The sequence below is a fragment of the Corella eumyota genome, chromosome 1 (genome assembly GCF_963082875.1).
Source record: "Corella eumyota chromosome 1, kaCorEumy4.1, whole genome shotgun sequence".
NCBI lineage: Eukaryota > Metazoa > Chordata > Ascidiacea > Phlebobranchia > Corellidae > Corella > Corella eumyota.
Genome location: NC_137490.1, coordinates 611,321 through 682,467, shown reverse-complemented (window position 1 = coordinate 682,467; position 71,147 = coordinate 611,321). Strand labels below are relative to the sequence as shown.

The 71,147-nt window shown below is 30.0% G+C and overlaps 8 protein-coding genes across 8 annotated transcripts; 7 read left to right on the top strand and 1 right to left on the bottom strand.

Annotated features, from left to right (window-relative positions):
* Positions 1–17,060: 17,060 nt before the first annotated feature.
* On the top strand, positions 17,061–37,603 carry LOC145759233 (protein mono-ADP-ribosyltransferase PARP4-like). The gene is made up of 37 exons (XM_082573012.1): positions 17,061–17,193; positions 17,440–17,601; positions 18,044–18,248; positions 18,700–18,842; positions 19,272–19,438; positions 19,763–19,880; positions 20,092–20,211; positions 20,461–20,622; positions 21,122–21,285; positions 21,651–21,768; positions 22,086–22,207; positions 22,590–22,817; positions 23,219–23,327; positions 23,424–23,567; positions 24,029–24,247; positions 25,050–25,270; positions 25,416–25,497; positions 25,853–25,993; positions 26,318–26,440; positions 26,904–27,044; positions 27,464–27,669; positions 28,022–28,121; positions 28,541–28,711; positions 29,103–29,183; positions 29,540–29,701; positions 29,991–30,098; positions 30,526–30,724; positions 31,231–31,402; positions 31,911–31,976; positions 32,051–34,097; positions 34,418–34,551; positions 34,940–34,992; positions 35,479–35,537; positions 35,857–35,950; positions 36,289–36,365; positions 36,482–36,575; positions 36,900–37,603. Exons 2-37 carry the CDS (start codon positions 17,461–17,463, stop codon positions 36,983–36,985), a joined length of 6,777 nt encoding a protein of 2,258 aa, XP_082429138.1. The 5' UTR covers positions 17,061–17,193; positions 17,440–17,460; the 3' UTR covers positions 36,986–37,603.
* A 229-nt stretch (positions 37,604–37,832) lies between these two features.
* On the top strand, positions 37,833–39,502 carry LOC145756797 (5-taurinomethyluridine-[tRNA] synthase subunit GTPB3, mitochondrial-like). The gene has a single exon (XM_082572431.1). The coding sequence runs from the start codon at positions 37,955–37,957 to the stop codon at positions 39,470–39,472; it is 1,518 nt and encodes a 505-aa protein (XP_082428557.1). The 5' UTR covers positions 37,833–37,954; the 3' UTR covers positions 39,473–39,502.
* A 170-nt stretch (positions 39,503–39,672) lies between these two features.
* LOC145758392 (GPN-loop GTPase 3-like) lies at positions 39,673–41,002 on the top strand. Its single transcript, XM_082572585.1, has one exon. It carries the CDS (start codon positions 39,679–39,681, stop codon positions 40,492–40,494), a length of 816 nt encoding a protein of 271 aa, XP_082428711.1. The 5' UTR covers positions 39,673–39,678; the 3' UTR covers positions 40,495–41,002.
* Positions 41,003–41,140: 138 nt separating this feature from the next.
* On the top strand, positions 41,141–42,831 carry LOC145754707 (RNA N(6)-adenosine-methyltransferase mettl16-like). Its single transcript, XM_082570814.1, has one exon. The coding sequence runs from the start codon at positions 41,157–41,159 to the stop codon at positions 42,630–42,632; it is 1,476 nt and encodes a 491-aa protein (XP_082426940.1). The 5' UTR covers positions 41,141–41,156; the 3' UTR covers positions 42,633–42,831.
* On the top strand, positions 42,829–44,153 carry LOC145754718 (mitochondrial import inner membrane translocase subunit Tim16-like). The gene is made up of 5 exons (XM_082570825.1): positions 42,829–42,914; positions 43,197–43,281; positions 43,355–43,500; positions 43,647–43,712; positions 43,838–44,153. The coding sequence occupies exons 1-5, from the start codon at positions 42,912–42,914 to the stop codon at positions 43,940–43,942; spliced, it is 405 nt and encodes a 134-aa protein (XP_082426951.1). The 5' UTR covers positions 42,829–42,911; the 3' UTR covers positions 43,943–44,153.
* A 1,124-nt stretch (positions 44,154–45,277) lies between these two features.
* On the top strand, positions 45,278–52,651 carry LOC145759244 (electron transfer flavoprotein-ubiquinone oxidoreductase, mitochondrial-like). Its single transcript, XM_082573023.1, has 12 exons — positions 45,278–45,716; positions 46,342–46,494; positions 47,049–47,207; positions 47,451–47,542; positions 48,108–48,212; positions 48,469–48,618; positions 49,031–49,174; positions 49,627–49,810; positions 49,887–50,015; positions 50,424–50,606; positions 51,060–51,281; positions 52,057–52,651. Exons 1-12 carry the CDS (start codon positions 45,581–45,583, stop codon positions 52,224–52,226), a joined length of 1,827 nt encoding a protein of 608 aa, XP_082429149.1. The 5' UTR covers positions 45,278–45,580; the 3' UTR covers positions 52,227–52,651.
* A 2,820-nt stretch (positions 52,652–55,471) lies between these two features.
* LOC145755716 (kelch-like protein 6) lies at positions 55,472–62,889 on the top strand. Its single transcript, XM_082571968.1, has 14 exons — positions 55,472–56,174; positions 56,351–56,433; positions 56,571–56,686; positions 56,842–57,007; positions 57,458–57,616; positions 58,044–58,205; positions 58,797–58,973; positions 59,060–59,263; positions 59,590–59,753; positions 60,099–60,228; positions 61,280–61,498; positions 61,867–61,949; positions 62,462–62,619; positions 62,721–62,889. The coding sequence occupies exons 1-13, from the start codon at positions 55,547–55,549 to the stop codon at positions 62,571–62,573; spliced, it is 2,403 nt and encodes an 800-aa protein (XP_082428094.1). The 5' UTR covers positions 55,472–55,546; the 3' UTR covers positions 62,574–62,619; positions 62,721–62,889.
* A 342-nt stretch (positions 62,890–63,231) lies between these two features.
* On the bottom strand, positions 63,232–70,207 carry LOC145763842 (uncharacterized). The gene is made up of 16 exons (XM_082575377.1): positions 69,450–70,207; positions 68,945–69,053; positions 68,521–68,715; positions 68,296–68,370; positions 68,129–68,220; positions 67,717–67,843; positions 67,403–67,545; positions 66,639–66,819; positions 66,434–66,545; positions 66,176–66,320; positions 65,616–65,683; positions 65,233–65,451; positions 64,863–64,966; positions 64,594–64,728; positions 64,144–64,320; positions 63,232–63,351 (listed from the first exon to the last, which is right to left on the bottom strand). Exons 1-16 carry the CDS (start codon positions 70,205–70,207, stop codon positions 63,232–63,234), a joined length of 2,760 nt encoding a protein of 919 aa, XP_082431503.1.
* Between the last annotated feature and the right edge of the window lie 940 nt (positions 70,208–71,147).

Sequence of the window (71,147 nt, the reverse complement as noted above, 5' to 3'; positions counted from 1 at the left end):
AAATCTTTACAATCAATATCAGTGTCACCAAATAAGTTTATTTCAGCAACTAATTTGTGCAAAAAGAGATATTCCTCCTGTATTTAATATAAAAAGTTAATTTAAATAACTCTTAAACAAAAATCATTTTGGAGCATGAAGTGTTTAAAAGATTATTATATAATTTAAAGGGTCAAACTAGAAGTATGTTAACTATGTGTGTTAGTAAAAATTATAATTGAATTAATAATACCTCAGTTTGAACCATAAAAACTCGTTGTTTTCTAAGGTTAATAACAGTTTCAAAAATGTTCACATTTTGTTTCTGGTTTATTTCTTGCATTAAACAATCAAACCCAATAAAAGTACCAGTTCTACCTACACCACCGCTGTAAAAAATCTCATATGTAAATAACTACCACAAACTATTTTGATAAACATGAAAAAACACAGTTTAAAACCACTAATAAAAATGCCCTTTTTTAATAATTTTGGTACAGGATTACAATCTATCATACCCAGGTTTATTGGTAGTTATAAGTAATTACCTGCAGTGCACAGTTATTGGGGTTTGGTGTCGATAAGTTTTATTTAACTTCATTATATGTTGATAAAACCTGATAAAAGGAGTTGTTAGGATTGGAACATTGTTGTCTGGCCATGTTGTATATTGAAAATGAGTCACTGTTTGTGCAATCTATTTTGAGTAACAAATATGTTTGGTTATTGTAGTAAAGTTATTTGTTTAAATCAATGTGTAAAGTAACAAAAAGTAGGATACAAAAACATTTTTATGTCCACAAGCCCTATGCTTGAACAGACCATATAAGAATGAGTAATACATTATTAAAATCATTGTATTTACTATGAATTTTGGTTTTTAACATACCTTCAAATTGTTTTTAAATACACTTTAAACTTACACTATTATAAGTTTCATCCACGAAGTTAATAAGAAAAGTTCTTTTTACATATCCATCGAATACAACTTTATCTTTTGTTTTTACATTAATGTTTCCATATTGTTTTGTTGTGCCATCTTTTGGCCAGTATTTATTACATTTTTCCTGTTTAAAACAATACTCTTTTTATCTTTAGATTGTGTATAACTTAAAAGGTTATGTATTGGTAGTATAAAATGTTCTGTTGAGTAATTTGAGTCAATAACACTAAAGTATTTCTTGCTCTTAATACTAAATTATGAAACAACAATAAATACCTTTTCATTTTCTCCAACATTAGCCAGCATTACAATCAGTTTACAGTCATGTTCTAACACCATTTGCCAGAAATTAGAAACAGTTTGTGAAACAGGGTTGCAGGTTGCTATAAACTTTTTTTGTTGATCAGAACACTAAACAAAAACCAACAAGCAGGTCAAATACAGGCTCTTGTTTGTTTTATGAGTACATTTTTTTTTTTACAATTTTTAATATATCATTTTTCAATATATACATGCCTACAAAATACCCATCATTTTTGTTTAGCAAAATTGTTGCAGAACTTACGTTAATATAACTTGCATTGATATAGTAGTGTTCTTTGGATTTTAATATTACCCGATTGCAGTTATCTAAAAAAAAAGACAAGGAGTTTTAAACTACATAGGTGTTGGCATAAATATTTTATTATTGTTAATATATCTTATACTAGTAAAGTATTTACTTTATTAACATACATGGTAATATAGTTGTGCTGAAATTCTTGTTTTCCTGTTTTTCAGCAACTGAACAACTTGTTTGTAGTTTTAACGATTCTTTTTCTAACTTCTGTTAGGAATAAAAAGAAAATTTAAGATAAATATTTTTTACCAATATTGTATTTAAGGTTAATTTAAAATAAGTTTGTAGGCTAAATATTTATAAATTAGGCTTAATACACAAGTAAGGCTAAATATACATTAACTTTAAAAGGTTTGTAAGCTTAATATACATTAACATTTTCAATGCAGTTAACTTAACCTTAAACTGTTCTTTAAGTTGTTGATTGTTTCCTGATAGCTTTAAATAAACTGGCAAGATATCAGTTAACTTGATTGTAAAACTTTCATAATTAAAATTCACTTTTAAAACAATTTCTTCATAAGCATTATTATCTAAAAACAATTAAATAAATAAAGTTTGATAGTTTAACAGAAACATTAAATAAATTTTATTTTAAGGCAGATTACCAATGTTTTTATGAACTTTATCAGAACTTCTTGCTTTTGTATATCTAAAAATAAAAATATTTAATTGTTAATCCTAATATATTTTCAATATAACTTTTATTAGTTTACCTTTTCCTCCAAAAATAAACTCCAACCACAGCAAGAATCAACAAAAGTGGAACAACCACTCCTACTACAATGAAGATTGTTACATCATTACCTTGGAATGGAAAAGAGTATTTTTAGGTTTAATTATTTAAACCAAAACTATGTCAAGTAAGGACTCTGTTTAAATTTAAAGGATAAGTAACTTCTCTACATAAAAAGTCAATTAGAAAATAAAATTATTAATATGTAATATATTTACAAGCGACAGGGGATAGTAAAATGAACTACTGGCATAACTACATAAAGCTAGGGGTTAAATATTTAAAAAAAGTTACCTAAAATATATAAACCAACCTTCATCGGAAATTATATTCTGGCATACTTCACCATTATAACCACTTAAACAATCACAGGAAAAATGGACTCCACTTTCATGGCATATCCCATTATTTTCACATTTTGAGTCGGAACATATTGAAACAGAATCTAAAAGAATTTTAGATGAATTAAAGTATTTTTAGATGATTACCGAAATATAAACCACTTATATTTAAAAATTAGAATCATTCAAATTAAAATTTTGTTAATTATTTTTTTATTTATTAATTAACCATTTTCAATATAGTTTGTTATTTTTAATCCAACCTGATTTTTCAACAACAAAATCCAATAAAGTTAAACAACTTTGTGGTTTCCATTTAAAATTTGAGCTGTCAATCATCAAACAATCTCCTTCATTTCCTATCCTCGTTTCCAGTACCTCCCAATTACTATACCCATCACTAGTGGGGGTTGTTGGTATCTCACTGTTGTCTAACCATTTCCAAACTAAATTAAAATATTTTTTTACATTTATTTATTATCAGTAAAATTTAAAAAAAATTTTATGTTTATTTATCGTCAGTCTGGGAAGGTTGACTTCACGACCTAAACATGGGGTAACATCAATTACCCCAACCCAGTCCTAAGTTGACTTTAGTGGTTTGTGATATTATAGATTACAATTGCCCAATAATAACGTTGCTGATTAAGGGTTTGCTAAGCAGGTGTTCATACTGTTTATAGTGCCTTACTCAAAGGTGCTACAGCATGAGAGCAGAGAGGGTTAAACTCAGAACCTCATATAGTGATGCACAGTGTTTTTACTACTGTGCTGCCCACTCTAGATATCAGTTTTGGTGATTTTTAATAAGATATAAAAAAAGTGCAGATCCTCATAACATTCAGCAGTTTATTGGTAAAGGCAGCTTGAGAATGAAATAACAAAAATTATTGCAGGGTTTGGCCTGAAAAAGTAACTTCTATAAATAAAAAGTAACTCAATAAATCATAATATTGTGTTCAAAACACCTTATTACCTCCTCCTTGATTTTGTCCCCCAATCCAAATATTCTCACTTGAATATTTTCTTAAATATTTCTCAAGCACATCTTGTGTTATGTTATCTTTAATGATAACCAACCCTCCCCCATGTCCAATACTGCGATTGTAAGCTGTTTGAAATGAACTAGGTTCCTGTTGACTTACAAATAATGAGTATTCAAGCTCATGTTGTAGTTTAAATATAACTGTAAAAAAGTATAAATATCTCATTATTAACTTTAAACAAAGATTTATTTTAACGTAACTAAAATTTAATTAAAATTTATTTTTATTATTTTTTTATTTATGTGAAAATGTTTAATTTTAGTTTTAAAAGTAAGTTTTTTAGCTAAAGTAGTTCTAAAATCATTTTAGTTCTAAAAATATTGATATTTCCATACCTTCACTGCAGTCAATTCCCTCATAGTTATCTGTACAACTGCACTCATATAAACCTTGTGGTTTTCTTGTACATTGAACATTGTTATAACAGGGGTTTGGTAAACAAGCATCTAAAAATGTATTAGTTTTATTATAAACGTGTTTAAAGAAACTTTATTATATAATCTATACTTAAATCTATACTAAATCATTTTGCTATTATGACTATATTTTTACAAATTTTAATTAAGTATTAATATTAACCGTGATATTTACCTGTCGAGCAGTTTTTACCATAAAAACCATCCAAACAATCACACATATAAGTTGGTTCAGTAACATTACAAGTTGCATTGTTAACACATGGTTGTATGGTACAGGGATCTAAAACAATAAGAATGTTAAAAATAAACTGTTTTTTTTATTTGGATAATTATTTATTAAGGGTATGTACAACTGGCAGCATGGTGTAGTGGTAAGAACACTGGCTACACCACACATTGGGTCATGGGTTCAATCCCCACTGATCTCATGCTGTAGCGCCCTTGAGTAAGGTGCTACTAACAGTAACAACTCCTGCTGAGCTAGTACTTAATCAGCAGCATAATTATCGGGCAATCATAATCTATAATATTCCAAACTGCCACAGGCAACTCGAGACTGGGTCGGAGTAACTGATGTTATTCTATGTTTAAGTCGCGCATTCGACTTTCCCACATCAAGGATAAAAATATATACAAAAAAAACGAGTGTTTGCTGTTTTGTGATGTTTGGTTATTTTTTAATTAACATAATTATGCTAAATTTGTTTACTAAAACCTTATCAACTTTGGGATCATTTTTTTAGTTTCAATTTAACTCTACACATGTTATTTTTTGTTTATACCTAATTCACAGTAATCACCAGCATACCCTGCTCTACAATAACAGTGAAAAGTTGCATTATTCAATGTACAAGTTCCACCATTTTTACATGGGTTGGGGCTGCATGTGCCTAAATGAAATTTACTTAGATGTTGAAATAGTTTAAAATTGTATTTGTTAACAATAACTAAAGTTTATATTATCTGCAAAGTTAAAAATATACTTTAAAGGGTAAACTTGTTTGACATTATTCACCAGTAAAGCCATGTAAACAAAAATATTTGTCACTTAAACCAACAACATTCATGCATGTGTTAGTAGTTTTAATTTCCTAATGAACTTATTATTACAAACCCATTTCACAATTTGGACCACCAAACCCAGCCGTACAGTTGCAGGTATAACCCAGACTATCAACATCACGAATACATGTTCCACCATTTTGACATAGATTAGGTAAACATGGATCTAAATATAAATAATTAAAATTTTTTTGTTTGTTTGCTGTATATATATATAGTATCTTTCTTGTTTACTATTTCACAATTTAACCAGAAAACCCAGGATTACAAAAACAAGTATATTCTAAGCCATCCTTATTACAGTTACATTTCCACAATTTTTACATTAAGTATTTTAAACATCTAGTTAAATTTACCATATGTAGTTTAATCAAAACAACAATTTGAACTTTATTTTTATGTAAAAAATACAAAAAATTTTTTCTTTTAAATTTTATGTTTCTTATAGTCTTATGCTTTGCAAGTCACAGTTTACCTATTTCACATCTTGTGCCACTATAACCAGGTTCACAATCACAAACATATCCATTAAAATTATTATCATGTATGCATGTTCCTTCATTAAGGCAGGGCGAAGGTATGCAGGCATCTGATAAATAAGATTTTAAAAAAGTAAATAACTTAATATTTAAGATACCCTGAATATATATATATATATTACCAGTATAACCAACCTCTTTCACATGTTGGACCACTATAGCTAGGAGTACAATCACAAGTATAACCCTCATCATTCATATCATGGATGCATGTTCCCCCATTTTTACAGGGTGTAAAATCACATACGTCTACATAATTAAAGATTCAGTAATGTAACATTGATCATACCTAATTAGCAGGGCACTTATTAATTAGCTTAAAGCTTACAACTAAACAAACCTGTTTCACATGTTGGACCAATATAACTAGGAGTACAATCACAAGTATAACCGTCATCATTCATATGATGGTTGCATGTTCCCCCATTTTTACAGGGTGTAGAACTGCATACATCTACAAAATTAAAATCAGTAATGTTACATTGATCATACCTAATCAGCAGGGCACTTATTAATTAGTTTAAAGCTTACAACTAAACAAACCTGTTTCACATGTTGGACCAATATAACTAGGAGTACAATCACAAGTATAACCATCATCATTCATATCATGGTTGCATGTTCCCCCATTTTTACAGGGTGTAGAACTGCAAATATCTACAAAATTAAAATCAGTAATGTAACATTGATCATACCTAATCAGCAGGCAACTTATTAATTGGTTTAAAGCGTTACAACTAAACAAACCTGTTTCACAAGTTAGACCAATATAACTAGGAGTACAATCACAAGTATAACCATCATCATTCATATCATGGTTGCATGTTCCCCCATTTTTACAGGGTGTAGAACTGCATACATCTACAAAATTAAAATCAGTAATGTTACATTGATCATACCTAATCAGCAGGGCACTTATTAATTAGTTTAAAGCTTACAACTAAACAAACCTGTTTCACATGTTGGACCAATATAACTAGGAGTACAATCACAAGTATAACCATCATCATTCATATCATGGTTGCATGTTCCCCCATTTTTACAGGGTGTAGAACTGCAAATATCTACAAAATTAAAATCAGTAATGTAACATTGAACATACCTAATCAGCAGGCAACTTATTAATTGGTTTAAAGCGTTACAACTAAACAAACCTGTTTCACAAGTTAGACCAATATAACTAGGAGTACAAGCACAAGTATAACCGTCATCATTCATATGATGGTTGCATGTTCCCCCATTTTTACAGGGTGTAGAACTGCATACATCTACAAAATTAAAATCAGTAATGTTACATTGATCATACCTAATTAGCAGGGCACTTATTAATTAGTTTAAAGCTTACAACTAAACAAACCTGTTTCACATGTTGGACCACTAAAGCTAGGAGTACAATCACAAGTATAACCATCATCATTCATATCATGGTTGCATGTTCCCCCATTTTTACAGGGTGTAAAATCACATACGTCTACATAATTAAAGATTCAGTAATGTAACATTGATCATACCTAATTAGCAGGGCACTTATTAATTAGCTTAAAGCTTACAACTAAACAAACCTGTTTCACATGTTGGACCAATATAACTAGGAGTACAATCACAAGTATAACCATCATCATTCATATCATGGTTGCATGTTCCCCCATTTTTACAGGGTGTAAAATCACATACATCTACATAATTAAAGATTAAGTAATGTAACATTGATCATACCTAATTAACAGGCTACTTATTAATTGGTTTAAAGCGTTACAACTAAACAAACCTGTTTCACATGTTGGACCAATATAACTAGGAGTACAAGCACAACTATAACCATCATCATTCATATCATGGATGCATGTTCCCCCATTTTTACAGGGTGTAGAACTGCATACATCTACAAAATTAAAATCAGTAATGTAACATTGATCATACCTAATCAGCAGGGCACTTATTAATTAGTTTAAAGCTTACAACTAAACAAACCTGTTTCACATGTTGGACCAATATAACTAGGAGTACAATCACAAGTATAACCCTCATCATTCATATCATGGATGCATGTTCCCCCATTTTTACAGGGTGTAAAATCACATACGTCTACATAATTAAAGATTAAGTAATGTAACATTGATCATACCTAATCAGCAGGGCACTTATTAATTAGCTTAAAGCTTACAACTAAACAAACCTGTTTCACATGTTGGACCACTAAAGCTAGGAGTACAATCACAAGTATAACCATCATCATTCATATCATGGTTGCATGTTCCCCCATTTTTACAGGGTGTAGAACTGCATACATCTACAAAATTAAAATCAGTAATGTAACATTGATCATACCTAATCAGCAGGGCACTTATTAATTAGTTTAAAGCTTACAACTAAACAAACCTGTTTCACAAGTTAGACCAATATAACTAGGAGTACAATCACAAGTATAACCCTCATCATTCATATCATGGATGCATGTTCCCCCATTTTTACAGGGTGTAAAATCACATACGTCTACATAATTAAAGATTCAGTAATGTAACATTGATCATACCTAATTAGCAGGGCACTTATTAATTAGCTTAAAGCTTACAACTAAACAAACCTGTTTCACATGTTGGACCAATATAACTAGGAGTACAATCACAAGTATAACCATCATCATTCATATCATGGTTGCATGTTCCCCCATTTTTACAGGGTGTAGAACTGCATACATCTACAAAATTAAAATCAGTAATGTAACATTGATCATACTTAATCAGCAGGGCACTTATTAATTAGCTTAAAGCTTACAACTAAACAAACCTGTTTCACAAGTTAGACCAATATAACTAGGAGTACAATCACAAGTATAACCCTCATCATTCATATCATGGATGCATGTTCCCCCATTTTTACAGGGTGTAAAATCACATACGTCTACATAATTAAAGATTAAGTAATGTAACATTGATCATACCTAATTAGCAGGGCACTTATTAATTAGCTTAAAGCTTACAACTAAACAAACCTGTTTCACATGTTGGACCAATATAACTAGGAGTACAATCACAAGTATAACCATCATCATTCATATCATGGTTGCATGTTCCCCCATTTTTACAGGGTGTAGAACTGCAAATATCTACAAAATTAAAATCAGTAATGTAACATTGATCATACCTAATCAGCAGGCCACTTATTAATTGGTTTAAAGGGTAACAACCAAACAAACCTGTTTTACATGTTGGACCACTAAAGCTAGGAGTACAATCACAAGTATAACCATCATCATTCATATCATGGTTGCATGTTCCCCCATTTTTACAGGGTGTAGAACTGCATACATCTACACAATTAAAATTAGTAATGTTACATTGATCATACCTAATCAGCAGGGCACTTATTAACTAATGTTGGACCACTAAATTAAGTATTAGGTAATGTTTTATTATATTTCTGTTCTTTATTATATTTAACTAGTTTTTATAATGACTGAAAAAAAACAGGTTTTGGGAACTCAGTCATTATAAAAACTGTTAAAATGTTTGTTTGCATGGAATGTTGTTAAACAATGTAAAGCACGTCATTTTATTACATAGTAAACACTTGGTGTGTGGTTTTATGTTTTATAAGTTTAATTGAAACATGAGTTGATTGTTGTAGAATTGTGGTTTGGAAATTTTTCTGTGGCGTTTGTGGTATGACTAGTTGTGAACTGTCAATCAAACAAGGATTTTATTGTTTGCTTCTAATTATTATATCACAAATCTTATTAAACAATAAATAATAATGATTACTTAACTTTTAATATATGGCATAAAATATTAAATTAGATTTGTAAACTAGAATTTGTTTAAATGTTATTAATTTGTAGAGTATACCTACTTTACAATTATTTCTACCAGAACTATGTAAACATAAACAAATAAAAAAAAAATATTGTAATATAAAATAAAACACATTGCTATCTTGTTTTACGATGTTTTGTTATGAAATTAAAATAGATTATTTTCATTTGTTTGTGCAGATTTATTTTTTAGCAAACGATGTTTACTTTTAAAAAAATATTTTTTGCTATATTAAGCAATCTAAGAAATATAGTTTCAATAAAGCACATTTTTTAAATATATATTCCACAATTAACAATGACAACATTTATATTTTACCACTTTAAAAAATCTTTAGAAAATATTTTTTTTTGCATTAGTTTTATAATTACTTACCTGTTTGGCAAATGTATCCTGGAAAACTACCATCTTGATCATGCCAACTTCCTCGACCACAACAAGATGAAGATCTTATTCTAAGATATCCTGGGTTATACCTGGGATTAGGGTTTGCGCTGACATACCAATTTTCATAACCATCAGTTGGACTTGTATCTGGTTCAGGTACTGGTGTACCATCACTCCAAGTATAGCTGTACGGTGTTGCACGACCACTTGCACCAAGCCAATAACCAGATTGCCAAGCACCAGGTGTTTGGTCATTTAAATCATCAAGTACACTTTTAACAACAGTCTGGGTTGCTAAGTCTTTAATTATAAGCAAAGTTCCTCCACTGTCAACACAAAGTTGTTCAGCTTCAGGCTGGCTTATAGAAATATCATTGGTGTAAAAATTAATCTCATATCCATTGTGGATTATTGTAGCATCAAAGGTTCCTGAAGAATATATTTAGTGTTTAAATAATCAAAACTATTTTTAATTTAGGTTTACTTTTTTAGTGATTCGAATAATTAGCTTATTTTTTATTTTAAATTTGTGTTTTAGTTTTATTTTTTATTTAAAATTTTCCAATTTTTTTAAAATTTTACTATTTAAATTTTAAACGTTTTTTATTCTAAATGTTATTTAATATAATTTCGTTTTTTAGGTTTAAATATTAACCATAAGAAGTTTGTGAACAGAATAAGGTGTTTGCTCACATACACATTTAATTAGTGCTACTCGGTGGTTAAGATCAAACAATATTGTTGAATGTTAAACAAAATAAAGTAAGCTAATTTAAAAAACATTTAAAGGTAAACTAATTTAAGAAACATAGAATACACAAGATACAAACTTTTTGCATATCTTTGTTTAAACCATAGAATACACAAGATATGATTTTTAAATTTTTTATTTTTTTTATTTTAAATTAAATACCAATTTTGGCTTATTGGTGTTTAACATAGATAAAACTAAGAATAGTTAATTATTTACAAACCTATTTCACACTGATAGCCAGCAAAGCCTGTTGTGCAATAACATTTATTAATTAATCCAGTATCATCACAAGTTCCCCCATTCTGGCATGGATTAGGAACACATATAACTGCACATAAACAAACATTAATAAAAATTGTATGTAAGTAGTTAAGTTATGTTTGTTGTTTGAATTACATAACAAAAAGGTGTTAATATATATAAAAGGAAATGGTTATCATACTCTATTTTAAAAAAAAAAATTTCCAAATTACAGGCTTTAACTAGACGGTCAATGTTGATTTTATGTATTGGGTTATTAATAACAACTTTCCTTTTTTATCAGGCCTAAAGTTGCCTTTACATATTAATGAAAAAATAATTCAAAAAAAAAATATAATTATGCTACTCTTACATTATAAAAATGAAACTTCAAAAATACATGTTTCTACTTTAGTTTTAAAGCTACTCACGTTTTTGGCAAATGTATCCCGAAAAAGTACCATTATTATCATACCAACTTCCTCGACCACAACAAGAAGAAGATCTTATTCGAAGATGTCCTGGATTATACCTGGGATTAGCACCTGATGAAACGTACCAACTCTCATAACCATCAGCTGGACTTGCATCTGGTTCAGGGACTGGTGTACCATCACTCCAAGTATAGCTGTATGGATCTGAGTAACCACTTGCACCAAGCCAATAACCAGATTGCCATGCACTGGGGGTTTGGTCATTTAAACTATCAAGTACACCTTTAACAGCAGTCTGGGTTGCTAAGTTTTTAATTATAAGCAAAGTTCCCCCACTGTTGACACAAAGTTGTTCAGCTTCAGGTTGGCTTATTGAAAGTAAATGTGTGTAAAAATTAATCTCATATCCATTGTTGGTTATCGTAGCATCGAGGGTTCCTGAAGAATATATTTAGTGTTTATATAATAAAACTTTTTTTAATTTAGGTTTACTATATTAATAGATGACTCCCTTCCCCTTAATTTAATACAAAAAAACTCTTACCTTTACTTATCGCAAAAGTATAAAATATAAAAACTAAGCTTTTACTTTTAAAAATCATTTTGTATCTAACTTTTAAACAAACATTATTATAATCAAATAATTAAATAAAGGTTTGTAATATTTTCTATACTTATATTTTAGCTGATTAGCCTCTAGGTAATATTGTTACCAAGAACTCAGTTGTTAAATTCATTACGTTTTGTTATTAGAAATAAATACTTTTTTAAATTACCTTCTACTATAAATTTGCACTAACACAAGAGCAAACAAAATAGAGAAACTGTTAAGATTGTTGTTTGCATGTTAGGTTGTTAAATAATATTTAAGCTTGTCATTTTATCACATTGTAAATATTTGCTAGATGTTCAAATATAATAAAAATAGGTATAGAAATCTTTTTAATACAAAAATAAACCAGTTTTATATACGTATAAACTAACTATGTATATAAACATTTGTTGTATTAAAACATGTATTTATTTGACAAGAAATTATTGAAAAATTAAACATTTGTTGTGTTTACAAATCCATATAACGTTAAACTGTTATTATTTAAACTAATCATTAATTTTTACAAACTTTGAACACAGCATAATTACGATTAAATAGTTTGTGTAAGGCCCAACTATTGTTTATAGCAATATACTTAAGAGCGCTACAGCATGAGAGCTGTAGGTACCGAATTAGGAGCCTTATGTGGTAAAAACGTTGGTTGTGTGTTTAAATTAGACATTTTTTTCAACAATATTTTCTGTTCCTAATATTTGTGTTTCATATCTGTGTACTTTTTGCTGTTTAGATAAGGTATCTCAAAAAACAATCTGGGTTATATTTAAACATAATTTGCAGGTTTGTGGTTAAAATATAGATTTTGAATACATAGTTTTGTGTTAAACTTAACAACTTTTTTATTATTTAGTTCAATTTAGGTGTTAACTACATAAGTTGACCTCAAATTTAAATACACCATTGTTAAATGACATTAACACCTTAGTAAGACTTAAGAAAAAATAATAAAAAATCTTGTGTTAAAATAATTTATTATAAAATAATTTTTTTTTATTAACTTTTCTGGTAATATAAATATTTGCCTACTTTTTTATTTTAAATTTGTTTTTTAGATTTTTTTTATTTAACATTTTTTAAATTTTGGTAATTATTATTATTAAATTTTTTAGTTTTACTATTCCAAATTTAAAACTTTTTAATTTTAAATGTTATTTGATATAATGTTGTTTTTAAGGTTTAAAAATTAACCATAAGAGGTTTGCAAACAAAATAAGATGTTTGCTCACATACACATTTAATTAGTGCTACTCGGTGGTAAAAATCAAACAATATTGTTGAATGTTAAACAAAAAAATTGGTATTAATGTTTAGCTAGGAAACATGCTGAAGCTGGGCTTAAGATTTAATTATCGTTAAGTGTTTACAGAAAGGATAAGTGTAATTTGCAGATTTGATTATTTTGTAGATTCAATAGGATTTTTTAATATAAAAAATACCTTTTAAAAATTTTAAATTAATGAAAAAATTATTTTACTTTTTTTATTAAATTGTAAACAGTGTCAAGTTTCAATCAAAAATTTTGGTTAGTATAGTGTTATAAAAACAAGTTCTATATTAGGGAAAAAAGGTAACACTTTGTTACAAAATAAGTTTAAAAAATCAACATTAGATTGTAAACTGTATAAAAATCATCTTGCCATAATTTTTTAAGGGTCTGTAAACAAGGTGTTTGTTTAGGATAAAATGACTACGCCTTAGCTTGAAGCCTTAGCTTGAACACATAAAAGAAAGTAAATACCGCTTTTGTATGTGTAATACATGCAAAACCCTTTGGTTTACTTGTTTAAAGTTTTAGTAAAAGGTGCAGATAATTATTGTGTGGTTTAAATAAGTTTTTAGATATTTTTGTTATGGTGGATTACTTACTAAAAATGTTAAAGAAGGTAGTATTGTGTTATCTTTTCTGTTTGTTCATTATGTAAATAAAGTTTGGGTAATAAAATTAACACATAAGTTTTATTTTAATGTTTACACACCAGAGTAGTAATTGAAACATATTATAACATTTTAATTCATGATTTTAAAGCAAATCACAGCATAATCATAAAACCTAAGTTTAAATATTTCAGTTAATTTGCAAAACAAAAAGTATGACAATCAAAACAAAATATGAAATTGGGAATAAACTAACTAAAGTTCATGAATATTAGTTACAACACCAAGAATTTTATCACAGCATTAAGTTAATTTATAAGCATTAAAATGTAAAAATATTTGTAAATATGAAAAAATTTAATTGATAGGATGTACACCATTTTAAAAAGCTCATTGTTTTTTTTGTTTAACAGTTAAAGTTTACGAAGTTGTTTAAGTAATGGTGTCTTGCTTATTCAATGTTATTATCATGTAAAATGAGTTGCATCAGTTTAAACTTACGACTTTTTGTGCAAATCTTTAAATAAAACAAATTAAAAAAACTAATGAAATGTAATTAAAGTTGTTCATGGTAATAGGGTATTTAAGGTTTATCAACACAGAAAGTTAGGCGTACTAACAAGAATAGTTGTAAAGTTTAGACACAATGCCATGTTATTCAGTTTAACAATAAAAACAAATTATTTTTTCAAATAATAATGCACAATACCTTAACAGATGATCAAACTAAAGAGTTTATTAAATAGCAATGGAAACAGAAGATGAGATAATTAAACAACTAAAAATTATTTGTGATGAAAATGGAAAAGAAAAATTTCCGAAACAATCTGCAAAACTTTTTTATAAACTTGGTTTAATTTACAAAACTGAAGGTTTAAATAAGAATCTAAATAAAGAAAGCAAATTTCTTGAAAATTGGTTTAAATTTAATCGGTTTAGTAAAAAACAATATTTAAAATATGCCAACAAAATTAAATTAATTCAAAGTGCAGCTTTACTAAATGCAGCTGTTGTTAGGAAACCTGATAATGTGGAGGAAATTGAACAAGATCTTCGTCAATTTTGCTGTGAATTAAGTAAAGTTGCTAATGCGGGAAGAAAAAGGGCAGATTTAATTAAATATTCCACACTAATTGCTGAAGATGTTGCAGAAATGAGAAACAGGGTTAATGATATACTTGCTACTATTCCTCAGATTCCCACAGACATATCCAATGTGGAATTTAAAAAACTTAAACATGAAAGAGTTTGGGATATACGCAACCTGCAGAATATTATCAGTGAGGATTATACAAAGATTATGAAACGTCTTGCTGGGTTTTGTGAAGAAACAATGGGAAATCCCCCATGTGAATATGCTTTAGTGGGACTTGGATCACTTTCACGAAGGGAAATAACTCCTTACTCTGATTTTGAAAACGTCATAGTTTTGGATGACAAAGTTAGGAATATGTCAGAAAATGATCAAGAAAAAATAAAGGAATATTTCAGGTGGTTTGCTGTTATCTTTCAAATTATTTTAATTAACCTTGGTGAAACTATTCTTCCTGCTGTTGATATTCCAAGTCTAAATAGTGGGGATCCAACTAAATTTAACTTTTACGATGCAGTTACACCTTGCGGCTTATCCTTTGATGGAATGATGCCACATGCTTGTAAATCTGATGCCACATGCTTGCATTATCCGATTTCCAAACTTCCCTTGATATTCACCAAAAAGTTGATGACATTTCAATTAAGAGCAGGGGTGTTGCTGAACTTTATTATTGGAATGGAAAATGCAACTATCAGCTCAGTCGATATGAAAAAGCTTCGTCTGATTTTAAAACTTCACTTAAAATTCACCAACAAATTGATATCGAACCAACTAAGAGCACTGATGTTGCTAATCGATACTATTGGATTGGATTGTGCAGCTTCCAACTGAATAACAATACAGAAGCCTGTAAAAACTTTCAGATCTCACTTGATATAAACAAACAGTTTTTATCAACTGAAAAAGTTAAAGAAAATATTTTGTTTATTAACTCGGCTATTGAAGAATGTAAACTAAAAATTAAAAACTCGAATAAAACCGAAACGAAAAACTTACCATTTTTAAAAGGAACCCAGTTTTAAATGTTGTTATAATCTAGTTAAAACAAAGAATTATCTAAAACTTTTTTAATAAAAAAATTTAACACTCAATAAAATTCTTTTTTTGAGTTCTTTTTCCTCCATCAAAAAGTGTTTTGGTGGTAAAAATTTCCTAAACTTCTAAAATTTTTTCTAAGTTTTCTTCTAAGTTTTTAATCAATTTTTATAATCATCATTCTTATTTCTTTTTAGTTAATTGTTAATTTTTTATTGTGTGTCTACATTAAGCAGTTTAACTGGTAAAAGCTTAAAGCATTTTTTAAGTAATTTGTTTAATAACTTAGTCATATTTTTGTATTTGTTTAAATGTTTCAAAGGTTTTTATTAATGGAAGTACTTTTTTTAATTTTTGTACAAAATTGTTAATTAATTAAAAAAGATTATGTTTTTCAGGTATTTGGGGTTTGTTTAATATTATATGGCATCATAAGGAAAAGTTTTTTGAGCAAAATTTTTTCTAGACTTTTTTGGTGAAATTTGCTAGCCTCACTTTAAAGCTCTACTGGCATTACCACTTACAAGGCCCTGATTTTTGTGTGATAGTAAAGGGCTGGAGGAACCTGCTGGGTGCTGTACATATGGGGTAAGGTTTTTGATAAACAACAATAACTTTGTTTTTCTGACTTTAAATCATATAAAACGCCACAAGAAAGTAAAAAAAATTGCTTTTTTTATTTGTTTTATCAGTGTTTAAAACATTAAGATAGTACCTGATTTCTTTGGTTTTAGATCGAATTATTTAGAACACAAGTTTGTTTTTTTTAGGCCTGTTTGTTCTGGTACTTTTTTGCAAACCGAACCGGTAAAAATATAAAGTTCAGTGTCCATGCTATTGACTTTTGTACATTATTTAGTAAGGAACTAATAATTCAATTTCTTTTTAAATATTTTACAGAATACTGTTTATTTAATTTAACATTTTATACAATAAAGTTGTACTTGACTGATGGTTAAAATCGAACAATAATTACGCTGTGGGGAGTTTCCCCGTGATGTCACTTTAAAAAAGAAATAAATATTTGGCAACCCTTTGTTATTGTCGTTCGATCAGAAATCATGTGACAGAAACCGAAAAAAACAAATGCGGAAGTACTTAAAAGTTCAGTTAAACGAAAACTAAAATGCATGGAGAAGTGGTTAGAACTGCCACCTTTGCTATATTTAAAGGGTCTCTATTAGCTGTCGTCCACCGGTTAAAACGAGTAGTACTAAAATGAATGCGGAAAGGGCGGGATGTACAAGAGAAGATTAGGCTGAGGTTATAAAAATTCCGCATTTTATAAACTTGGCACTTGGCGGACGCACTAATAGAGCTCCGATTTAAGTTGCAGATCACATGTTAAAGCTGTTGTATAAAAGTATAACGGATTGGTTATTGTCCATAACATTTAACTAACAAAATTACCGTTTTTTTTATTTCTATTTGCTAAACATTTCTACCGAATAACTACTTTAAACTGTACTACAAAAAACGTCTGGGTTTATCAGTTAATTACATTTTTAGGTTTAAAATGATCTAGACAAAATGGTTTATGTAGAAGAGAATATTTTTAAGGACTTTCAATTTGTTTTGGATCTTGGTTCGGCTTCTTATAAAACAAAGAAAAAACTAAGAGAAAAAATTACTGAAAATGGAGGAATTATATCCTATATTCTAACTAAAAAGGTAAAGTTGTATTTCCAATATATTTAACAAAATAGTTAATATATTACTGACAGTGTGTTATAGTGATCAAAATACTTGGCTTCACTACATATGGTCCTTGGTTTGATTCCTAGTGCTCTCATGCTGTCACACTTGAGCTTGGCGCTATAAATATATGAACTGCTGAGTTAACACTTATTCAGCAGCTTAATAATGAGGCAATTATAACCAATAATATTCCGAACTGCCAAAGGCAACCTAAGACTGGGTCAGGTCAACTAATATTACTCCTATGTTAGCCTGTGAAGTTAATCTTCCCACATCAAGAATAAATAAATGTAAAAAAATACTAATTAAAATTTTAATTACTAATTAAAAACCAAAGTAACACAACACTAGACTAATATTTACTTTCTATTAATTAAGATTACAACAACAGATAATCAGTTTGTTTATCTTATAGAGTAATTATGTGATTGTACCTAACAACAAAGGCACAAAAGTTGACAGCTACAAGACTAGGAAAGCAACAAAATTGTTGATTCCAGTGTTGAACGACAAATTTGTTGATGACTGCGTCAATTGTCGTCGTATTATTGATGTTGAACCATACAAGGTTACAACTTCTGTGCAGAAAGAGGCAGGGTTGTTAAAGAAAAAAATCACTGGTAAAAAAATTTTTGATATAAAAATATTAATGTTTTGAAATTGCATTTTTTTATTTAAATATAAGTTTAAATGATTATCTTTTGTCCTATATTATCCAGTTATATTTATTAAAACCGCTTTGTAGTTTATGTCGATAATAACAATATATTTTTTTTTGGATATATATTTATCCTCGATGTGGGAAAGTCGAATGCACGACTTAACATAGAATAACAACTTTTACTCCGACCCAGTCTCGAGTTGCCTGTGGCAGTTTGGAAGATTATAGATTATAATTGCCCGATAATTATACTGCTGATTAAGTGCTGGCTCTTAAACCCACGACCTCATGGTGGTGTAGCAAGTGTTCTTACCACTACACCACGCTGCCGGTATAATATTCATGTCATTTGACTATTTTTATAGAAATGTCTTTACGTTTAGGGTATATAAGTTATTATTGTGTTACAGTGCCAGGCTGGGGTAAAAGCAAGAAAAATTCACCCCAAAATTTGTCTTCGAACCAAATTGAAAAATTGAAATACAAAAGCAAGGATCAAAATTGTCTGGCATTTCCAAAACAATTTCAAGTTGTCAAATTTGTGATTTTAAAGGTATTTTAATATAAAATTAAGCTTGCTTGTATTGTTAAGCTTTAATTTTGTTAAAACAGAACTTGGATTTACAACAATGATATATTTAGTATAGCCTATGATGGTAAATGATATATATTGTGTAATAAATTTGTGTATTATTAGGATAAGAATGTTTCATTTCAATTAAAATAAAGATAGTTAGTTTTCAATTAAAATAAAAATATTAATTCAATTAAAAAGTAAAATTAAATGATAGATGTATAACTTCTCTAAAATCTATAATATTTTAATACAATCTTCCTTGAAATTTATATAATTAGTTTTAAATTCTTTTTTGCAAAGTTTTTAGTAATTTTTCAAGGGTGAAAAGTGTGATATAAACTTAATTAATCTACTGTTTTGTATAGTCCTTCTTATATTTAAATTTTTCTTTTATTTACTTCACAGTCGAATGAAATAGTAAACAATGAGGTTCAATATTTTGTCTACGAACTTCAAGTTTCGAAGAACTCAGAAGTTAAGAATAAAGTTCGAATTACGGAACACGATTTTGTCATTAATATAAACGACAATTCTGCCTACAATTTAACCACATCTGAATATTTCTTCACAAAGTAAGTTAAAACTTTGCTTACTTATCAATTTTTTAATTCAAATTATTTTTTCAGTAAAATTTTAAGTGAATAAATCTTTTTTCTTTGGACATGGCTATTGAAATATAATTTTTTTTTCTTTATAAATTGTTTTTATATTATATTTAAACACCCGATACCAAAATGAATTTCAATAAATTTTGTGTAATTTATTTCTAATCAATTAAACCTAAATTTTATATAAAATTTGTATAATAAAGTTAATTAACCAGTTTTTTATAGTTGCATGTTAAAGTCAATAAGTTTTTTATTTGTTGTATATTTAAGTAAATTATTTTTTAACAGTTGTGCACCAGCATTAGAAGTTTTACAATATCTTGTTACTGAAAAGAAAAATAATTTGAAGATGAAAAATACTCTAAAGCTACCGAATAATAACATTGGATCAACACAATTAAGACTAGTATGCTTATTTTATAATATATGACCATAACTCATGTGTTGGTGATTTTTAAATTACTTTTATATAAAAAATAGAAATTTAATAAAAAGTTACATAATTTAGTGTTAAATAATTTTTAATCTTGAGTAAAATATGCACTACTTGTTCAAAACTTTTTCTTTAAAACTTAATTTTGGAAATAGAAATATAAATTGGGGATAAAACGTTGTAGATGTTAGCTGAGATGGGGTCAAGTGCTGGGATATTGCCCCCTCAAGTGGTGAGATTGTTGTCTATGATCGAACCGAGTGATTTGTTGGATGGATTGGATTTTAATGTCACGCCTGACCAGGTTTAATTAAAATTGATTTGATTTTTTCGATTATTTTTTCTATAGCCTACTAACGCATTTTTAATCTATTATTTTAAATTTTTTTTTTACACATTTACCTCCACTTTTATTTAAACCAAAACTATTTTGTTTTTAATTTAATTTTTATTGTTCTAAATTATATAAATGCAATTTTATTTAATAACCTAAAATATGCATTTTATTTTTTTTTAAATTATAGTTTTAATTGATATAAATTAAATTTTTTAGATAATTAAAGGGGTTGTGTTGTTGATGAAAATTAGTGAATTATTGAACAAGAACGAAGACACAACTTCAATTTCACAACAATTTTATTCAGTGTTGCCGTTTAATAATCAAATTGTGATTTCCAATAAGAAAATCTTGTCAATGGTGCAGGATAAAGTTCAGGTGGAAACATTTTTTTAAAAGTGTTATTGAAACTAAAAGATAGTCCAACCTTAAGGTTGGAATTTTAATTGTCAGAACATGGACACAACTTTTAACTAATATTAGCTCGCAATAATTTAACCGAGCACCACAAACAGCAGTTTTATTTACCTTGTAGGCATGTAAACCTAAAATAGCTATAGGTATATATATATATTGCTTGCTAAACTCCATGTGTATAGATTTTTCAAAATGTTACTTTTAATTAATTTTAAACTGAATCTATAAAAAATTAAAATATTTTAAACCTTTTTTATATCGCTCTAAAGTTATAGGTTTTAAATGTTTTTTGGAAAAGGGTGTGTTGTTGTGATGTGTTTAAGCTATCTGTAACGCTAGGTTCAAAGGGCAAATAAGGTGTCATTGATGCAAATTGAACCCAAAACCTTCTGGCTTGTAATCCAATGTTGTGACCAGTATACCACAATACCTAAACTTTCCTAATTTTTAAACTTTTTAGTTGTTGAAAGACTGCCAACTAGTGAAAGAAAGTATTACTCAACCAAACAACGCCAACAACCTTGGTTTGTTGTACAGGAACCTACAATGTGGGATAAACTTCCTGGAGGCTGGGGATGAGGAGTACAAGGAGGTGGAAGACTTGTTGCTTAAAGATCAGCAAGGGTAAAATTTGAATTCTAATATTAATAAGTTTAAATGGATTTGGTAGAGTAGTGAAGTTACATTTTATTATGTTTTTTTTTTAATTTTAGATAGGCCTATGTTATATGCCACTACAAATTTTAGGACAGTTTTAAATGTAGAAAAATTTAGGTGTTTTTAATTTTAAATAAAATTAATTAAATTAAACTAAATTTAGTTATAGTTTAAATTATAAACTAAAAATTTTACAACTAAAAACACTAAAATTTTCTGGCAATTTTAGAGAATTTTGTGTTATAAAAGCAATTTTCTCATGTTTTTTTTTCTTGTTTAGATATTAACAAATATTTATTAGCAAATATTGACTTTTAATTAATGTTTTTCAGTGTACCAGATGAATTCAAAATCCAGAATATTTTCTGTGTCCATAAAAGTGCAGAGGAAATTGATTTTCAACATTTTTTACAAAATAAAAAACTTTTGTTTCATTCTTCCAAAGCCGAGGTAAAAATCAATTTTAAATTTCTTTAGAAGTTCTTATTTGTTTAAATTTATAGGCTATAAGCCCACAACAAATATTGATCTTAGTTTAATATTTTTTGTAAACAAACTAGTTAACATCCCACCCTATAGTCTGTATTTTAATTGTCTAACAACTATTATTTGATCGTAATAATTTACCCATACATCACAAACAGCAGTTTTATCCATTTTGTAGGCCTATAAATTGTACATACATAACCATGTTTATATATATATATATGTTGTCCACTTAGTTCTGTTGTATAGATTTGCTCATAATTTTTTTTTTTTAATTTTAGAATTTTTTTGGTATTATGACTCGAGGATTACTACCCCCTCTAGTGGTGATAGATGACCATGGAGGAGAGAGGAGCGATGCTGGGATGTTGGGAAACGGGATTTACTTCTCTGACTCAGTCAGGTTGGGATTTTAATGTTATTTTTTTGTTCGTGAAAACATTAACTTTAAAAAAAAGTTGTTAAATTGATTTTTTATGTATAATTTTTAACTCAATTTTTTTTTAGTTTTTTTAAGCATATTAATGAGATTGACATTAAAATTAATTTAAATTATAAAAATAAAAACTTTTTTTTTACTTTTTTTTCAAGTTTGGCTTTAACTTTTTTTGTAATTTTGTTATAGAAGTTTCTTTTAAATATGTAAAGATTTTTTTGTATTTAATGTTTACTTCAACCTGCAATATTCTGTTATTTCCATTTAATCTTTAAATACTTACTTTTAACTTTATTATAAAATTAAAAAAAAATTAAAAATTAAATATTTTTTACTAAATTATATTTAGTCGATGTTGTGGTTATTCAACCGTGAACCAACAAACCAAAACTCGTTTGATGTTAATCAACGAGGTCGCGCTTGGTCGAGTTCATGAGGTAACCAAGCATGACACTTCACTCACTAGTCCACCTAGTGGTCACGATAGCGTCCGAGGAGTGGGGATAAAGTGGGATTCAGGGTCAGAGTTCAAAGAAAATGAGTTTGTGATTTACAACAAGAATCAACAAAAAATGAAGTTAGTTTGAATTGTTGAAAAATTTTTTAAATTTGATTTTTTTTGGTATGTTAAAATTTACTACATAAAGAAATAAGGCAGGTGTTTTACTAGGCACATTATGAGATATTTTGTTTGTAGAAACATCTGCATAAGATTTTATGGAATACCAAAATTTTGCCAAAAACAATATTAAACAAAAGTTAAAGTCGCATTTTTATAATTAAAGCACATTTCTGAGCGGTTTATAAAAAAATGTTTTATTGTCAATTTTGGAAAAATGGTTTTTGGCCATATGACAGTAACTCACAATAAATATAGTACACCAAAAAAGTTTTTTAAATATAAATTTAGTACTTAAACCTAATATTAATATACTACCCGAGGTAAAAATAATTTTTAACACAAAATTTATTTTAAAGATATTTGGTTGAGTTTATCATAGAAGGGGATTCACCACAAATAATAGAGTTGCCAAAAGAAATTGAAATTAATGAAAACCAGGAAGATTTGGAGAACAAAATTAGTGAGGTAATTAGAAACATTACTGTTTGTTGTGTAAATTAAATGACATAGAATTGAAAAATTTCCAAAAATAGAATTTTGTAAAAAAAACTTTTTTTCTAGGTTGAACTAACGGATGTAGAATCGGTCAAGGACCCAAGCTCCGGGGTAAAGTCAGGGTTAGTTGTGACCTCCCCAGATGGGGATAAAGTGTTGCCTTTGCAGGAAGTCCATATAAGGGGAAATATTATGGATATGGTGGCACAGGTAGCTTAACTTTGTTTTGTTTGTCTTTGTATTTTTGAAAATCTAATTTTTCTATTTGTTTTTATTTATTTATACAAAAATCATTGCATATTTATTTCACACACGTCAATAGCCTGGTCTGGATTTGAATGGTCATAATATGGTCACAACTCATAACTAATATTTATCTGTGATAATTTACCCACGCACCACAAGTTGCGATTTTATTTATTTTGTCAGCTATTAAATTGGACATTCATATTTATATGTATATGCTTTCACTAAGCTTTAGTTTATATAAATCTGTTTTTATTTAAAACTATGGTGTTCGAAAGTATCGGAAAAACATTTTATTAGTTGTAAATTGGCTTATTATAATTTAATTTACATTACACATACATCTATTTAAACAGCCAATTTGAAACAATTGTTTACATTTATTTATAGTTTCATCCTAATAATTAGAACAATTATATTCCAAGGTTATAGTAATGCAAGCTTATGTAAACGAATCGAACTCACCCATGGAAGCGAAATATGTTTTCCCCCTTCCCCCTAACTCAGTTGTGTGTGGGTTTGAAGCTTTCATCAACAACAAACATGTGGTAGGGGTTGTTAAGGAAAAGGAACAGGCTCACAGAGAGTATAAGGAAGCTGTACAAGCTGGACATGGGGCTTATCTTATGGATGAAGAAAAACCGGTGAGAATTTTGGCTTTTTCGTCTTTGTTTTATAATAAAGGGGTTGGTTTTAACCGTAATTATATCGTCTTTACATCTTATTTTGCTAAAACTTTGTGTACGTTGACTTAGTGTCGAGTTGTTTGAATTCAATTTGTTTTTAAGTTTGAAAATTATTTGTATTTACATTAACTAATGATGCAGATATAATTAAGTATTATAGGTAGATTTAAACACAATAAATAACTTTAAACTTATAATGAAAAGTGTAATAACTTTAAACTTATAATGAAAAGTGTAATAACTTTAAACTTATAATGAAAAGTGTAATAACTTTAAACTTATAATGAAAAGTGTAATAACTTTAAACTTATAATGAAAAGTGTAATAACTTTAAACTTATAATGAAAAGTGTAATAACTTTAAACTTATAATGAAAAGTGTAATAACTTTAAACTTATAATGAAAAGTGTAATAACTTTAAACTTATAATGAAAAGTGTAATAACTTTAAACTTATAATGAAAAGTGTAATAACTTTAAACTTATAATGAAAAGTGTAATAACTTTAAACTTATAATGAAAAGTGTAATAACTTTAAACTTATAATGAAAAGTGTAATAACTTGTAATAACTATAAATAAAATTTGCCAAAAAATAGAACAAAAAAACTATATATGTAGCGCAACAAAAATTGTAACTAAATAAGAACAAAAATAAGAGTTGTAACTCAACAACTGTAATGACATAAGCAAATTTTTTTACAATAAAATTAATTAATTTAAAGTTTTTGCCAAGTTTTTTTTATTTTTAATTTTGTTTAGGATGTGTTCACGGTCAGTGTTGGAAATCTTCCTCCAGATTGCTCCGTTCTTATCAAAATCACTTTTCTTCTAGAGTTGAATGTGATCCAGGAGCATGGGACTGATTTTATTGAGTTTAAGCTTCCGGGATCACTCTCTAGCAACATCAGGGATCAAGTATTAGTGGGTGAAGTCACCCAGGTTGATGTAGAGAGGGTGACAGCAACTGGGACTAATCTGAGGTGGGTTAAAAATTTTTGTCTATTGAGATTAATTTTTTTCAAATTTTTTTTTTTTTTGTAACTTTATAACTAAATATATATTTTAAACAATTTTCGGAAGGTTTTTTAGTTTTTTAAATTAGTTCAAAGTTAGTTTTGTTTTTAGTAAATTTTCACTTCAACTTTCTGTTGAGATGCCGTTCCAGATAAGAAAGCTGGAATCATCAACTCACAAGATTCTTACCAAGGTTTAAACTAACAATTATTAATTTTTAATTAACATATTATTTAATTAATTTTAATTATTGAAAGCATTTTTTAAGGTAAATTGACTATATTATTATAAGACAAAAAACTTTATTATTAATTTACAAATTTATCAGTAATTAACAAAAGGTTTAAACGAGTATTTATTTAAATATTAGGGTAGGCTAATAAATTTAGTTTTAATTATTAGGTACAGTAAATTCTTTAGTATTTTTTGCTGTTAGTTAGGTATATAAAATTGAGTATTATTAAACACTATTATTAATTAACAAAGTTTCAAGTTTTTAAATTCCTATTCTACAAAGTTTTAAAAATTAAAACTTTTTTATTGTTTAGCAATCGGCAACAAAAGCGAGTATTAAACTTGGAAAAGAGGACAAACTAAGTGACCAGGGTTTCCGTTTAATTATCCACATGGCTGAGATTCATGTGCCAAGAATGTGGGCAGAGAAACATCCTGACAACCCTGAAAGTCAAGTCAGTTTTGATAGTTTAATTATCTTTTAAAATTTTTAATCTTTTTTAAACTTTTTTGCGATTTTAGTTACCCTGACCAAGCCTCGAGTTTATTTTGAAGGTTTGAAATTATTATAGATTTTAATTGCCTAATATTTAAGCTACTGATGAGGCATTCACTCAGCAGAAGTTTACACTTTTTACAGTGCTTTCACAAGGTTGCTACAGCACAAGAGCAGTGGGGATCGAACCAGGACCTCAGTTTATATTATTTCTCTAAACTTTTAGCCACTACATTTGTTAAAATCATTAACCCTTATATTTAAACTTAACTAATACTGCCAGGCAAGCATGGTTTCATTCTACCCAGAATTCGACAGTCAATCTGTGAGAGATTACAATGCAGTTATATTGCTGGATATGTCCAACTCTATGGAAAAAGATCTACTCCATGTTCAAGTGAAAAAGGTAAATTAATCTATTTTTAACTTTAAACTGTAATTGTCATTGTCAATATAAAACTACTTAAAGTAGAAAACATTTAAGTTGCCGATAAATTATTTTACTAATTTTTTGTTAAACTTTAACTTATGTTAAAACAATGTTTTTTTATATTAATTTATTCTTAATGTAAGAAGGATGACTTTACGACTTAAACATGGGGTAACATCAGTTACCCTGGCCCAGTCTTAAGTTGACTTTTCCAGTATGGGATATTATTAAATATAATTGCCATATAGTCAAGCTGCTGATTGATTTGGCTCAACAGAAGTTTGTATTAAAACTTATAGCGCTTTACTCAAAGGCTTTGCAGTATGAAAGCAGTGGGAATCAAACCAAGGACTATATGTATAAAGCCAAGTGTTTTAACCACTACTCTATGCTGCTACTTTATTTTGTAATTCTTATTTTAACAAGATTTATTATTTAGCTTGCTTTGTTGATATTAAAGAAGCTACCAGAAGAAAGTTGTTTAAATGTTGTTAAGTTTGGTTCCTACTACCAAGAACTTTTCGTTTGTCCTCAAAAATTAACGGAAAACGTTAAAGATCAAGCAGCCAACTTTATACAGGTTTGTTTACTTTGATTTTCATTTATACAAGAAATTAACAACTTTTTTGCTGTTAGTATTTCAAGCGCTATTTGTAACGCGTCTCAACTGATATTTCGCCATAGGAATTTTACTGGTTATTAGCTACAAGCAGCAATTCATTAGGGGACATTTATGCTTAATTTTTCAATATTGGATTGATTTTTTAAAGTTTTAAGCCTATGATTTAATTTATATTTTGTAATATTCTTTGCGTATTTATTTTATAATTAGTAGTTTTGTAGGCCTATTGAGTATGATATTAGCATCTATCATATGTAGATATTGTGATAATCTGTGATAACACAGAAAAAATTGATTGTAAATTCAACTTAAAAAAGGGAAGCCAACATTTGATAATAGTTTAGGACTTTTATTAAAACAACTTTATAATTTTTTAGTCTTGTCAACCTACAATGTACACATCTGAAATATGGCGACCGTTGAACCATTATTTAACCATCCAGCAAACTGAAACCAGTGGATTAACCAACATCTACTTGTTGTCAGATGGTCACTTTAACAATGAAGAGAGGTTGGTGGGGATAACTAAACTATTGGGGAAGAAAAGCGAGAATATGACAAGGATATTTACCTGCACTGTTGGGTGAGTAACTTGAATGTTTATTTTTTTGTATTTAAAAATTATATTAAAAATTAACAAGTAGTTTTTTGTTATATTTATTTATCCTTGATGTAAGAAGGTCGACTTCACAGCTTTTCCATAGAGTAAAATTTGTACCCCGACAAAGTCTCGAGTTGTCTGTGGCAGTTTGGGATATTATATAGATTATAATTGCCCAATAATTATGCTGATGATTAAGTGCTGGCTCAGCAGAAGTTCATACCGTTTATAGCGCCTTACTCAAGGGCATTACAGCATAAAAGCACTGGGGATTTTACCCACTTAAGATTATGTATATTTTTACTATAAAATAAATAAATTTATTTGTTTTTAGAACTACGGCCAATCAGTATTTGATGCAAACAATTTCCCAAACATCGGGTGGCGCTCATGAGCATTTTAACTCTGATCAAAAATCAAAGTGGGAGGACAAAGTAAAAAAATGTTTTTTATAAATATAATTAGATGTAAACATTTTTATGGTATTTTCAATATTTCTTGTTGGTATTTTTTACTTTTAGTAATTCTATATGGTATTTAAGATTCGTTTTTGGAGTTTTTAATATATTTTTTTTAATATATTTTTAGTATTTTTGTGCGTTTTTTGTATTTTATTTTCGCATTTTGGTAATTTTAGTATGCCCTTACATTACGATTGGTACATTTTGATGGGATTTTTTTTATTTTGGTATTTTGGTAATTTTAGTATGCCCTTACAGTACGTTTGATACATCTTTATGGTATTTTTAATATTAATTTGGGATATTTTTAGTATTTCTTCACGGTATTATTTATTTTTACATTTTTTTAATTTTTTATTAAAATTTTAAAATGATTTTTTTTTAAATTTTAGATTTCGAACCAACTAAGAAAATCTGAGCAACCAGTGTTGACTGACATTCAAATAAACTGGAAAACTTTTGACACAACTCCTGTTGTCCCCCCTCAGGCCCCCCTCAACATTAGATCAGTGTTTAATTGTTCAAGATTAGTGGTTTACAGCTTCACACCCTACTGTACTCAGGTTAGTGGGTTTTAACGAAAAAAACTAAAAAAAAAATTTTTATTAAAAAAAAATTATGTAAGAAATAATTTTTGTTAATAAAAAAACAAGTTTATAAGCTAAAAAATTGAGTGTTTGCATCACTTTGTTCGTTGAATAATATATAATTAAAATTATTTATTTTGTAAATTTTAAAGTTCTGTAACTGATATCAGCCCATATTAAGTAAAACCGATCATATTATCTGAATTTTAAATTTCAGAAACAATATTTATCAAATTAGGGGTTAAAAATTATGTTTCTGATATTAACAGAATTTCCCAGAAAGAGTGGGGTAGCAAGGGTTAATAGAAAATATTCATTGTTGGTAGAATGGAGTTTGGTAATATGTTAAAACTTGTTGTAAATTTAGGTTGAATTAAGTGGAAAAATCAATGGACAAGAGATCTCAACAATTGTTTCAACTTCTGATCTCAACATAGTGAAAGGAAAGGTAAAAAATATTACAAATATTTTGTTAAATTTACATGAAAACTTTACTAAAACAGTTTTAAAACAGATGTACTTAAGATTCAATTCAATTTTTTTTTCTATATGTAATGGAGCTTAGTGACTGATTCAAATGCGTGTAAATCCAATTTATAGACCTACAAAATAAATAAAACTTTCGTATGTGGTGCATAGGTAAATTATTATGGGCTAATATTAGTTGAAAGTTGCGACCATATTACAACAATTAAAATGCCGACCGTAGGGTGGGCTATCTACTAGTTGTAATATTAACATAAATTTGTGTATAAACAGATGTGGAAAAAATAATTAACAGTTAAAAAATTAAATTTTTTTAAGACTTTACATCGCTTGTGCACTCGAGCAATCATAAACGATCATGAAAGTGAGAGTCTCTCACATGAGAAAAAGGCAACAAAGTTATGGATTATTGACCTCAGTACCAAACACTCGGTGGTGTCAAAGTACACAAGTTTTGTTGCAATTGAAGAGAGAGAAAAAGTAAAAAAAATTGAATTATTTTTTAATTTATTAAAAATAAAAATCGGTTAATTTTTATATTTTTTACCCAATAAAAAATCAAGTTTTTTTATCTTGACCTAGTTTTAGGTTACATTTATTATTTTTATGTTATCAACCGTTTATTTATTCACTAGGCAATGCTTTTTTAAGATTAAAAATGTTTTGTAAGTGTCTTACTCAAAGATTTAACACTAGATCAGCAGCAGGAATCAAACTAGGGACCTTTAGTCTTGCAATAATTAAATTTTAAAAGGTTTTTTAATGTAAGGGTGAAGATTTAAGCAGTGGTAAAGGGCCAACAATTCAACAAATTGTGGAACAAGAAAATTTTGATTTACTTGAAGAGATAGGGTGGCCAGAAGAAGACAAAATTAAGGTGAATTGGTTTCTAAAAGTTTTTTTTAAAGGGATGTACTAAAATGCATGCAAAAGTTTGATACTTACATTAAATCAATGTTTACCTTGTGGCATTTGTTGTTGGGGTAACTACATGAGGTCATGGGTTTAATCCCCACTCATGCTGTGGCGCCCTTGAGTACAACGTTATAAACGGTATAAACTCCTGCTGAGCCAGCACTTAATCAGCAGTATAATGATCAGGCAATTATAATCTTTAATATCCCAAACTGCCACAGGCAACTTGAGTCTGGGTCAGGGTAACTGATGTTACTGTATGTTTGAGCTATTAAGTCGACTTTTCCATACTAAGGTAAGTTAAATAAAATATGTGAAGAATAAATATTAACGACCCAGTTTTATTTTTATTAAAAACTGAATGATTGAAAATTATTTAATTTGTTTAGACTACTTATGAGAGATTTAAAGATGAACTCGATCAAGCGAAACTCTCTTACCCTTCTTCTATTTCTCAATGTGAGAGAAATTTTAGTGAAGCTTCTTTCCTATGTGATCAACTAAAAGAAGAAGATAAGAAAAAGGCAAAAATATTAACAGAAGCCACTAAACATCATTTAGGATTACCACATAGCAAGTTACTTCAAGGTAGTATGCTCTGTTTTAGTTTTGTTATTTCAATTGATATAAACTCTTGCTAAGCCACTAATTTAAAGATTAATTATTGGCTGTTATATTTAATAACATCCCAACCTGACAAAGTTTAACTGGCAGTGTGGTGTAAGGGGAACACTTGCTACACTACGTGAGGTCCTAGGTTTGATCCCCACTGCTCTCATGCTGTATCGCCTCTTAGATAAGGTGCTATGATCGGAATAAACTCCTGCTGAGCCAACACTTAATCAGCAGCATAATTACTTGGCAATTATAATAATAAAAAACCAAAGACAACTCGAAACTGGGTCGGGGTAATCGATGTTACTTAATGTTTAGGTCATGAAGTCGACCATTTTACATTGAAAATAAATAATAAAAAAATTATAAAACAATTAGGTAAAAAAATAACAAAAATACTAACACAACCTTGTCATAACATTAAGTTTATTAATTTACCCTAAAATATGACATTAGAGTTATATTTTTAATTTTAACAGATGATTATAAGTCAATGAAGAATATGTTGTCACAAATGTTAAAAGAAATTGAGGACAAATCATTTAATTTGTTCGCCAACTTCTTATATTCTGGATTTGATGACAGCGAAATGATGATCAATTTAAATAGAGAAGAAACTACAGAGCATTTAATTTCATTGCTTAATAAAAGGTAAATTAATTCAACTAGTTAAACGTATGCTCTACTGGCTATATTTTTTACTCGCATGCTAACAAATTACTTATCATAAAATGGTTACAACCGTTATTTGCCTGTAGTAATGTCTACATCACAAAAAGTTTTTTTTTTAAACATTCAAATTGAACAAATTCGCGCACATTTGTATATGTATAAATCATAATATATATATATATGATTAATTATCCTCCATTATATAAAGAGGATATTTAAAAATTGTGCTCTCTTTTTTTGAAAAAACTAATTTTTGATATAACATATATAAAAAAAATAAGTTTTTTGTCATTTATATCTTTTTTAGTTATTTTTTTTTTGTAAAAAATAAGAACATTTTGGTAAAATAGTTTCCATGTTTAAGTTTAAAAGAAAAAATTTTAAGTCAAAAATTTTTAAACAACTAAAATTTAAAAAATGTTTATAGCTAACAGACTTGTACACTTGCTAAACAGGAAATCAATTTAAATGTTGTTTTTAATGTTAGGGCATCATCTTATCAAGTCTCGAAATCTTGCAATTTAACACCAATGTTCATGTCATCAATTCTAAGGTAAACTATAAAATTTAAAATTAAAAAAAAATTAATTTCCCAAAAAGTTTTAAAAAAATTTTATCGATTTTAAGTTGTGGGTATGAAGAGGAGATACCGTGTTGGGATGGAGATTTTTATGATGATGCTGCAATGGGAGAAGAATTGTGTTCTTTGGAAGCAGCACCAGAACCTTCACTACCTGAATTCCCGATGTATTCTGCTAAGCAAGCAACACAGCTTGATTTAAGTTATTCTCCCACTCATTCTGTTAGGAGTTCGTCAGCAACATTTGCAAAGAATAGAATGTTACGATTTAGTGACAAATCAACAATAAATCAATCAATAAAAGCTCTACATGCACCAACTTCAAAAAGAATAAGCATATGTGTTGCTGCAGATTCGTCATCTCTAGAAAACCGAGTTTTCTCCTTGAATCGTAAGACTAGCAAACTCATTAATATTAATAGGAATAAAATTGAATTTATGGATGAACCTCAAGTTGAATCAAAGTCTGTAAAGATTCCTAAAAAGTCAGTTTGGAGCTTTCAAAGCTCTCCTATTTCCAAAAAAACTTTAGTCACAGATCGATTGCAAATGGATCGTGGAAAGTTCATTTCAACAAAGTCATCAAGGAAGTTGACTCACAAAAAAAATAAAAAAGAAGAAGAAACAGAGTTATATGAAGAGATGGAAGTTGAAAGTTCACCTGAAATATTAAAAGGTTCCCCAAAATACACCCCAACCAGTCCTCAATTAAATTCAGTACATTTATCAACACCGAAAGCACCAGTTATAATAGGGGGATCACCAGATATAATAGGAGGATCACCAGTTATAATAGGGGGATCCCCTGCTTCTACTCTTGATACAGAAAGTCAGTTTAAAGTTCAACCAGTAGCTGCTGATGCACTACCAACAATGGAAAGATTTAAAGCACCTAAAAAGAAAAAGAAAACATCAACTAATATTACAGATATTTTGTCCATTGAAAAGGCTTGTAAAGAATTTATAGATTCCAAAATTATGGGTTTTGGCGAAGAGCAAAACGAGGAAGTTCTGGAAGCTGTAAGCATGTCTGAAAATGTTTTAGAATCTTTACCCAAAGAAACAAATGTAGAAGTTAGCAACACATCTTTGTTAAGGACAGAAAAGAAAAAGGAAATTTTATATAAACCTGTTGATATCAACTTTGGAATTTTGGAGCGTGCATGTTCTTCAAATTACTATGAAACTTTAGACATGGGGTTTAGTAGTTTACCAATTTCTGAAACAAGATCAGCATCGGTCCAACCTTCTGTTGTAACTACATCAAAGCAATCAAATCAACCTGAAAAATTGGTTGAAATAGACCAAGCCCAACCAAAAGTTTTTAAAAGATTTCCATCTTTTCAGTCTAAAAGTAAAAATGTTGTTAAATCTCCAATGAGAAAAGGTGACAGGGTTTTACGTTTATTGGGAGATGTTGAAAGCCAAGATGAAACCTTAGATTTTTTTATGGGTGATTCTCAGCCACTTGCAAGAAGACCTATGGGTGCAATACATACACAGCCAAAATCACAACTTAAAGAGCAAGAATTGCAAGAAGAAAAAAAGGCTTTACAACAAAATTTACCAACCAAATCTCAACCACAGCAAAGAGTTCAAGTGGTTGAACAAGCTGAATATTCAGCATTATTACCAGAACCACGACCATCTAAATCAGGACAACCAAAACTTCAATCTGTGCTACCGGAGATTCTTACAGCTCCACAACAATTTAGTTCTGCGCTACAACAACAACAACTGAGTTCTGCGCCAGAACAACAACAACTGAGTTCTGCGCCACAACAACAAATATTTGATTTAGCTTCACAACAACAACAACAACAGCAGGTATTTGGTAATGCACCACAACAACAATTAGGTTTTATGCGACAACAACCTAGATCTGCATCAACAGGATTTGGTTATAGCTTAGGTGTATCTCGTCGTAAAAATGCGGCAGAAGAAGCTGGAGGTGTAACTTCTGGATATTCTTTTGGGTCCTTTTCCAAAGTAAACCAAGAACGTGAACAAAAGTTCAGATTTAAACCCCCACCTCTTATTCTAAGGAGACGTTTTTCTAAGATGTTAAAAGATGACAATGAAAAGGAGCTACGAGTAAGTTTAAACTTTTGTATTAAAACTAATCAGTAGCTATGGTCAGAATTTTATGTTTTGTAATATGGTCGAAACTCTTAATTAATATTTGGCCCTAATAATTTACTGGTACACAACTAATATAAGCCTATAAAACAGACATTAATATTTATTTTATAGTAAACCTAAATATATATAGATTTATGTTATTTTTTTTTCGGCTTAAAAAAATTATTTTTTTTATTATTGTATAGGTTTTAATGCTCAATACTGTTTTAAAATGTTAATTTTTTGTTGTAACAAGTTGATTTTTTTTAAATTAAACAAAATTATATTTTTAGGAGACAAGAATTGCTTCTATGCCCTTTAAACAGGAAGCACAGCATATTTCAAGAATGACATTAGAGCGATCTAAAAAACAGACAGAAGATTTAGTTTCACCCACAAGTAAAGAAAGAACAGATGTTGTGATAAGGTAATATTTTACATTTTTACTCATTTTTATATGTTTTTATTCCCGATGTGGGAAAGTCGAATGCGCAACCAAAACATTGAAGAACATCAGTTACCACAGCCCAGGCTTGAGTTGCCTGTGGCAGTTTGGGATATTATAGATTATAATTGCTCGATAATCACGCTGCTGATTAAGTGCTGACTCAAGAGCGCTACAGCATGAAAGCAGTGGGAATCAAACCCAGAACCTCATGTAGAGTAGAAAGTGTGACCGCTACAGCACGTTGCCAGTCAATTTGCTTTTATATAATGATAAATTAGTAGATAAAAAATCCTATTTAGCAATTGCCTTTTTAGCATTTTTAAAGGATTAAATTATTATTTTTTATTTAATTGAACTTATATTGAAGATCTAAACAAATTGAAAGCCCTCCTACTCCGCAAGCTCAACAGAAAACACGAAGTAAAATATTTCTTAAAAAATCCTTTGTTTTATAATTAAACAGTAATAATATAAAAAATTTATTGAGTATATTAGTTGATAGAGATTTTTTTTTTGTATATGTCTTTATCCTCGATGTGGGAAAGTCGAATGCGCGACTTAAACATAGAATAACATTAGTTACTCTGACCCAGTCTCGAGTTGCCTGTGGCAGTTTAGGATATTATTGATTATAATTGCCCGATAATTATGCTGCTGATTGAGTGCTGGCTCAGCAGGAGCTCATACCGTGTATAACTCCTTACTCAAGGGTGCTATAGCATGAAATCAGTGGGGATTGAACACACGACCTCATGGTGGTTTAGCAAGTGTTTTTACCACTACATCACGCTGCCGATTAAAAGATAAGTATTTGCTCAATTGCAAGATAAAGATTTAAGCCATATTTAACTAAAACTTATTGGAAAAAATGCCAGAAATCTTAAATATATTTTACTTTGTTTTTAGTATACTACTACCTAGGCTGCAAAGCAAACTTAAGTTTTAACGACGCTGAAAAAAATTGGGTAATTAAATATTTTTTATAAATACAATTATATATTTTGAATCCCCATTGTTTTATACTGTAGTGCTCTTAAGTGTGCTGTGGTATTCTTAAGCCCTTCAGTATAGCATGATGATTAGTAAAACCTCTAGTTTGCCGAATATCATTCGGCATGGCATATGGTCCTTAATATTTTAAACCACCAAAGTCAACAAGAGATTGGGTTAAAATATTTAAAAGATTCTGAATTTGTTGGTTTTATCACTTTACTCTCACCAATTAGTAAAAAATTTATCAAAAACGCCCAATTTAAAAGCAAAAAAATTGATTTTAAATTTTAGGACATTTTTCTAAAATCAAGTACCGAAAAAGTTGATGGATTTTTAAACAAAAATGTAGAAAAACAAATGATTGAAAATGGAGCAAAGTCATTTGGTTTGTTGTTAATTCTTATTACTTTATTTTGTGTAATAAATCTTAATTTAATCACTCTACTTTCATGCTTTAGCGGCCTTACTTTAAACAATACAAACTCCTGCCAAGCAAAAAAACAATCAGCAGCATAATTATTAGGCAATTATAATCTATCGTATTCTAAACTGCTAAAGGAAACGCGATACTGGGTCAGGGTAACTGATGTTACTCTATGTTTAGGTTGCCCATTCGCTTTTTCCACATTGAGGATAAATATAAACCAAAAAAGTTATTGCTTCTATAAAAAAGGGACGCTTCATTTTATATTATTTAAATGTTTTTAACAAATTTTTTATTAGGTTCTGTAGTTTACGAAGCTGTAAAGGAAATGCTTTTGATGGCAATTTTAATTCGGTTTTTACAACTTGAAGTTAAGGTAAATACGTTTAGTTTGATTAAATGTTTAAAAAAAATTTACATAAATCTTAAAATTTTGTTTAGTTTTTTTTTAGTTTTAAAAGTATTATTTTTAATATTTTTTTTTTCTTATAGGATGATAAAAAAGAACAATTCATTGAAACTTTAAAAGAACATTTACTTCTTCAAGATAAATCTTATCCAATGATTTATTCTAGACTTGAATTGGGTAATTTAAAAATTATTTATTTAAAAGTTAAAATTGCTTGTTTAAATGCCATATTATTTGAAAAGCTGACCTTATAGTTTTAACATAGAGTAACAATTGTTTCCCCTGACCCAGTCTCAAGTTGACTTTGATAGTTAGAGATATTTTTGATTATAATTGCTTGTAATTAATTTGCCTATTGGTTTTTGGATTATAACACCTTTCTTTAAGTCGTTTATAGTGCCTTACTCAAGGGCACTACAACATGGAACCAGTGGGGTTTGAACTCAGAACCTTCAGTAGTAAAACTTGATATTAAAAAAGTTAAATTTAAAATATTTTAAGGTCAAAATTGGGAAGAGGCAGCTGACACATTTGTACGAAGAATTTTTTTTGATGAATATACTCAAGATTATATTTTGCAATGTTAACATAAATATTAAGTTTTATTTTTAATTATTTTTATTGGTAAAATCTATATTTAGTTTTTTTTTAAATTGTCATTATTTTTTTTGTGTAATTTATCTTCAATGTGGGAGGGTCGAATGCGCGACCCAAACATAGAGTAACATAAGTTACCCCGATCCAGTTGACTTAAGTAGTTTGGGATATTATAAATAATAATCGCTCGATAATTATGCTGCTGATTAAGTGCTAGTTAGCAAGAGTTCATACCGTTTATAGCCCCTTACTCAAGGGCACCACAGAATAAGACCAATGGGGTTTAAACTCAATAATTAAATAGTAATGATGTGTTAATGTAAATGTATCTTGTGTATTATTATTGTATTTTTATCCAGTGTAGCATTTTATATTTAGCTTGAAATTCTAGCACTTTCTTGTATTAATTATGCATTTAAAATGTAATTATAGCACTTAATAATAAGATTTGTGTAAAAGTATTTTTTTTCTGTTAAATATATGTTTCTTGTAATTAGTGAATTTTAATCGTATTTGCTTCAACTATATTCAGCTTAATAAAACATAACCGTCAAAAAAACGTATGTAAAAAAAACACTGAAATGCTCAACATTTTTTAAATATTTTGGTAAAATGTTATTCTCGGAAATATGTATATTCAGTTAAATGGTTGTTAGTGTTTTTAACTGTAAATAAAAAGCATAACATCATTAAAAGTTTTGTAATACATATGAATGAAATGATGTTAAAAAAATAAATTATCCTATGGCGTGGCATTGGACATGTTTCTGTCACGACTTCTACTCATCGTTTTATAAGCGTGTTGGGGATTCCCCTCCATGTTGATGATGTAATAATGGAAGTGTGTTTACAAATCTTTGAAATTAATATTTAGACAAAAAAAACTTAAAAATATTCACAGTAATATGAGAAAACCAAAAACTGTTTAAATTATAGTTTATAAGACTTGTTATTTAGTTATGGCGTTTAATATTTCCAAACAATTTGTCAAAAATAATTTTGTAAATTTAAACCGCAAGAAAACAGGGTTTCCCTTTCATTTTGTTCGTTTTTTCTCCCAACGTGTTGATCAAGACACAATCTTTGCTCTTTCCTCTGGATTCGGAAAATGTGGGGTTGCTGTTATCAGGGTTTCCGGTTCAAAAACAAAATCAACTTTACTCGGACTTACAGGCCGCAAAAAACTTCCCAAACCCAACAGAGCATTCGTTTCAATTCTTAAAAACCCTCAGACAAATATCATGCTTGACCGAGCATTAGTCATGTGGTTTGCGGCCCCGAACAGTTTCACCGGAGAAGACATTTGTGAGTTTCAGGTTCACGGTGGACCAGCAGTTATAACCTCTGTTTTAACAGCTTTATCCTCAATTGAGGGCTTGCGACCGGCAGAAGCAGGAGATTTTACAAAGCGTGCGTTTCTGAACGATAAATTTGATTTAACAGAAGTTGAAGGATTGGGAGATTTGATTCACGCTGAAACAGAAGCGCAAAGAAGACAAGCTCTTCATCAAATGGAGGGGTCACTAGCTTCACTTTACAAAACTTTTAACTCTGAATTAGTTAAAAATGTTGCACATCTGGAAGCCTATATTGACTTTAGTGAAGATCAAAGTTTGGACGATAATTTACTACAAGAAATTAAAACTGAAAATAAAAGAATAATAAAAAAAATTGAACTCCATTTGGAAGATAACAACAGAGGTGAAAGGTTAAGAAACGGGGTCAGAGTTTCAATCATAGGGAAACCAAATGTCGGTAAAAGCTCGCTGTTGAATTTAGTCGTTCAACGTCCTGCTGCAATTGTATCTGATATCGCCGGGACAACTCGTGATATCATCGAGTCAACTTTGGATATCAGGGGATTCCCTGTTGTGTTAAGTGACACTGCAGGATTGTGTGATGCTTATGATGTCATAGAAGTAGAAGGAGTTAGAAGAGCTCATGAAAATGTTAAAATTTCCGATCTGATTTTGTTTATGTTGGATGCTAATGAACTTAAAAATATTAAAGTTGAAAATTTTCAAGGTTATTTGGAAAGTCACATGCAAGGTTTGAATATTGATAAAAATGAAATAAAAAATAAACAAGTTCTTGTTTTAATCAACAAAATAGACTTGGTAAAAAATTCGGAAAAATTTGAAAGTCTCGCAAAAAGTTTCCCAAATATTTGTTTAATTTCTTGCGAAACGACAAAAGGTTTATCAGAATTTATTTCGATATTCACAAAGACAGTTGAACAGTTATGTGGTGGTACCAACATTGGGGAAATCCCAAGTATAACGCAACAAAGACATCGGCAACATTTAATAAATTGCGTTGAAAATTTAAAGTCGGCTTCACCACTGATTGATAAAGATGTCGTTATTGCGGCCGAGTATTTTCGAATGGGTTTAAACGAGCTGGGAAGGATTGTCGGAAAAGTTGGTGCAGAAGAAATTTTGGATGTTATTTTTAAAGATTTCTGTATCGGAAAATAAAATGTTGTTTTTATGTTTTATTTAGGTTCAAAATTTAGGAGGTTCAAAATTTAGGACTTTTTGAAATATATTTAAAACAACATTCGGGATATTTGGATTGAGATTATATTGGTTTTTGACTTTATTTTTAATTTTCATCAAATAATATTATTAATAACTTTTTGAAGCAAAACAAGGGTAGAAACTTGTTTAAATTTCTCCCCAAAATGCCTAAATATGGGCAGGTTATAATGGGTCCTGCAGGAAGTGGTAAAAGTACCTACTGTGCTCTAATGAGTGAACATTTTAAATCATTGAAAAGAAATTGTTTTGTCATAAACCTTGACCCTGCTGCCGAGGAATTCAAATATGATGTCACAGTGGATGTACGAGATTTAGTTTGTGTTGACGATGTTATGGAGGATTCCGAACTCAAATTTGGTCCCAACGGCGGGCTGGTTTTTTGTATGGAATATCTGGCTAAAAATTTAGAATGGTTAGAAGACAATTTAAATGCCACAGATGATGATTATTTCATATTTGACTGTCCTGGACAAATTGAACTTTATACTCATCTTCCCGTAATGAGGACTTTAACGGAGGCTTTAAAATCGTGGGATTTCAGAATTTGTGGGGTGTTTTTAGTTGACGCTCAATTCTTAGGCGAACCGAGTAAATTTGTTTCCGGCACTTTATCCTCACTTTCGTGCATGGTTAACCTCGAGATACCACATGTGAGTGTGATGACGAAACTTGATTTGTTACCAAAAAGTTCGAAGAAGAAATTAGAAGAGTTCTTAAGTCCTAATATGCAGGAAATAGCTGAAAGTTCTGGATATCATATTAAAAAATATCAGAAATTAACGGAGAAGATTTGTGAGTTAATCGATGATTTTGGTTTGGTTAGTTTCTTGCCATTGGATCAATCAAATGAAAATACAATCGATGATATTCTTCAACAAATTGATAATGCGATCCAATATGGAGAAGATCTGGATGTGGATACCAAAGATTTTGGGGATGATTTAAATGAACCTGAATAATTTAATAAACCAGAACAAAAGAAAGTTTAAAAACAATATTCTTGTAAGGTCAAAATCTGGGTGTGACTTCAAAACAGGTCCTACTAATTACCACACAGGACCACACACAAGTGCCAAGTTACCACACAAAACGTGTTGATTGTTTTTACTGTCATTTAATAAACACAAAATATCGACAATGGGACACTTTTTATTAACTCCAGCCCTAACCCTCTTCTAAGAAATGCTCTTGATTGCCTCAAGGACTAAAAAACAGAATGTGATTTTGCATTTTATTTTTTTTGTCATGTGTGGTAAAAGTCTTTTATGGCCTGTGTGGTAATTAGTAAGACTGTTTATAACTAAAATATAAATACTCTTTACGAAACTGTTTAAGGAAATATAATTTATTTTTGGATTTAAAATATTAGTTAAAAAAAATTTTTTTGTTGGGTTTATTTTTTAACAATTATAAAAAAAAATTTGGGTATTGAAGATTGACTAAATATATAATAAATTAAATTTTTCTAAATTTTTATTACAACTCAAATATTCTTTTTATTTTGTTTAAAATTTCTACAAATCATTCTGTAGCTAACATTGCTGATTTTAATTTAAATTTATTTTTCATTTTTAGATTTATATATTAGGGTTTTGATAAAAATAAAATAGGTAAATATAAAATGGCTTTTAACAAGTTTATGCATGAAAGAAACATCTACAAAGACAAGCCTCCAAATTTCATCGAATTATCCGAATTATTTCCTAATTTCAAGAAATATTTAAAATTTTCCTGTAAAAAGAAACCTTTTTTGAATTTTAAAGACCCTAATGCCTTAAAGGAATTAACAACTTGCTTACTTGAAAAAGATTTTGGTCTTAAAGTTAGTTTGCCAGATGATCGATTAATTCCTACCATTCCATCTAGACTTAACTATCTACATTGGATTGAAGACTTATTTCAGTGCTTTCCTGAAACTTTAAATCAGCGCCGCATTCTTGATATTGGATGTGGGTGCTGTTGTGTTTATCCTCTATTGGCGTCAAAATTAAATCCTGATTGGAAATTTGTTGCTACGGAAACGGATGAGAAAAATTTTGAATATGCAACAAAAAATGTTCTGCAGAATAATTTAGAAGAAAAAATTAAAATTTTTAAAGTTGATGATAATGAGAAGTTACTGGAAGATCATAAGTTTGATATTTGTATTTGTAATCCTCCATTTTTTAACACTGAGAATGAAGTTGAAAGTTCGAAAAACCGACCACAAGCTAACTCAGTCTGCAATGGGAGTAAAAACGAAATGATTTCAAACGGCGGTGATTTTGCGTTTGGGTTAAAAATATTCAATGAAAGTAAATCGAAAAAAGATGTGGGTTGGTTTACTATTATGCTCGGTAAAAAAGAGAGTTTTTTGAAATTGAAAAAATTGATTGTTGACGATGGAATTGAATGTTTAGCTTCTACTGAGTTATGTCAAGGTAATACAATGAGGTGGGCACTTGGTTGGAGTTTTAACTCTCAGATAAACAAAAACAAAATTCCAAAATCAATGTTTTTGGACTCAAAAAAAGAACGAAAACCGATTAAAATTGAATCAAAGTTTTTATTCCTAAATGAAACTGTCAACGAAATTCAAAAATATTTATCAAATTTGAATATTTTATTTGAAACTGAAATTTTGGCTGAGGATAAAGTTAAAATTAAAATTCGTGCAAAGTCAAAATCTTGGTTGCATAATAGAAGAAAAAGAAGACAATTAGCTTTTTGTGATGTCATAAAAAACAAGATTGCTAAATTAGAAAATGGTGGACATCGTTTAATTGACAATAATGAATCAATACCAGAAATACTTCCTACAGAAAATAATCAAAAACTTTTAAATGAAACAGAAATCACAAAAAGTTTTGAAGAAGAAATTTCAGAAAATAAAAAAGACAAAATTGTCGTTAGTAATAATCAAGATTTTAAAAATTCTGATGAAATTTTACAAAATGGAAATTTATCTTTAAATAACAAACAGGATTATGTTTTAGAATGTTCTGTTGAGGTTGTTAAAATCATGTTTGGTCCAGTTGAATTATATTTCTCGTGTAATGATAACTCACAACGAAATAATATGAACGATTTAATTGTTTCAATGAAAGGAAAAGTTTAAAACTTAACTTATTTTAATTTAATATAGTTTGGAACTTACAATTTACTGAGTATTATTTTTAAATATCAGTACACGTTTTTTTTAAGTGTACTATTATCATGGGTTTAATTTTTTATTAGATTATTATGCACATCTCTTATTTTGTAGCCTATTTTTTAACTATGCTATGTTATTAGCTTTTTTATTCTTATTTTTTAGATTTTAAACCATTGTTTATAAAACTAGAAAATTTAAAAAATAAGAAATTAAGGCTAAAGATTGTTTGAAGTAAATTTCTAAATGGTAAGAACTGTAATTTTTTAATAAAACTTTTTTAAGCCATTGATTATTGCCAAAACTATATTTTAAATTACTAGTCACCTGCCCTATGGTCTGCATTAAAATTGTCATAATATGGTCACATCTCTTAACAATTATTTACCCGCGTACATACTACAAACATCAGTTTAACTTATTTTGTAAGCTTATAAATTGGACGTACTTATATATTGTCCACTAATTTCCATTATAAATCTATTATATTTATTTTTGTATATTGTGTTGTTGTTATTTTTTATCTTTTAGGCCAACAACATCGTTAAAGTGATCATTGCTGGGGCCCAAGTTGTTGGACGAGCTTTTGCTAAAGCAGTGAGAAGAGAAATTAATGGCAAGTTACAAAACTTTTCCTAATTTTCTTCTAACTTTGAAATATTTAAATTAAATCATTCTTATTTCCATAGAAAGTAAGCATGCAGCCCAACGAGCAGGGGGTGGTAATAAGGGAAAAGAATCTGCCGCAAATTCAAGTTTGTTTGGAATGTCTTTGGATGAAGCAAAACAAATTTTAAATGTCCCCGATGTTAAGAATATGGAACAAGTAAATAAGGTAAATTAGTGATGATAATACAACTATCATGTTTCTTATTTTTACCTATTATACACTTTTAACTTTAAAATTTATTTGTCATTTTTTTGCAAGTTTTGCTTTATGTATTTTATATTTTTGACCACTTTTGTTTTCTTTTTTAACAGAGTTACGATCACTTAATGAAAGTTAATGATAAAGCCAGCGGAGGATCTTTTTATATTCAATCCAAGGTATTATTCTCCGCCACGCTGCCAGTTAAAATACCCACGCTGCCAGTTAAATTAATAAAAGGACAGCATATACTTAAAACATTACTTTGTTATATTTATTAGTTAAATTTGTTATATTTATTTAGGTCTTTAGAGCTAAAGAAAGATTAGACGTAGAAAATGAACCCAAAACTTCTAATAATAATGAATCAAAAAATAAAGAAACTCAAAACAAGGATTCAAATTCTTAATATGACTTTATTTTTTTGTTTTTTATATTTTTTTGTATATTTACTTTGAATTGTTTCAACATTTTAGTCAATTAAACAATGTTTTTTAAATATTACCCTAAGCTTAAAAAAACTTGATATTTCTGATATTTTTTTTATGAAAACTACTCATAAACTTTTTAAAACACCTTCTTGTCTTTGCTTATCAATGTTTTGTTAATAAAATCTTTTACATTTATGTTGGTTTTGTGAATGTTTAAAAGTACAATAGCGAAATATAAATAATTTACAATTTTAAAGCTTTTGTTGATTGTTTTTTAAACTTTTTCCTAATTTTAGAAAATAAATAAACTTACTTTAAACATAGGTTGCTATTAATTAAAGGGCTAAATGTAAGGTTGTTTAATTCTAATATTGTGTTGTGTTTTGAAAGTGAAGTTTTATGTGAAACAACTAGGCTTATAATATTTAACACCTTTAAACCCTTAAGTTTGATTCCCACTACTCTAGTTGTTTGGTTATGTTAAAACACCCGGTGCGGACCCGAGGTACCCGGAAAAATTTTAGAACTTTGGACTTAGGGGCGTGACGTCACGAAACGCACACCTCCAAAATGTGAAAAGTTGTTCAACAGTTTTAGATTATTAAAATTGAAAGCAAGCAATTAAAGTTTATACTCATTTCTATTCTTGAATTGTTGTTAGTAAGTAATATATTGTTAAGTTAAAATTTACACCGTTAAAATTGTTTTGATGTTAGGTTTTCTAAACTTGACTAAAATAGTTTTAGAAGCATTCGACATAAAACAAAATAGGGGTTGTTCTGTTGTTAGTTGTTACTATATATAATTATTGTTTAAAGGGTATCTTATACAACATTTTGTGTATAAAACTTAATCTAATAATGAAATAGTTAGGTTTTTTATAAACTCTAAATAGGAGCTAACCGGCTGTGTTTTTTTATTACTGTATACATTTGCATGAAGTCTTCGTTTTTCTAAATTAACACTTAATATAGTGAAAAGGTTAATTTAACAACCTAAATTTAAGGCAGCATTAGCATTTGTAAGTTAAGTTTTATGATTTTGTCCTCTTACTAACTTCATGATAATGCTTATTTTTTAGGTAAAAAAGTTTTCATAAAAATAGTATTTAAAGTATGGGAAAAACAGAGAAATGTTTGCCGTTTGCTTGCAGAATACAAGATTGTCTACAAAGGAATAGTTATCAAGAACATAAATGTTTAAAGGAAATCAATCAATTAAAAGAATGTTGCGAAAAATATCAAAATCTGAAACAAATTTGTTGCTCGGGGATAAAACTCAATAATAACAATTCTGTAACTGACCAAAAAACTTGATTTTTATTTATTTATTTTTGTATTATTTTAAAATTTGCATAAACCGTGTTTTAAACATGGAAAAAAGTAAATATTACAGATTGTTGAATTATATACTATTGTCATACACTGTGCTTTTATTTTACTCCAATTTTTGTTATGAAAAAGTTAGAATATTAAAATTTAAATTTCTAATGAAATGTGTATTTTTGTTTCTTATTTTTTCCCATTCAAACATTTTAAAAAAAATTTATATTTGAAGTCTTTATGCAAAATTTATTTTTATGTTTTCTATGTTACAGACACTTCTAAATTTAAAATATGAAGTTATTAAGAACAATATATAAGCATAGTAAGTTGGTTAACTTCCATCAACAAAGATGTTATATGTCTCATCAACCCAAACTAACTACTCATCATAGCATTGTACCTAGAGATAAGGATGAAAGATGGAAAGGTAATTTTAAGTTTTGTTTACAAATAAATAAAGTCAAAATTTCTAACTGTGTTTTATATTTATTGTTTTTATCTATTTTTTGTCAACACAAATTTTTGTAAACATAAAAAACAAAATTTATAAAAGTTTGGAAATACCTGAAATAAAAAAACAGCATAAACATAAACAGTAGCATTATGTTGGTATTTATTTAAACATAACCAATACAAATAGTTTTACTTTAGTAATATACAAAAAAAATTTTAAACCTATAAGTGACAACAATTTTTAGTGATGCAATAACCAAAGTAATTATGCAATGAGAAAAAGTAAACAATTTATTTTACTTGCTCAGGTTTAAAATTGCCAGAATTTTTTAAATTAACGTAATTTTTTATGCTAACTTCTAACAACTTTTAACCAATATATTTCTTATGTACACTAGTCGATAACCTGGCATACATTCTGCATTTTATTGTCTTGATATAGTCACAAATTTTAACTAATTTCACCAACAGTATTTACTTTGCTGACCTATAAATTTGACATACATGTATATATATAATATTTAATTTGTCCACTTAGATTTGTTATAAAAGGTTAACTTAAAATTTCATACGCTATATAATTTATTTTTTTCTAACAGACACTGATATGGAAAGATTTGCAGATGAGGCTGATGTAGTTATAGTAGGGGGAGGTCCTGCTGGTCTCTCTTGTGCAATTAAACTTAAACAACTTGCTAAACAACAAGGCAAAGATATAAGGGTCTGCTTGTTTGAAAAAGCTCAGGAATTAGGTGAGTTTGTAGTTGTTAAAACAATTGATGTATTCACTTAAAAACATTTTTTGTATCAGATTATTTATCGACCTAATGTAGTGGTTAGAACACTAGGCTTTAAAACATGAAATTTTTTTTTATTCTTGATGTAGTAAGGTCGCCTGCTCGACCTGAACATAGAGTAACATCAGTTAACCTGGGTAGATTTTGTCAGTTTGCGATATTTTAGATTACACTTGCCCGATAATTAAACTGCTGATTAGGTATTGGTTTAGCAGGAGTTTATACCTTTTATAGCGCCTTACTTAAGGTCATCACCACTACACCACGCTGCTAGATTTTTGCTCCTTTATTGCTGCACCCTTAAGTGAGGTGCTAAGCCAAATCCAATCAGCAAATTAATTATTCGGCAATTAAGGTCAATAATATTTTAGACTGCCAAAGTCAGTTGGAGTCTGGGGTAACAATTGTTACTTCATGTTCAAAAGCTGTTAAGTCAACCTTTTTACATCAATGATTAAGTTACTTGTTAAAAAATAGTTACTTGTTAAAAAATACAAATTTACTTCCAGGTGGTCACACTTTATCAGGAGCTTGCTTAGAACCTCGTGCTTTAAACGAATTAATCCCAGATTGGAAGGAAAGAGGGGCTCCATTAAAAACTAAAGTTAATAAAGACAAGTTTTCTTTTCTTACTAAAAAGTGGAGAATTCCTATTCCTATATTTAAAGGTAAATTTGAACATTTTTTATTGAGTTATTTTGTAATAATTTACTGTTATATATTTACAAAACATGTTTAAAAATTAGGTAAAATATTTAGATTAAAAAAAAAATTACAACAAAATGTAAATTTATGAATCAAACTATCAGATTAATTACTTATTCCACAAATGTTGGTAGACAATAACTATTGTAAAACTTATACTTTAAAATTAAAATCCCAAAAAATTTAAAACTTATTTTTAAATCCAGGGTTGCCAGTTTATAATCATGGAAATTACATCGTAAGACTTGGCAACGTTGTTAAATGGCTCGGAGAACAAGCTGAAGAGCTGGAAGTCGAGGTAATTTAAAAATATTTAAAATTTAATTAATTACCATAAACCAACACTATTTCATTAATTAAACATTGTTTTAAAATTAAACAAAATTATGTTTAAGTTGTGGTTAGTAATTGAACTTTTAACCCATGGTAAAGAAATTTAAATTGTTTAAAAATTTATATGGGTTTGTATTTACTTTGTGAAAACCATCTATTTAAAGTGGATAAATAAATAAACCTTTTCTATTTTCTTTTACTTTTTTTAAAGCTGTTGTCTTATTTATTTATTTTTAATGTTTAAAACATAGAGTTTAAGATTTATTACCTTAAACAAAGTCTTTAGTTGTACCACAGTATAGAAGCAGTAGGAACCGAACCCAGGACCTCATATAGTGAGGCCAAGTGTTTTAATCACTACATTATTGAATTTACATTGTTAAATTTACTTCTTTACCAGCAGTTGCTAATGCTATGTTAAAACAGCTTTTTGTGTAATTACACCAATACATTCATTATTTAATACTAGCATGTGTATTTACTATGTTTAGTTTTTAAACAATATAAAAATTTATAACATTTGTGCTCAGGTATACCCAGGTTTTGCCTGCACAGAAGTTTTATACCATGAAGATGGAAGTGTGAAAGGGATTGCTACAAATGATGTGGGAATACATAAAGATGGATCACCTAAGGTTAGTGTTAATATATGTGTTAAAAGTTAGTTTGTAGTTAACCATATCTTGAATTTAAATAGTGTTTGTAACTATGTGTTAAATATACTTGAATGTTGATTGCTAATTAGCCATATTTTTCATTTAATTAATTAAAATTTTATGATAACAATTACCCCTTTTTCTTAACTAATTGTTAAAGTATATTTAATTGCATTAATATTTGTTAAATTAAATTATGACTTGGTCACATTTCTGTTACAACTTTAATGTATAGGAAACATTTGAACGAGGAATGGAATTTCATTCGAAGGTCACAGTGTTCTCTGAAGGTTGCCATGGTGCCCTCGCTAAACAACTTTATTTGAACGAGGATCTTAACTTGAGGGAGGGTTGTAGCCCGCAAACTTACGCTATCGGGATAAAGGTGAGAATGTGTTTGAATTTTCGTAATAGTCTAAAGGTATCTTTTTAGATCATTATGTATTTGCTTTCTGTAAAAAAATCTAATAATTGTATATTTCGATTCCTAAATGAAACAACTACTAATTATTAACTTTTTGGTGCCTGTAAAGGTAACTAAAAATACAAAGGTTTTTGCATATAATTCCTAAATAAAAAAATGGTCAATAGCCCGCTCCATTGTTAGGATTTCAATTGTCATAATATGGTCACAGTTCACAATTAATATTTGTTTACAATAATTGATGTGGGCACCACAAATGGCAGTTTTATTTACTTTGTAAGTCTATAAATTGGTCATATACATTGTTTACTATGCTACAGTATAAATAGAAATCTTTTTTAATGATTTTAATTTTAAATTTTTTTATTTTTAGGAAATTTGGGAAGTTGAGAAATCAAAGTGGCAACCAGGTTGTATAGAGCACACTGTAGGATGGCCCCTTGATAGAAATACTTATGGTGGTTCTTTTCTGTACCATTTAGATGAAGGCGAACCATTAATTGCTGTTGGTCTGGTGGTGAGTTAGTTTATATGGTTTTTAAATGGTTGTTTTGTTGCTTGTTAATGGTGTTAAGTTGTAATTGCTAATCTGGTATTTAAGTATGGTTATGTGGTTGTTATTGGTGTTTTTGGGTTACAATAATTGCTGATGGTTAGTTGGTTTCTATGATTTCTAAATGGTTGTTTTTGTTGTTTATTTATGGTGTTTAGTTGGTATTGTTTATCTGATAATTAGTTTGGTTTTAATTGGTGTTTATGGTTCACAATAATTGCTGCTGGTTAATTGGTTGCTAGAATTTTTTAATGGTTGTTATTTAGTGTATTGATTGTGTTAAGCTGTTATTGCTTAACTTGTAATAAGTTTGGTTTACATGGTTGTTATTGGTGTGTATTATGGTTAAATTTTAATGGTGGGTATGGTTCACAATTAAATTTATAATTAAAAATATTAAAAATTTACATTTTTAGGTTGGATTAGATTACACAAACCCATATTTAAGCCCCTTTAAAGAATTTCAACGCTTTAAAGAGCACCCTTCTGTCAGGGGGGTTTTTGAGGGGGGGAAAAGAATTGCTTACGGGGCACGAGCATTAAATGAAGGAGGTTTCCAATCCATTCCAAAACTTGCTTTTCCTGGAGGTTGTTTAATTGGTGAGCAATTTCTTTTTTATTAAAATAATATGGTGATTTTAATGTGGTAAAATTTAACTCAAAATATTGTTATTAGGTTGTTCTCCGGGCTTCATGAACGTCCCCAAGATCAAAGGAACCCACACAGCTATGAAGAGTGGAATGGTTGCCGCGGAGACAATATTTGAAGCTTTGCATGAGGAAGGGAGAAAATGTGAGACAAAAGGTTGGTAATTTGTATACGTTTAATTTATAGGTTAACAAAATAAACAAAACTGCCATTTGTGGTGTGCAGGTAAATTATCGCTGGCAAATATTAGTTTAGAGTTGCAACCATATTGAGATAATTTGAATGAAATTCATAGATTGGGCACTTACCTAGCTTAGCAGCATGGTGTAGTGGTCAGAACTCTTGGCATTACTACATTAAGATTCGGGTTTGCTGTACTGTCTTTGAGCAAAGCCTTATTATTGGTCAGTTATAATTAATAATATTTTAAACTACCAAAGGCAACTCAATAGACTTGGTCAGAATAACAAATGTTACTCTATGTTTAGGTTGTGGTTTATTCCTACAACGAGAAAAAATAAATATAAAAAAGGTATAAAATTATTACCTTGTTTAACCTTTTAGGTTTATATGTTCATGAATATGAAGAGAAATTAAGATCAAGTTGGTTGTGGAAGGAACTGAAAAGTGTTCGCAATGTTCGACATGCTTTTAATACAATGTTAGGAATATACGGAGGGTTTGCTTATACTGCTTTGTTCTATGTTCTTGGTAGAGGGAAGGAGCCGTGGACGTTTAAAGGACATGGTAATGTTGTGGTTACTTAATTGGGCAATCTTAGTTGGTTTAAAATTTTTAGTATCTTGTAGTTTAAACTTTAAATGTTTCATTTGTGATTGTTTTTTTATGCACTACAACTTGCTAGGTACAAAACTTTTTGTTTATCTCTAGTTTAAAAGGTCAACTTTACGACCTTAACATAGAGTAACATCAGTTACCCCGACCCAGTCATAAGTTGACTTTGAAAGTTTTGGATATTATTAACTACAATTGCCTGATAATTTAGCTGCTGAATAAGTGCTGGCTCAGCAGGAGTTCACACCTTTTATAGCTACTTATTTAAAGGTGCTACAGCATGGAAGCAGTGAGAACAAACCCACAGCTTCAAAGTTATTTGAAATTCACCACAAAGGGTCTTAAAAATGTGTTTAGAAATTTTTTACCCATTTTTAACAAATATTTGTGTTTATTTCAATTTAGGAGCTGATTACAAATCCTTGAAACCCGCTGCTGAATGTCCGAAGATTGAATATCCTAAACCTGATAACAAAATAAGTTTCGATCTTTTATCTTCGGTTGCTTTAAGTGGAACCAACCACGAGGGGGATCAACCTCCTCATCTCACCCTGAGGGATGATAATGTTCCACTCATGAGGAACCTCGCTGTGTTCGATGGACCAGAACAGAGATTTTGCCCAGCAGGTGGGGCATTTTTATTTAAATTAGATTTTTTTTTTGTATTTTTAGTCCAGTAGTGTGATATACGAGTCATGGAGTCAGATTACAAGCTAAAAGGTTTCAGGTTTGAACCGCACTGATGCCACTTTATTTGCCCTTGAGCCTGGTGTCGGCAAAAAGCTTAAACACGTCACAGAAGAACACTTTTAAAGTGCCACAAAGTTCCCAGTTCGTGGTGCAATATTGTCACTTTATTCAGGTTACGAGTTGAAAGGTTTCAGTTTCTAGTTGCACCAATGACGTACTTTCTGATTTAACAATATTCGCCCTTGGGCCCTGCGTTCACAGATAGCTCAAACACGTCACAATAGGACAATTTTAAAGGGCTGAAAGATTTCGAGTGGAGTCGCATTAATGCCACGCTATTAACCCTTTAACCCGGCGTTGTAGATGGCACATACACGTCACAAAAGAACACTTTTTAAGGCCCAAAGGTTTTGGGTTCGAGTCGCACTGATGCTACATTATTCGTTCTAGAACCTGGTGTTTACGAATAGGTCAAACACGTCACAATAGGACACTTTTTAAGGGCTAAAGCGTTTTGGGTTCAAGTCGCACTGATGCTACACTATTCACCCTTAACCCCGGCGTTGCAGATGGCTCAAACACGTCACAATAGGACACTTTTTAAGGCCAAAAGGTTTCGGGTTCGAGCCGCACCAATGCCAAACTATTCGATCCTGAGCCCAGATAGCTCGAAAGAAAAATATTTTTAACTTTTCTTTTTTTTTCTTTTCAGGAGTGTACGAGTATGTCCCGCTAGAGGGCGGTGCAGAGGGGGACATGCAACTCGTGATCAACGCCCAAAATTGTGTTCATTGTAAAACTTGTGACATCAAAGATCCGAGTCAGAATATTAACTGGGTTTGCCCCGAAGGTGGCGGCGGTCCCGCTTACAGTGGTATGTGACGTCATTGTTACCCACCTTTGACGTCACTACATCGCTTTGTTTCTATGACGTATCAATTACGCCTTGTAATATCGATCTTTCATATTTATGACGTCATCATTTAATGCTGTAATTTCAGCTGTAGCTGATCTGTGACGTCAACGCTCTTATCGTTCTACCTTTCTGACGTCACAAATAATGTAAACTTGCTTTTGTTACGTCACTGTTCTAATACGTGACGTCATATTTAAATATAGCTGGCGCGTAAATTATTTTTTTGTTAAGTTCCTTTTTTGTGTGACGTGGCCATGACGTCACAACTCTTATTTTGGTGTTGCCTCAAATTTTTTAGTTGATATGACGTCATATAGCATGGTGTAGTTGTGACGTCATAAAAAGTTCTTTATTTTTGTTATGTTCAAATTATTTATAGTTTACAATAATATGCAAATACGAAAAAAATTGTTTTAATTTCAAAAAAAGATAAATTTGATTAGAAAAAAAATAAGGTTGCGCGCGTTGGGACTCGATCTTGAGACCTTTTAGATTGCTTTAAATAAGTAGAAAGTTTTATTATTCGTGGGAAATTGTTTTTTTTTTAGCTGTAAGTCAAGTGTTTCTATACCTAAGGTTTTAGGTTAAAATTCCACCGACAGCAAGCTGCTTTTTGGGGGGTTTAATGTATTTTCAAATCTAAAGCCTAAATGGCAATTTATATCAGGATAATATTACCAGCCGACAATCTATTAAGCTTTCACAACTTAACATTGGGTCAAGGTAATAAATGCTTTTTATCATATCATTAAGTTGATAAGTTTGTTATATTTTACTGGGCAAGGGTGTGTTGTTGCGACGTGTTGAATCTAGCTTAGAACGCCGAGATTGGAGGCAAATAATGTGGAATTGGTATGGGGTAATATATGTTTATAAGAACGATAGTATCGACATTATTCTACCATGCTTTCAATGGTTAATTACAATTTCAAGCAAAAATAGCCTTATAAAAAGTGGTTTATAAGTAAGTATTGTAACATAAAAGCCCTTGCATTATAACCAACAGGAAGTGGTGTCATATTGTAAAATGTGTGATAATATTAAAACAATAAACAATGTGATATTGTAATGGGAAAGTGGTGTAAGTCGTATATATATAAAAGCCAATCAGTTGTAACACTAAGCTTACGTTATATGTAAGTTGAACAACCATTGGTTTATATTTAACTGATTATTCATAGTAAAAGGTGTGCAAACCTAAATTATTCTAGTTTGATGACTTTTTAATTGAGGTCAATAATTTAAGCTTGTAGCTTCCTTGTGCACTTTTATACAGTATTAATTACAGTTAATAGTACTAGTTATACATAAGGTGAAATATAGATTGAATAATGTAAGTTCAATATATTGACAGTAAATTTTTAAAGGATATGTCCTTCAAATATTTGTTAAAAAAAAATAAAACTGTAAATATTTTAAATATAAAGTATTTATGCTTTTCTGTGCTTTATAATTAGCATTTTTAAAACATAAAAAATGCACATTCAAGCGAGCAACTGTAAAAAAACGAAACTTAAAATAAATAAGCAAGCGTTGATTTATAAGAGTTGCTAAATTAACATCAAGCTATTACTAAACGCAACAAACAATCGGTTGCTGCTTGTATATAATAACACATGTGCCGCATGTTAAATCTATTAAAGTTTTACACGACATATGACGGGAAGGTAGCAGTTGAACGGTTTAGCAGGTTAAACATGAGACAGTGCATTAATGTAACACTAGTACTACAAACCCAATATAGTAAACATTATATCTGCCAAAGTACTGCGTAAAGGTGCATAGCGTTAACTATAGATTTTATATGTTTTAAAATAACTTCATTTAAAACAGGTTACAATATAGTGCAGTAGGTAACACTAGTACAGACTCAGGCTATATCTTGGTTGAAAAATATAGTGTTTATTATACATTTTATATGCTTTAAATATTTACATTCAAAGTCCCTAATAAACAGGTTACTATATAGTGCATTCGATTTACAGAGTAGTAAAGAACCAATCTATATACTAGTTGGGGGGATATAGTGTTTATTATAGACTATTGTATGCCACATTCAATGTGCCTGATAAGGAAGTCGACTATACTCGATATGCAGTTTATTTTTTTTGGCATAATATTTTGATAAATTACTCTTTGTATAGCTAAGTGTTAAAACTATATTCAGCTTTATTAGCAGTAAATCTACTGCAAGGCAGTTAAGACTAGTTAGTTGAAGTAAAATCATAAAAAAATGTTGTTCTTATTATAAGGTTGTTCGTATTTTTGCGTTATTTTTACAGAATCTTTATTAAACTTTTTAGTGTGATTTTGACATTTTAAAAACAGGAAATTTGTCGTTAGTTTAAGACAACTAGTTGATAATATTTTGATAAAACAGTAAAAATGAAATCTTTATAAATTCATTTTAACTAACTTGGAAAAATAATATTTAATCCTACATACTGTTGGAAAATGAATATGTATTATTACATAATATAGATTAACACATCGTAAATATAGAAATAAGTTTAACAATGAGTATGACAATGACTTGATTGTTTAAATTTGTTACAATTTTAAATATAACTTAATTGTTACAAAACAATACTTCGTATTATTGTCAATAACTCACAATTAATTAATTATTTCCGAAAATTTGAAAATAATTTATTTTAATATAATTTGGTTTATTACATTTTATGTTTGTTGTTATTTGTCCTAATAAACATATTTAATTTAAATTATAAAATAATAAAACTTTGTGATGTCATAATACCATTTATTATTCTGCCATCGCGTAACAGTGCACGCCATATAAGGAAGTATACGTTGCGGAAATATTGACTTCCGTTTTACAGAAACCCGAATATTTCAAATTTTAATCCGCTGTCCAGAGACTACATGATTGTGATGTCACAGTATGGCATTGTTTTATGAATAATAACATGAACAGTCTGGGTTTTTTAAAGTTTTAGAAAGTTTTAAAATAGAGTTAGATAAGTCAATAAAAGTTCAACATTATTGTTATATAAGAAAACATTATAGTTATATAAGAAAATACTTGTTGATATTTAGTACAAAAAGAATTTTTTTTAATTGTGTATTTTTTATAAATATAAATATTTTTAATTTTAAAATATTTATTTATATTTTTAAATTTTTGTTTAAATTAAAAAATATATAATTTTAATTATTTGTTTAATTCTAAAACCAGGTACTTTAACTTTCAGGTGTTAACTACGTTATAAACTATATCAGTGACGTCATAATTTAATAGTGACGTCATTCATATAAGAGTGTGAAAATGGAATCTCGTAATAACGCGAGTGAGGGTGGTGACAACAACGAGGCACTTGTGCCACGACCACGAGTTCACTCAGTGACGTCAGCAGGTCTTGAAGTGACGTCATCACCGGCAAGGAAATCTCCTTACAAGTCGAAGTTAAAGAAATTGAGAAACAAAGTTCGTAAAACTCATTCGAGCGTGGCTCCTTCTACGTCAGGGGAATCCCCGTTTAACCATAAATTTGACAACGACATTTTTGTCGCTAAATCATCTCGTTCTGCATCGACAGAGACGATTAATGACGTCACTGATGACGTAGGATTGTACCCCTCGACGTCATCTTCGAGTTCGCTAACCCCTGACCCCGTGACGTCATCAAAACGTGACGAAACAATCGAACTTAATTCTGAAGTTGACGCGTTAGTAATCGAAAACAAAAACGTCACAGAGAACGAATATGTGGACAATGAATCGGTTATGACGTATGACAATCGTGATAATGACGTCACATACGGAGTTGAAAATCCACAAAAAAGTGTTTACATAAATGTGAACGAACTTTTCGAGCGTCCAAACTTATCCGAAACTGGAATTCAATTAATTCAAAATTCGGGAAAGGATGACGTCACTAACGAAACAGAAAAGGGTAAAAAATAATTTAAAAATAAGCTAAAACAATTTCCAAAATTAAGTTTGTAATTATCACCTTAATTTGCGTAGGATTTTTTCAACACTTATTTTTAATTCTAATTGTACCAATTAAATTTTTCTTGAGAGTAAACACTTTTTAGCTAAGTAAACACTTTTTACCCAAATTTTTAGTGAACCTTTCGAACAAAATTCGTCGTAATAGTTCGGGTTCGAGTTTCCAATATTCTGATCCTTATTTTCCAACCCTCATGCAAGTTAGTTTGTTTATAAATATTTGATTGGATTTTATTAATTAGGGTAATTACAACTAACTAGTTGATTTATCTATTGATTTAATTTTAATATTTTTTAAACAAATATTTTAAAATTTATTTAATGACGTCATTTTAAGGATTCGATTCGAGAACTTGCATTGGACAGTCAATTTACGGACGTCACAATCGATGTTGGTGGTCAAAAGTTTCGATGTCATCGGATGATAATGGCCGCTAGTAGTCGCTATTTCAAGTAAGTTGAACTTGTGGCGTCACAAATAAAAATTGACTGATGACGTCACAAAAACGTAATAAAACTGGTGACATCTTAAACATTCGGTGACGTCACAAACAAAATAAGCTTATTTAAAACTGTACCTTATGACGTCATAATGATTTTTATTCTAGAGCGATGTTTTGTAACCCGTACCGCGAACGTGATCAGTCATGCGTGGTGATTAAGGGACTTAATTGTGACGTCATGAAGGTGTTGATAAGATATGCTTATACGTCATACTTGGAAGTTGATCGAGACAATGTTCAAAACGTTCTAGAAGCCGCGAGTTTGCTTCAGGTTGGTGGAATAAAAATACTTTAATATAGAGGAAGTTATAACTAGAAGTTTGAGGTTAATATAGAGGAAGTTATAACTAGAAGTTTGACTGCTAACCTTTTAATTTTAGATCAGATTAAAACCTAAAAACCTGGGGTTCGATTCCCACTACTGATAGTTTATTTTTAGGAGAATTTTAAATTTAAAGTTAGTGTTCGATTCTTACTGCTGACCATTTAATTTTAAGGCGGTTTAGAACTTAGAGTGTAGGGTTTAATACCCACTGCTGACTTTTTTCTAAGCACGAACTAAAACTTAAAAAGTAAAGGTTCGAATCCCACTGCTAACCTTTTTATTTTAAAGAAAATTTTACAAGTCTATGGTTCGATTCTTACTACTCACATGTCATCAAGTACTAAAAAATCTTGTTTTTCTACTACTTTTACTAATAACTATTTTTATACTTTTTAGTTCACGAGAGTCATGGAAGCTTGTGGGAATTATTTCATCGGGGAATTATCGGTGGAAAACTCACCAGGGATCATGGAACTCGCGCATGCGCACGACCTTTCCCGCCTTTTGTTGCTCGCCAGACTTAAGTGTGTCACGTGCTTCGACCAACTTAAAGAGGTGACGTCATAATTTGTTTATTTTAACTTCTATAATGTCATAATGAGTTAAGATTTATTGATGACGTCATAATCAGATAGTTAAATTTAAATTTTTTGGTATTTTTTAAAAATTTTTGGTATTTTTTACAACCACGTGGCCAATATAATCGTTGTAACGACTTCGTGACTTAATTATTTATTTTTAGTAACAATTCCTGCTCCAAATTATTTAAAATTCACAGAAAACACAGACATATTAATATTCAAATTATAAGAAAATTGTCTTTAAAATAATATTATTGATTACAAATTTTAAATTTTTTTGTCTGAGATAATTTAAATAAAATTTATTTATTAAACAAAACTTAGTAATTGTTGACGTCATAATAAACAAACAACAATCCGATTTTTCTCAAACCTAATGATGTCATAATGTTAATTTACAGAAATCTGATTACGTCATCTTGTCACCTGACCTTCTGGAAACATTGATCTGCAGAAATGACATAATGGTTAACAACGAAGAAATGGTGTTTGAGCTGGTGATTGGATGGTGCGAACATGAACCAGAGAAAAGAACCAAATATTTAAACCAGTTGTTAAAACATGTAAGATTAGAATTTATTTTATATCGCCTCAAAGTGATTTTTTTTTATATTTAATCAAGAAAGTGTGTGCTATTATGACGTGTCTGAGCTATTCGTGAACGCCGGGCTCAGGGGCAAATAGTGTGGCATTGGTGCGGCTCGAACCAAAAACCTTTTGGTGTGTTTGAGCTATCCGTAAAAGCTGGGCTCAAAGGTGAATAGTGTGGCATTGGTGCGGCTCGAACCCGAAACCTTTTGGTGTGTTTAAGCTATCTGTAAACGCCAGGGCTCAAGAGCAAATAGTGTGGCATTGGTGCGGCTCGAACCAGGAAACTTTTCGGCTTGTAGTTTGTTATCATGTCCACCTACCACACTACCTGATTTTTTTAATATTAGTACTTACAAAATTTAAATTTTTTTTTTTTTTTTATAAGTCTATACATATAATGAAGCTTCAAAAATGCAATGAATATTATATAAGGCTGTGACCATATTATAACAAATAAAATCCCGACTATAGAGCAGGTTATCGACTATTTTTAATTACTTTTATTAATGAATTAATTAAATCATTATTTTAGTTCTTAATTATGTAAAAAAATATATTTTTAGGTAAAACTTCCTTTGATTGATCCTCTTTACTTTGTCCGAAACATCGAGACTCATCCTCTTATTACAAACAATCCTGATGTTTGTGACGTCATAATGGAAGCGAGAATGTATCACGCGACCGGTGACGTCACCAACGAAGCGAACTTGACCCCAAGACACAATTCTGACCTCCGACAAGTAATTAAAAATAATTAATGAATTTTTTTTTTTTTTTTTTTTGTTAATTATTAATTAATTTTTTTTAATTTTAATAATTATTTTAGGTATTCGTCGTCGTCGGTGGTTGTGATAAGGATGACCAATTTATCAATGACGTCATGATGCTCGATTTTCAGCACAAAACTAGAACGACACTCTGCCAACTTCCGGGTTGTAAGGAGGAGACTCCGACGAAGAAATGGGCGGAGTTTGCGTGTGCAGCGTGGCGGAACAATGTCGTCATTTCCGGTGGAAAAGAAACAAAAAAAGTAAGAAAAACCACAAACGGGAGTTTTTTTTGTTTTGAGGATCTTATATATAAGATAAATCCCCCACTAATATTGGACATATGCTGCCTGTAAATGCTGTCATTTTAAACCTACTTACTAAAAGGCTTAACATTAAAATACAAGCCAAAAGGTTTCGGGTTCGAGCCGCACCAATGCCACACTATTTGCTTTTGAGCCCGACGTTTACGGATAACTAAAACACGTCACAACAGCACACTCTACCCAACAAAATAAAAAACCCATCACCTTAAGTTTATATTTAAAAAATACTTGTTAGCTGCATTAAATTAACTTTCCACTTATAGGAAGCTTGGATGTACGATATGACACTCCGACAGTGGGTCGAACTCGGTAATTTGAAGACCGCGAGATGGCGCCATAGGATGGTTGTTTGTAGGGGGGAGTTGTACGCGGTGGGAGGTTACGATGGATTGTTGAGGGTGGATAGTTTGGAGAGGTTTAATTACAGGTTGGTGGGTATATTTGTTCTAGAACAAAACTTTTGATACGTTTATTACGTCATGGAGAATTGTTATGTTTCTTACGATTTAATAAGTTCAGAATCGATACATTTATGACGTCATAGAGTTTGGTAAACGTAATAATTTTAATGACGCCACAAAACATTTGCTTATTATATAACTTTGATTCAACGTTATAGTTTGTGGCGTCAGAAAGTTGGGTAAACGTCAGAATTTTTATGACGTCACAAAACATGAGCTTATTCCATAACTAAGTTCTAACGTCATCAATTGTGACGTAAATTTTGATGTCACCAGGTAAATTTTATTTTAAATTTTATTTATCCTCAAAGATCGAACAAATGGGAGGAAATGAGAACAATGAGGGAGGGAGTGAGCTCGGCCGCAGTTTGCTCACTAAAGGGCGCTATTTACGTAATCGGAGGAGGCCCGAGCATTAAAGTTGCTACCGATCGAGTCCAGGTAGACACTTTTTCCATTTTTAAAAACTTTTTAAAATAAAATCGTATAAAGTCCTTAATTGTTTCAAATATCTTTTGTTTAAGAGCACGGATTTTTTTAACCCAGTTTTGAAATATTCAAAATTTTTTAACCTAATTACAGATAAAAATAATTTTTTTAACATTTTTAAAATACCCTGATGTTACTGCTATTTTAACAAAGTTATCACTTGATATTAAATTAACTTCGCGCTTTACTCGAGCCTTGACCTAAGTAGCTTCATGTCTACAACGATTCTTGCGATTAGGGAACGAGGCAAAAAAGCTAAAATCGTTTTTTTTGGTGAAGCAGATTTTTAACTTGAGTGCTTTTAGTTAAAAACAATCTCTTATAGTACTAGAGTAGTGCGTAAGTGTATAGTTAGTATTGTTATAAAATAGTTCGTTTAAGTTATGTTTGGACAGTTTAGTTTAATTTAGTTTTACATGATCCAGTTTAATAATTTATATTTAAACAGAAAGTTGTATATCAATAGAATATGTAGTGGTAAATAATGTTAGCTTATTTTGTTTAATACATGGAATATAGAATGTGATATAATTTATAGTTGGTTTTATTGAGAATTAATTTGTGTAAGCGTGTGTTCAACTTAATATAGTTATTTATATGTGGTTAGACTTTATTTTAAATAGATTTGATTTTGTAATGTTTGTAAAAGATGCTGATATATTTAAATAATAATTAGTGAAAGCCGACACTAAGTTGATGTCTTTTTTGATGTTTTTTTTTGGTAAAAATAATTTTTCGGGGTCAAATGTTGGTACCTAATATAAAAAAAAACATTGCGTACTTAGTTAAGATACAATACTCGTACGTTATGCGTCATTATTACGTCATACGCTATGATTTGTTACGTTAAATTCGTTTGTATTTTGTTATTTTAACATTTCCCACCGGGGACCTATATTTTAAATTTTTGTAAAAAATTAAATTCTAAAAGGTAAGCACTTTCAAGAGGTTTAAAAATAAATATTTATTAAATAACAAATTATTTAAAGTGTTTACTTTTCAGATCTACAACTCAACCGCCAATACTTGGGAGTTATCGACACCGATGCCTAACCCTACAAAGTGCATCAATGCCACCGCATTTGGTGGCATTATTTACGTGACCGGTGGCACATTGAAGGCAATATTGTGTTACCACCCTACCTCCGCCACTTGGAGCACTCTAGCGCCAAATTTAAACACTGAAAGAGCGAGCAGCGGATTAACGGCTTGTAATGAAAAGGTAATTATAATGGCATCTGTCTATATTACCGAAAGCCATTTAACCGAATTGACATATGAAAGTTTTATAGACTTATGATTTTAGGGTAATGTTTATTCGGTCAATGATTTTTAATTTTTTTTTGTATATGTGTTTATCCTCGATATAGGAAACTCTAATGCGCGATTTAAACATAGAGTAACATAAGTTACCCCAACCCAGTCTCGAGTTGCCTGTGGTAGTTTGGGATATTATAGATTATAATTGCCCAATAATTATGCTGCTGATTAAGTGCTGGCTTAGCAGGAGTACAATTATCATGAGCACAATTATCGTGGTTAATTACAAATAAGAAAATATGAGTTAATATTGGTTTTAAATTATTTTAGATCTTCGTCGTTGGGGGTCGTGATGAGCGGGGAAACCCCTGTCCAAATATCAGTTATTTCGATCCATCTACAAACTCGATTAGGTGATTATTAACAACTTGGTTATTTATTTGGGTTAGATGTCGCTTTTACGGTTCAGTTATTAGGATACTACTGGTATTTCTACTTTAGTTTAAGCCTTTTCTGTGTGTCTTAAAAGTAGTGGTCGAGAACTTGGCTTCACTTTATGAGGTCTTGGGTTTGATTCCTACTGCTATCATGCTGTAGCGCACTTAAGTAAGGCGCTATAAACGGTATGAACTCTTGCTGACCCAATAATTAGTCAGCAACTTAATTATTGGGCAATTATAATTTATAATATCCCAAACTGCCACAGGTAACTCGAGACTAGGTTGGGGTTACTGATGTTACTCTATGTTTAGGCTATAAAGTCAGCCTTACCACATCGAGGATAAAGAAATATAAAAAATATTCTTTAAAGTTTTAAAAAAGGAAAAAACTGCATGATATTATTCCATTTAAAAACTTTTTGTCAACTTGTAAAATTTGAATCAGTAAATAATATAACTCCATCAAATATTTAATAATATCTTAGGTCAGAGTGCAATCTCCCCACAGCTATCTCCCACCATGGTTGTATTACTCTACATAAATACGACAACACCAAGTTCTACAAACAGTCTTCAACACCTAACAGCACATTGTGAGCTCTCGTGCACCGTCTAGCGGCCGTGTTTTTTATATTTTATTGAGGTAAAATTATTTTGAAATTTGTGACGTCATTTTGAATATCTTGACGTCATTTGCTACAATTTATTTATTTTTAAAATTAAAATTAAACTTTTAATTTTTAGATTTTTTAATTTTCGCCAGAAATGACGTCACAACCTTACATCAGCACAGATTTTATTCTACAAATGACGTCACTTATACTATGACTCAGCATTTAATACTGCAGCAATTTTTTAACAAAATAGAGCAAAATTAATATTCACTGTGGTTCGTTGAAACGAGAAATAAAAATAAAATTACAAAATAAAGTTTAAATTATGATGTAACAAAATATAACAAGTAGTCGATCGCCTACGTCACATACCAAGAACGCGAAGTTGTTTCTGTTTATGACGTCATCAATTTGGGTTTCAATAATTTTGTTATGACGTCATAATTTAAAATGTTTCTTACCTAAAGTATTAATGACGTCATTGTCTGATTTGTTTATCACGTGACGAACTTATGACGTCACAATCTCACTTGTTTATTATGTCAAATGTTTATGACGTAACTATTTTGCTTGTGACTTATTGGTGACGTCATTACCTCACTTGTTTATCACGTGACTTATTGAAGACGTCATTACCTCACTTATTTATCACGTGACTTATTGATGACGTGTGAATGAACTGTCATGAACTTGAAAGCGTCCCAATTACTTTGTTCCAACATTTTAGTTTGGAGAGATGTCTCGGTCGGATACGGAGTTATCTGTGACGTCATAATCAGAAGTTAATATAGACTTAATAATCAGAGGTTAATATTAGCTGTGACGTAATAATTAGAGGTTGAAATTAACTGTGAAATTTAATTTAAACTAGAACTTAAAATTTAAAAAAAATTAAAAACCAAAATTTGGTTCAGGTGCAAATATTTTGCAATTTTTTTTTGTTTAGACAATAAACAAGAGCTCCAAACAATCTTATCTTTAAGATCAGGACAACCATGAGTTAAACTATTTAAATTCTTTGATATCGTCGATAAAACTCGAACAAAAGATTTTAAATTCAAAATTTTCCGCTATATTTAACCTCATAAAATATAAAGTTACTTCTTGTTTGTAACCGCAGGGTAAACGTTAAAGTTTACAACAATGGTGTCTTATGACGTCATAGTAAAATATATGACGCAGGTAATTTATGGAAATACAATCTGAAAATTCGGATTTGTTTGAAATTAGTTTGTGAGTAATTTTAAATTTCGATTTTTTTTTACTGTTTTGTTTGTAAATTGCGCGGAAAAGTTTAATATTTTTAACAATTTATGTTTACAAAAGGTGTTGTGACGAAAAATCGCTTATTCTTTTATTAATTATGACGTCATAGACTAGTTTTTTAATTTTCACTTTCATTGTGATGTAATTCACAACAAAGTCGCTGGCCGGGGATTTTTAATTATGACGTTACAACCGTTTTTTTTCCGTAATTTAAAACCTAAATCTTGATTGATTATGACGTCAGAAATGCAAATAAAATTAAGAATAAAAGCAAATTGTGACGTCACCATTCTGACAAGTCGTTCCCTTTGTTCGTCATCGAAATGTTTGAGGAAGAGCTCTTTGTTGATGAGGACACATTCTGACCCCTCGGAGACAAGGGAAACGGATGTTGATCCTTCTTGGGGGGTAAACAGGATGGGGAGAAGACCCTGGGGTGAAATTTTAAAATTCATGTCCAAATTCTTTTTTAAAAGTTGGGTTAAATCATGAGTTTAGGGTTAATTTACATAGTTGGGGTTAATTATAAAATCCCTGGGGTGAATTATAACTATAGGGTGAATTCAAAATTTGGGGGCAATTATAAGATCTATTGGGTAAATTAGGGATTTGGGGTAAATTACAAAATATTTGGTTGAGCAATAAAACTCCTGGGCAAAATTTCCATTTTTGGGGTGAATCATAAATTTTTATCTTAAAAACTTTGTTTTTAAGTTCTAGAACGAATTAAAACTTACGAAAACGTCTTTCTCTCTTAAATATTGAACGTGAATATAAACGGGACGTAGGGATTTCCCTGTTGTGATATTCTGTGGTGGTTTTGTTAAAATATTCTCGTTTAAAGTGGGCAGGGTTGTGCTGGCTGTTGAGGCCTAATAATTAAACAATTAGTAATTAGTTTTAAATAATTAAATTTTTGTTTAAAAACGTTAATTTTTTACTACAAGGTAAACATGGTTTTATAAAACAAGTGACGTCATAATGTAGATTTAATTACGTCACAAACCTTTTTTCTTTGTTTAAAATTCCAAGCATTTGCTAAACTTGTTCGATTCCTTCTTAAAATTTCTGTTCGAAAATTGCTTTCAAGTGAATCTCGTCTGATGTCATCTAAAACAATTATGACGTCATAACAATAGTAGTTATATTTTGTGCATTTGCCTATAACTTAAGTTTGATGAATTTATTTTTATTTTCAATATCACCTTAAGGGTATATTTTTAATATTATCATTAGGAAAAAGGTGTGTGCTATTGTGACGTGTTTAAGCTCTCCGTACGCGCCCGGCTTAAGGGTGGATAATGTGGTATTGGTGCAACTTAAACCCAAAACCATTTGGCCCGCAGTATAATTTGGTTTTAGACAATATTATAAACCTTGTTGATTCTTATAAAATGGGATTGGATTCAAATAAGAATTGATTCTCATCTCCTCCGTTTCAAACTCATCATTCTCCTCCTCCTCCTCGTTTTTTTCACTTTCCTCTTTCCTCCCAGACATGAGGAGTGAGAATGTGTCCTGTGAGATTGGATGCTCTTCCTGCCATTTGTTGTACTTCCGTAAAATTTGTCGTTTGTGGGGTTTGAACCCAGGATCTGTAGGTCAAAATATTTTTTTTAAGTTTCAAAATTTTACCAAAAAAATTAAAGTTAATTTAATTTTTTAAATTTTTTAACTAAAATTTCTTTAATTAATTATGACGTCATTTATACTACGTCATAGAGCATGTTTATGATGTAAACCCTTAATTTCAACTTACGTTTATTGTAGTTGTTGTTAAAGTTGAAGGGAAACAAGAAACTTTGATCTAAACTCCATCGCTCGTTTCTGTAAAATTTAATTTAAAATGTAAAAAAATACTTGTTTAAAGCTTTGTTATTATTTTTATTTATTTTTTAATTTTTTTTTATTTTGTTTTTTCGCGCATTGATAAAAGTAAATATTAAATACGATATACAATAAATATTACAATAATGCGACGGGAAAAAATGACAAAATCAATTTAATGATTTAAAACATGCCAAAAGTAATAATGTTTACACAAAGATTTTATAGTATATTATGGCATGGTCACCAAACTCATTTTGACATTAGTCAGTAGCCTGCTCTACGTTCAAGATTTTATTTACAGAGACATTGTTGCCACTCCCAACTAACTAATACTTCCAACTAATACTTGCCCGCGATTACCGCGCACCACAAATGGCAGTTTTAATTAATTTGTAGCCCTATAAATTGGGCATACAAATATATACACACACAAATATATTTATAGTCTTAAACTACATTATAGGTTGCTTAACTGATTTGTTAATTTACTCGAATTGTTGTTGTTGGTCGATTGTCATTCTTCGAACAATCGAAGGCAGTCTCGCTCCGGTGAGCATCGCTTCCGATGACGTCACTATTGATGACGTAGGGGATGGAACAATTGTTTTTGATATAAATCTGTTGTTGTTAAGCCCTAAAAATAAAGTTTAAAATTACACTCAAAGCACAAAAAAGAAGGTTTGTAACGTAATAAATATTTGACTCAATAAATTCTTTCTACGTCATAATACAAACTGCATACGTCACCTGGTAACCGTTCTAATCCAACTTCTTCGTAATTTAAATTTTCCGGAATATTTTTGAGTTGTGGAAGATCGGGTTGTGACGTCATCAAACGTTTAACCACTCTGCAAACTCCCTACGTAGTATGTGACGTCATTTTAGACTAGTTACGTCACTTTTTAGTTTTATTTTCACTTATTATATGACCAATGTTTATGACGTTACTTACCGATTTAATAATGACTATGACGTCACTGAGGTTACTATCGCGACAGATGACGACCCCGACGCGGAAGTAAGTGAAGGCGCAGAGTTTTGGTTTATTTGTTGGAAGTTTGTAGAAGGGAAAATTGTTGAATTCGGGCAAAGTTCGAAGAAAGGAAATAAACTCGGGTTCATTGTTGTTTGTGCTGGGTTATAAACAAGTTGTGGTTAAAAACAAAAAAAACATTAAGTTGGGGGGGTAATAGGGTCAGTTTTGGGGAGTTAATGGGGTCAGTTGGGTTTAAAAATAAAGGAGTTTAAGTTATGGAATTTTTGGGTCAGTTTTGGGGGGTTAATGGGGTCAGTTGGGGCCAAAAATAAAGTTGTTAAAGTTAAGGCGGTTTAATTGGGTCAGTTGGGTTAAAAATAAGGTAGTTTAAGTTGTGGGTTTTTGAGTTTTATTAGGATCGCCCGCCGTTTTTTTGTAGTATTGAAATGAATGCGGAAAGGGCGGAATGTACACGAGAAGATTAGGGAAAAGTTATAAAAGTTCCGTCCATTCTGCGTTTTATAAACTTGGCAGACGACGCTAATAATGCTTTTGGGGTTATAGTGGACAAGTTTTAAGGATAATATTTAGAAATTTTAAGTCAAAATAAGTTATTTTAAGTTTTTTAGTTATTTTAAGTTAGTTAAATTAAGATAGTTGTTTAAAATTAGGTATTTTAGGTCAATTTTTTAAATAAATATTTTTATTGTGACGTCACAAAAGATTGATTGTCCATTCACCGATTCATGAAGATGTCGATGAAGTCGTTCCTCCCCACGGTCAACAAAGTGAGTTTAGTTTGACTCACAACGTTGTTTGTTCTTTGTTCATGCCTCATTATCGCTAACTCTCCAAAACTCTTTCCTCGGTTCAGTATCTTCACCTGTGACGTTATAATTAGTGATGTCATATGGTTAGAAATGTCGCAGTGACGTCATTAGTTTATGTATCATTAGAACATGACGTAAAAGAGGAGTTATTACGTTATGTATAGGGTAAGCGGTGATTTAAAATACCTAGTAAAAAACAAAGTAATTATGACGTCACAACCAACCGTTTCCACGTAACCTTCCCCGTTCGAACCAATCATGTTCTTGGTCACCAAAGCGGTTCCGGAGACGATCAAATAAAAAGTTTCGGCTTTGTGTCCTTGTCTGATAATTATTCGCTTTGGTTCAAACCTGTGTGACGTAAACAAAGGTAACTTTGTGACGTAAACAAGGGGTTACTTTGTGACGTAAACAGAGGGTCATTTTATGACGACAATAAGGGTCACTGTGTGACGTAAGCAAGGGTTACCATGTGAACTAAACTTTGGGGACTGTGTGACATGAATAGAAGTTACTGTGTGATGTAAACAGGGGTCATTGTAACGTAAACGGGGGTCACTTTGTGACGTCATTAAGAAGTTTTTTTGAAATAAGTTAAGGGTGTAATGGTTAAAAAGTAAAGTTGACAAAACTCACTCATCGAGCCAAGCAACTTTGATCAAAGCTTCTTGCATCTGCAATGGAAACTCTGCAAACTCTTCAACCGCGGATCTAACACGTTTTAAAGCCTGTGCGGTGGCAAAGGGTTAAAGTTGTTATAAAGAAAAAAAATCAATTAATGACGTAATAACCACGTGACTCACATATTGAAGTTGTTCCTCTGATCTCCGTTGAGGAAGAAGAGTTAAAATATCCCGCGCTTTGTCGTTCAACGTTCTCTGTAATATAATATTTACTTTATGACGTCATAGACTAAAACTTTTTTTTATTGTGACGTCATCATTCAATATACCCTTAATTGGCAATTGTTTACGATTTTTTGTTATAGTTTATAACTTTTTATAACCTAATTATGACGTCACTTATACCTCACTGACAGCTTTATAATGGGTGGGGTCAAAGGTGAGACCGTGTCGATACCTCCTAGTGGTTGAAAAGTCGTTGGACAACATAGCGAACGACATTTGATTGGCGGTGGATACGATCGAGATTTTTCGATATTTATCCAAAACGCGGATCATTATCCGTAGGCGAAATACAACTTTGCGGAACCGGTCTAAAGGCTGAAAAATATTAGAAAAATAAGAATTTTTGTGCATTTTTTCAAGTGAAATGGATATTTTTTAATAATTAGATATATAGTGTTATTTTAAAATAGTTTTAATTTAGAATTTTTGATATCTAAGCCAGTTAATAAAAAGTAACTTAAAATTTTTTTTTTTGAGCAACTTTTGGGTATTTTAATCTTTTTTTTAGTTTTTTTTTCGTGAAAAATTTAAATTATTTTTTAACTGATAAAATTCTAAAGTTGTTATTTTTCGTCTTTCTTCGTTTGCGCATGCGCAGTTCGCTCACAAACTCATGCGTGAGATAACCAACCCTGAGACGTCGTCGTAAGATTCTAGAAACAAAAATATCTTTAAATAAATTAAAATCATAAGTTTTTATGTACAAAATTATCGCCTTGATTTTAATTCATTTAAATTAATAAAAATAAAAACAAAAATTTTATGACGTCATATATACGTTTGTACGTCGTGCTTCGTCAGAGTCATACATTTTTCCTAAAAATATTCGTACGCTTATGATGTCATAAATGACATCAAATTAAAATTACTGATTACGTACTTTCTCATTCACACTCATGACGCGATTAATGACGTCACAATCATAAATGCTCTATTACGTCATTGATGACGTACCTTAACTATGACCTAATATTTAACAGATTATCATTATAACGTTGTTAATTGATAATCGACAAGATTTTAGCTTTATGACGTCATTGATGACTCACCTCTGATTAACTTGATTTTGTTGTTGTTTGTTTTTCTTCTCGCTCTTCCCCGAATCCTTCTCTAAACTCCTCCTCGGAGTGGGAAAAACGAACGAGGAGGAACTTCTCCTCCTCTCACTTATCTTCGTCTTCCCCGAGATCAGGTTCATGTTGGAGTAGGAGGCGGACTTGCGGATGTTTTGTTGGTTGTCATGACTACCCGAGGTTTGGTTGCTACGCTCACCCGAACTCAGGTTGCTGCAATTTCCAGAACTCGCGTTGCTACGGTTACTTGCGTCGTGGTTGTCATGGTTACTTGTATCTTGGTTGCTATGGTTGGTAGCGACATGGTTACCATGGTTACCCGGATTTTGATTGGTTGGCGGGAATAAAAAATATTTGGAAGAAAACAAAGAATTTGCACTTTCTCCTTCTTTTAGTGACGTGGTTGGAGTTGTAGTGACGTCAGTCATGTTGCTATCCAACCGGTAACGATCTTTAATGACGTCATTGTTCCTAAGATATTTACCGCCCAGAAATATCGGGGTTTCCCCTCGGTCTTTGATGACGTCAGTCCGATGACGTTCGCGTTTCATCTTCTGACGTAGTTCCTTAACTCGTTGAGCTCCGTCGCTGTTGCTAAGAAACGGAGGAGGGTTATGGGATACCTGGTTGCTAAGTGGAGGTTTATTATGGGATACTTTAGGTATGTTGCTAGGCAACGATGGGGTCTTATTATGGGATACTCGTGAAGGTTTAATGAAAATTGATTTTTCCATTTTTTTAAACTTAAACTAATTAAAACTAATTAAAAATTATAAAAATGGATTTTTGATTAAATTAATTAATTTCTAAATTTGAAAGGTTTCTAAAATCGCTAAAATTTAACATTTTTCTGGGTTTTAAATAAAGAACTGAAGTCCTTATTATATTTTAACTTTATTGAACCTTGATATTAACTACAAACTAATTTAAATACAAATAAAAAGGCTTTAGTTAAATTTAATTTATTTTAAATTCTGAAATTAATTCAGTTTGAACTCAAATTGAATTTAAAAATGTTTTTTTTTACCTTTTTGAAAATTTTCTTGAAAAAGCTTTTTATCAGATTTCAATTTGCTTTCTGGTTTAAAGAAAAAAAATCGCGATAAAATAAATGTTTTGGCATGGATCGCGTTTTATCGCGTTTATTGTTCGTGGTTCCTACGTCATAATAGAAGCTGACTATATCAGTGATTAATAGAGGTCAAACTTTTGTATCGAGAATTAGTTTTTAAAGAAATTTCAAGTTGGTATTTTTATTTAACTCTTTAAAATATTACAAGCAAATAAAGGCGTTTTATTTTATCTAAAAAGGTAACACTAACATGTTGTTCGTTGTTGAAGAGTTAATGTAAATATTTGGATATTTTAATAAATCTTTTATTATGGTTTTAAAAGTTTGTTCCATACCGAACTACCTAAACATTTAAGGGGTTGTAAAATTAGCTTAATGGGAAGGGTTTGGGCTTTAAAAATGGGTGTGTGGGGTGAGGGGTAGGGGTATAAAGGGCGTAACTTACTCCTTGTTAAATTTTTAATGAAATTCTATAAAAAAATTTATTTAAAATATAAAACCGAAATCCTTAAAAATAATTTTTAATTTTAACTTTTAGTTTACTATTTTTGTTTTTAATTAAAACAAAATTAATTAACTTTAAACCGACGGTGAACGAATTG

Excerpts from the sequence above, each read along its gene's own strand:
- LOC145763842 (XM_082575377.1), bottom strand. The coding sequence starts at position 70,207 with ATGGAAAAATCAATTTTCATTAAACCTTCACGAGTATCCCATAATAAG. Across the intron at positions 68,221-68,295 it reads CAGAGGAACAACTTCAATAT|GCTTTAAAACGTGTTAGATC; the intron begins GTGAGTCACGTG and ends GCCACCGCACAG. Across the intron at positions 65,684-66,175 it reads GACCAACAACAACAATTCGA|AAACGAGCGATGGAGTTTAG; the intron begins GTAAATTAACAA and ends TAAATTTTACAG.
- LOC145759244 (XM_082573023.1), top strand. The coding sequence starts at position 45,581 with ATGAAGTTATTAAGAACAATATATAAGCATAGTAAGTTGGTTAACTTC. Across the intron at positions 45,717-46,341 it reads TAAGGATGAAAGATGGAAAG|ACACTGATATGGAAAGATTT; the intron begins GTAATTTTAAGT and ends TTTTTCTAACAG. Across the intron at positions 51,282-52,056 it reads ACAGAGATTTTGCCCAGCAG|GAGTGTACGAGTATGTCCCG; the intron begins GTGGGGCATTTT and ends TTTTCTTTTCAG.
- LOC145759233 (XM_082573012.1), top strand. The coding sequence starts at position 17,461 with ATGGTTTATGTAGAAGAGAATATTTTTAAGGACTTTCAATTTGTTTTG. Across the intron at positions 23,568-24,028 it reads TTATGGATATGGTGGCACAG|GTTATAGTAATGCAAGCTTA; the intron begins GTAGCTTAACTT and ends TTATATTCCAAG. Across the intron at positions 29,702-29,990 it reads CAATTGAAGAGAGAGAAAAA|GGTGAAGATTTAAGCAGTGG; the intron begins GTAAAAAAAATT and ends TTTTAATGTAAG.
- LOC145758392 (XM_082572585.1), top strand. The coding sequence starts at position 39,679 with ATGCCTAAATATGGGCAGGTTATAATGGGTCCTGCAGGAAGTGGTAAA.
- LOC145754718 (XM_082570825.1), top strand. Across the intron at positions 43,501-43,646 it reads ATATGGAACAAGTAAATAAG|AGTTACGATCACTTAATGAA; the intron begins GTAAATTAGTGA and ends CTTTTTTAACAG. Across the intron at positions 43,713-43,837 it reads CTTTTTATATTCAATCCAAG|GTCTTTAGAGCTAAAGAAAG; the intron begins GTATTATTCTCC and ends ATATTTATTTAG.
- LOC145754707 (XM_082570814.1), top strand. The coding sequence starts at position 41,157 with ATGGCTTTTAACAAGTTTATGCATGAAAGAAACATCTACAAAGACAAG.
- LOC145755716 (XM_082571968.1), top strand. The coding sequence starts at position 55,547 with ATGGAATCTCGTAATAACGCGAGTGAGGGTGGTGACAACAACGAGGCA. Across the intron at positions 57,617-58,043 it reads GCTTCGACCAACTTAAAGAG|AAATCTGATTACGTCATCTT; the intron begins GTGACGTCATAA and ends GTTAATTTACAG. Across the intron at positions 60,229-61,279 it reads TTGCTACCGATCGAGTCCAG|ATCTACAACTCAACCGCCAA; the intron begins GTAGACACTTTT and ends TTTACTTTTCAG.
- LOC145756797 (XM_082572431.1), top strand. The coding sequence starts at position 37,955 with ATGGCGTTTAATATTTCCAAACAATTTGTCAAAAATAATTTTGTAAAT.